This window comes from Papio anubis, chromosome X, assembly GCF_008728515.1.
Source record: "Papio anubis isolate 15944 chromosome X, Panubis1.0, whole genome shotgun sequence".
Classification (NCBI taxonomy): domain Eukaryota; kingdom Metazoa; phylum Chordata; class Mammalia; order Primates; family Cercopithecidae; genus Papio; species Papio anubis.
This window is the reverse complement of record NC_044996.1, coordinates 12,053,690-12,125,778: the sequence shown is the minus strand read 5'-3', so window position 1 is coordinate 12,125,778 and position 72,089 is coordinate 12,053,690.

The following is a 72,089-nucleotide window of genomic DNA, read 5'->3' as shown; positions in this document are numbered from 1 at the left end:
ACAAACACAGGTACACACAATATAAGTTAGAATGTAAACTCTAATGTATTTTATTTTTTCTATTTTTGTTTTCTATTTTTGACAGTATATTGTCTCTTTGCTATTTTTTTCATTGTCGTACTCCCTCAGAAATTAGCATGGTAGGGGCTCAATATGTATTTGTGATGTGAGTGGATGAATAAAGGTGTGAATATCAAATGTAAGGGAAGTATCCTTACTCTATAATTTCAGTTTTCTGCATAAAAGATGATCAAAGAAATTTCTACTTTGATTAATTTAATTATAGCTATTTCACTTGCATTTTAGAAAATAGTTTGGCTAGTCTTGATTGATACTTCCATGCAATAATAAATAGAAATAATCTGTAATTCTAGAAAATGAAAAGTGATTTAGTTGTTCTGTATTCAAATAGTCCTAGGATGAAATCTAGGCATGGATGCATTTACAAGGTAAAATTTCGATGAGTACCTGCTATGTCCTTGAATAAATTGCTGCATTGCAAAGTAGCAATTTTGCTACTTACCATATCTTTTACTTCAAAGGTATGTTAAGTGTCCATCTCTGCTATGAAGCCCTCTATGGATTCCTGAAATTGTAACAGTCTACCTTTCCCTTTGTGCTTGGTTTGTGTGTTATGATTTCACAATACATAGTGTTTCACTTTGTAATGATTTTAAAGTTATCTCTTAAACTAGATGAGAAATACCCTGAAGATACTCTGGCTTAATTCATGGTAAGAAGAAAAATATATCCTGTCTTCACTTCTAAATATTTTTTCTTTGACCAAAAGAAAATCAATTTTTATACTAAAAGTAAATCATGGACTGGGAGCAATACTGAAACAATTTTCAATACAGAGATCTGTTTTTAGGGGAGAATTTGTCATGTGTGGTGAAAGGCATGTTTTCTAGGAGGAATAATTAAACTTGGCCTACATTGAAAATGCATATTCTTATACCCAAGAAAAAAATGTCACTTTCACAAATGAGCAATGATCTAACGTCCTTCAAATACACTAGAAAAACTCAGCTTCAAAAAAGCACACATAAACAATGAGTAAGTTTCTTGATTAATTTGCTGTTATTATATTCTTTGAGGCTTATAATTCATCTAGATGAAGTGCCACTGAGTCAAACAAACTCTTTGTTCACAACTAACTTTGACCCCTGGTTTACAGTCATCACTTTGTTTTTAAGATAAAATGAAAACTGTAGTTTTTAATCATTTTATGACACTGAAAACATATGATAACATGATCCCAAATTTCTGAGCTTTGAATTATTTTTAATATCCAGAGGGAACACAGCTTGGGACAGACAGGTGATTTTGCATTCATGATCTCCAACCACTAGTTTTCCAGACAGGGAAACCAACTCAAAGAGAAGGGGAACATATAAGTACATATATGGATACACACACACACACACATTGGATGAGTATCCATTATCCAAAATGCTTAGGTTCAGAACTGTTTTGGATTTATTTGAATTTTTGAATACTTTCATATACATACTGACATATTTTGAAGAAGGAACCCAATTCTAATAGCTCGAAGGTCATTTTATACAATATGTTTGATAATTTTGTGCATGAGACAAAGTTTTGATAGCATTTTGACTGTAACCCATTACATGAGGTCAGGTGTGGCATTTTCCTGTGTTGCCATGTTGACACTCAAAAAGTTTTGAATTTTGAAGCTTTCAAATTTAAGATTTTTGGATTAAGGGATGCTCTATCTGTATACAGGCATACCTCATGTAATTGTGTTTTGACTTATGGTGCTTTGCAGATTTTGCATTTTTACAAATGAAAAGTTTGTAGCAATCCTGGGTTCAGCAAATCTATTGACACCATTTTTTTCTTTTCGACAGCATATGCTCACTTCAAGTCTCTGTGTCACAACATTTTGGTAATTCTGGTGATATTTCAACCTTTTTTATTATTATTGTATCTGTTATGGTGATCTGCGATTACTGATCTTTTTATGTTATGCTTGTACTTGTTTTAGGTCCTCATGGACTGCATCTATAGAAGATGTTGAACTTAATCACATAAGATGGTGAACTTAAATAGATAGATGTTGTGTGTTTTCTGACTGCTCCACCAACCAATTGTTTCTCTGTATCTCTACCTCTCCTCAAGTCTCTATATTCTCTGACACACAACAGTGTTGAAAGTAAGCTAATTAAAAACCCTACAATGGCCTCTAAGCATTCAAGTGAGAGTTTCACCTTTCTTAAAGCTAGAAATAATTAAGCTTAGTGAGAAAGGCATGTGAAAAGCTGAACTAGGCTGAAAGCTAGGCCTCTTGTGCCAGTTAGCCAAATTGTGAATGCAAATAAAAGGTTCCTGAATAAAATTAAAACTACTACCACAGTGAACAAAAACATGATAAGAAAGCTAAACCATCTATTGCTGATATGAAGAAAGTTTTGGTTATCTGGAGAAGATCAAATCAGTCAGAACATTCCCTTAAGTGAAAACCTAGTCCACATCAAAGTTATAACTCTCTTCAATTCTAGGAAGACTGAGAGGTGGGGAGGCTGTGGAGGGAAAGTTTTAAGCCAGCAGGGGTTAGTTCATGAGGTTTAAGGAAAGAAGCCATCTCCATAAAGTGAGGCAGCAAATGCCAATGTAGAAGGTGCAGTCACTTATCCAGAAGATCTAGCTAATGTAAATGGTGAAGATGGCTACGTTAAACAATAGATTTTAAATGTAGATAAAACCACCTTCAGCCAGGTGCAGTGGCTCACACCTGTAATCCCAGAAGTTTGGGGGGCTGAGGCGGGCGGATCACCTGAGGTCGGGAGTTTGGGAGCAGCCTGACCAACATGGAGAAACCCTGTCTCTACTAAAAATACCAAAAAAATATTAGCTGGGCTTAGTGGTACATGCCTGTAATCCAAGCTACTTGGGAGGCTAAGGCAGGAGAATTGCTTGAACCTGGGAGGCAGAGGTTGTGGTGAGCCAAGATCGCACCATTGCACTCCAGCCTGGGCAACAAAAGCAAAACTCCATCTCAAAACAAAACAAAACAAGAAACAACAACAACAACAACAACAAAAGAAAAAACACCTTCTGTTGGAAGAAGATGACATCCAAGACTTTTGCAGCTGCAGAGGAGAAGTCAATGACTAACTTCAAAACTTGAAAGGACAGGCTGACTCTCATTTAAAAGGTGGATGCAGCTGGTGACTTTAAGTTGAAGCCAACGTCCATTTACCATTCTGTCTGAAAATCCCAGGGTCCCCCCAAATTATGCTAAATCTACTGTGTCTGTGCTCTATAAATAGAACAACAAAGCCTGAATGAGAGCACAACTGTTTACGGCATGGTTTACTGAATATTTTAAACCCGCTGTTGAGACCTACTGCTCAGGAAATAAGATTTCTTTCAACATATGACTGTTCATTGACAATATACCTGGTCACCCAAGAGCTCTGATGGAGCTGTACATAAGATTAATGTTGTTTTCATGCTTGCTAATAAACATTCATTCTGCAGTCCATGAATCAAAGAGTAATTTTGACTTTCAAGTTTTATTATTTAAGAAACATATTTCATAAGACTATAGCTCTCATAGATTGTGATTCCTGTGATGGATCTGGGAAAAGTAAATTGAAAACCTTCTGAGAAGGATTCATCATTCTAGATGTCATTAAGAACATCTGTGGTTCATAGGAGGCTGTAAAAATATTGATATTAAAAAGAGTTCACATAAAGTTGATTCCAGCATTCATAGGCTTCAGTGGAGAAAGTAACTGCAGATGTGTTGAAAATAATAAAATAACTGAAATGAGAAGTGGAGCCTCAAGATGTGACTGGATTGCTAATCTCATAATAAAACTTCAGTGGATGAGGAATTGTTTCTTACAGATGAGCAAAGTAGTTTCCTGAGGTGGAAACTAATTCTGGTGAAGATGCTGCAAACATTGTTGAAGTGACAACAAAGGATTTAGAATGTTCCATAAACTTAATTGGTAAAGTAATACCAGGGTTTAAGTGCATTGACTCCAATTTTGGAAGAAGTGCTAATGTGGTTAAAATGCTATCAAATAGCATAACATGCTGTAGAGAAATCTTTCTATCTATGAGGCAAGATTCATTTTTGTTTTAGTTTAGGAAATTGCACAGTCACCCCAACCTATAGCAACCACCATCCGGATCAGTCAGCAGCCATCAACATCAAGGCAAGACTCTCCACCAGCAAAAATATGATGACTATCTGTAGGCTCAGTTGGTTGCTGTTTTTTTTTTTTTTTTTTTTTTTTTGAGACAGAGTTTCGCTCTTCTTGCCCAAGTGCTCAAGTGCAATAGTGTGATCTCAGCTCACTGCAACCTCCACCTCCCAGGTTCAAATGATTCTCCTGCTTCAGCCTCCCAAGTACCTGGGACTATAGGCACGTGCCACCACGCCTGGCTATTTGTTTTTGTATTTTTAGTAGAGAAGGGGTTTCACCATGTTAGTCAGTCTAGTCTCTAACTCCTGACCTAAGGTGATCCACCCCTCTTGGCCTCCCGAACTGCTGGGATTACAGGCATGTGCCACCGCGCCTGGTATGGCATTTTTTATCAATAAAGTATTTTTAATTAAGTACATTTTTACACATTCTATTGCACACAAATAGACTATTGAAAAGTATGGGCATGTAAAAGTTCACATGCATCAGGAAATCAAAAAGTTTGTGTGACTCAGTGTATTGTGATATTTGCCTTTGTGGTGGTCTGGAAACAACCCACAATATATCTGAGGTATGCCTGTGTTTATATGTGTGTGTGTCTGTGTGTGTGTGTGTGCGTGCATATCTATGTATGCATATGTGTGTATATGTATACACACATATACACACATATTACCTGGAGAAGAGCAAATCAGCCAGAACATTCCCTTAAGCCAAAACCTAGTCCACATCAAGGTCATAACTCTCTTCAGTTCTAGGAAGGCTGAGAGAGGTGAGGTATTCATACACATACATGCATATATATGTATGCATGCACACATATGCATACATATATATGCATGTATGTGTATGAATACATGTATACATACACATATATGTATGTATAGGTACACATATATGCACATCCATATACATATATACATATGTATGTATATGTGAACATATTTTATATATATATATAGTGTGTGTATATACGTATAAAACATAGCTTGTCTGTAGTAGAAACAGAACACATGTTTCTAAACTCAGTCTGGGCTTATCCCAAGTCCATCAAAATTGCAACTACCTCTAAAGGTTTGTTAAAATTTTTCATTTTAATAGAGTGATCTTAGTCACAGTCATACAAAAGCCAGATATCACACGTTTAATAAAAAATAACACCATATTGTAAAGTATATCATGCATCTTATTTTGTCAGGTTTTTAAAAAGTGTTTTGGTTAAGACTGTGACCTGGGCCTGTAGTATCCTTTATTGTTTATGCTGCACCATTAGAAGCATGAATGTCACTGATTTAGGTGGCATGAGGGAGAGGGACAGCTGGAAAATAGGACAGATGAGAAGAATTATTGAACTGCACCAGACCAAGGAGGATTCATCAAGAGAACAATGATTATTTATGAGGCAACTCTCAAGTACTCCCACTTTTCACCTACTAGTAGTATATAAATTTAAGGTTAGTCACCTCACTATAGACATAGATAAAGAAGATTTTATTGTCAATTGGACCTACTTGAATATGTATTCATCATAATTTAAGTTCATATCTCATATACATTTTTAAGGAAAAAATGTAGATGTGTATAAATTTATTTTTATGAATAATTTTGCTTTTCTCATTACAGTTAGTAGATATTAATTGTAAAATTAAAAATATATGTATACTACTAATAATAAAACTTAGTTATTAAGCTCAATAATATTTTAGAGCCATTACATCTAATCTTTTTATAATATATTCATAGAGGTACGCATATACATGCATCCACCCATGAACATACATTATTTAAATGTTATTAAAGTGTTATACCTTGCTGTTTAGGGTCTAACATGATATTTTGAGTATTTCCCAGGTCATTGGAAATTCTGAGTAACATTGCGATGAATATACACAAGACCATAATATAGTATCACGGGTTCTTTAACCATTCTTCTACTGTTGGATATCTAACTTGCTTCTAAATTTTCTATTGTAAACACTGTCGTTGTTACAATTTTGGTATATTAATTATTTTGTTTCTGATTATTTATTTAAAGTATTTTCCTCTAAATTATTGATGTTGTTTTTAAGGTTTCTGACTGATCTCAGCTTTGTGGTTCTGATACAAACCTCAGGTATTAAGCTGCTGTGCTCACATTTTCAGTATGCTTCCACCGAATCAGCTTAGGCTACTGTGGCCAAAAGAACTAGGTTTCAGTCACAGGTATGGTCAAATGCATGACTTTTAGCAATTGCTTTGTGTAATTGTTTTAGATTGATAATTCTTTCTCCCTAACAATTCTACATATTATATTAAGGAATCCCATATTTCAAAAAATGATGCTGAATTTAAACATACCCTAAAAGAATAGATTTATATGGCACACATCATACTTTCCTACTTTTTGATAATGAATCATAATTTTAAACTTTTTTGTTCACTTTCAGAAGACTAGTCCAAGTATTAAATTTAGGATTGAGCTAGACATACCCAAGTTTTACTGAATGACTGAGTGTGATGGTTAATACTGACTGTCAACTCAATTGAAGGATGCAAAGTACCGATCCTGGGTGTGTCTGTTGGAGTGTTGCCAAAGGAGACTAACATTTGAATCAGTGGGCTGGGGAAGGCAGACACACCCTTAATCTAGTGAGCACAATCAAATCAGCTGCCAGCAAATATAAAGCAAGAAGAAAACCCTGAATAAGAGAGACTGGCCTAGCCTCCCAGCCTACATCTTTCTTCTGTGCTGGATGCTTCCTGCCCTCGAACATCAGACTCCAGGTTCTTCAGTTTCGGAATTCAGACTGGCTCTCCTTGCTCCTCAGTCTGAAGACAGCCTATTGTGGGACCTTGTGATCATGTGAGTTAATACTTAGTAAACTCCCTTTTATATATATATATATATTTTTTTTTTTTTCTCCCATTAGTTCTGTCCCTCTAGAGAACCCTGACTAATACAAATTTTGGTACCAGGAGTGGTTCTAGAGCAATAGAATATTAAGAATGGACTTTTTTCATTGGTTTTGGGGTTTCTGGAGTTAACTGCTTAATACGATTAGACCTAAAAATGCTAAGGACTCTAATTCTAATGGTATGGAGAACACTGATAGTCCTTGGCATGAACTGTTTAGAGAGTTATGCAAAATAAATGCATTTGACACTCCTGATTCATTGCTCATGGGAGGCAAGGAGTTTAGTGACTCTATACATAATACCTTTGACCATATGTGGAGAACCAAGAAACATAATGAAGCTGGTTGTTTGCTCCTAAGTTCAGTGGACAAAGTGATGAAAGAAAATGATGAACTCAGGGATTATATCCCTGGATTCAGAAGCAGATACTGAGCCTCAAATTCTCTAAGATTGCCCTGAGTGAGAGTCTCACCTCCCATGGAGAAAGAGCTGAGGTTGTGGAAAAGCAGACATAAGCTCTTATCATGCAAGTAGCTGATCTGTAAGGAAAGGTGCATGCACAGCCTTGCCAGGTGCCTACTGTTAAAGTGAGGGCATTGATTGGAAAAGAATGGGACCCTGCAGCTTGGAATGGGGACGTCTGGGAGGACCCTGATGAAGCTGGGGACACTGAGTTTGTAAACTCTGATGAACCTTTCTTTGCCAGAAGAAGCAGGTTCCTCATCCCCAGTAGTAGTAACAACCCCTTCCCAACCCACACTGCCATCAGCCTTTCCACCTTTGTCTGAGGAGATAAACCCTGCGCTACCTGAGGCAACAGTGCTGGCATCCCCTGAGGCAGTTGCCAGGCAAGATAATGTTGATTCTCCTCAGGAGCCATCCCCAACACCCCTGTTTACTTCTAGACCTATAACTAAAGTCCAGGTGGGACCCTAGAGGTGAGGTTCTGAGTGTGACCCATGAGGAGGTGCACTACACTTGAAAAGAACTGTTTCAGTTTTCTCATTTATATAAACAGACATCTGGAGAACAGGTATGAGAATGGATATTAAGCATGTGGGATAATGACGTAAGAAACACAGAGTTGGATCAGGCTGAATTTATTAATTTGGGCCCACTAAGTAGGGACTTTGCATTTCATGTTGCAGCTCGGGGAGTTAAAAAAGATTCTAACGGTTCATTTGCTTGGTTAGCTGAAATGTGGATTAAAAGATGGCCCATTGTGAGCAAGCTGGAAATGCCTGATCTCCCTTGGTTTAATGTAGAGGAAGGGATCCAAAGGCTTAGAGAGATCGGGATTGTGGAGTACATTAGTCACTTTAGACCTACTCATCCAGCTGAGGGGTCCAGAAGATATACCTTTGACCAATACCTTCTGAAATAGACTTTTGAGGGCAGCACCTGCATCTTTGAAGAGCACTGTAATTGCTCTTCTCTGTATGTCAGATCTAACAATGGGAACTGCAGTCACTGAATTGCGAAATGTAAATACAATGGGAATGATTGGATCCTGAAGTGGCAGTGGCCAAGTTGCGGCACTCAACCATCAAAAGCAAGGTGGGCGTAGCTACTGTAATAGACAGCAGAGGCAAAGCAGCAATCAGAATAGTTTGACTCAGGTAGAGCTCTGGCATTGGCTAATTAATTGCAGTGTTCCTAGAAGTGAAATTGATAGGATGCTTACTGCATTCCTACTTAACTTATACAAGCAGAAAACTTCTAGGTTGAGTAGACAAAAGGCTAATTTGAATTATAAAAACAGAATCATGACCCTTCAATCAATTTCCAGACTTGAGCAAGTTTACAGAGACAGAATCCCTTGAATGAAGAAAAGGCCAGGTCCCCTTGAGGAAGGACACCACTACATTACCAACAACTTATGCAGTGAATCTTTCTCCCACCCTTCCCCAAGGAGATCTCTGGCTTTTTACCTGGGTACATGTGCTTCGGAAAGGGAAATGATCAGACATTTGGGGGACTACCAGACACTGGCTCTGAGCTGATGTTGATTCCAGCGGATGCAAAATGTCACTGTGGTCCCCAGTTAAAGTAGGTGCTTATTGAGGTCAGGTAATTAATGGAGTTTTACCTCAGGTCCAACTTACAGTGGGTCCAGTGTGTCCCCAGTCTCATCCTGTGGTCATTTCACCAGTGCCAGAATGCATAATTGGCGTAGACATACTTAGCAGCTGGCAGACCCCCTCCCCCTGCCCCATTAGCTTCCTGACTGGGAGAGTGAGGGCTATTATGATGGAAAAGGTTAAATGGAAGCCATTAGAGGTGTCTCTACCTAGAAAAATAGTAAATCAAAAACAGTATCGCATCCTTGGAGGGACTGTGGAGATTAGTGCCACCATCAAAGACTTGAAAGATGCAGGTGTGGTGATTCCCACCATATCCCTGTTTAACTCTCCCATGAATGACAGTGGATTATCGTAAGTTCAACCAAGTGGTGACTCCAACTGTAGCTGCTGTACTAGATGTGGTTTCATTGCTTGAGCAAATTAACACATCTCCTGGTACCTGGTATGTAGCCAATGACTTGACAAATGCCTTTTTCTCCATTACTGTTCATAAGACCCACCAGAAACAATTTGCCTTCAGCTGGCAAGGTCAGCAATATACCTTTACTATCCTACCTCAGGGGTATATCAAGTCTCCAACTATGTGTCAATCTTATTCAGAGAGACCTTGATCGCTTTTCACTTCCACAAAGTATCACACAGGTTCATTCCATTGATGACATTATGCTGATTGGATCCAGCGAGCAAGAAGTAGCAAACACACTGGACTTATTGTGTGACAGAGGATGGAAAATAAATTCGACGAAGATTCAGGAATCTTCTACCTCACTTAAATTTCTGGGGGCCCAGTGGTGTGGGGCCTTTTGAGATATTCCTTGTAATGTGAAGGATAAGTTGCTGCATTTGGCGCCTCCTACAACCAAGAAAGAGGCACAATGCCTAGTGGGCCTGTTTGGATTTTGGAGGCAACACATTTCTCATTTAGGTGTGCTACTCCAGCCCACTTATTGAGTGACCCAAAAGGCTACCAGTCTTGAGTAGGGTCCAGAATAGGAGAAGGCTCTACAACAGGTCCAGGCTGCTGTGCAAGCTGCTGTGCCACTTGGGCCATATGACCCAGCAGACCAATGGTACTTGAAGTGTCGGTGGCAGATAGGGATGCTGTTTGGAGCCTTTGGCAGGGTTCCATAGGTGAGTCACAGCAGAGGCCTCTAGGATTTTGGAGCAAGGTCCTGCCATCTTCTGCAAATAACGACTCTCCTTTTGAAAGACAGCTCTTGGCCTGTTAACTGGGCTTTGGTGGAGACTGAACGTTTGACCATGGGACATCAACTCACCATGTGACCTGAACTGCCTGTCATGAACTGGGTGCTTTCTGACCTGTCTAGACATAAAGTGGGTCATGCACAGCAGCATTCCATCATCACATGGAAGTGGTATACATGCGATCAGGCTCGAGCAGGTACTGAAGGCACAAGTAAGTTATATGAGGAAGTGACTCAAATATCCACGGTCTCCACTCCTGCCACTCTGCCTTCTCTCCCCCAGCCTGCACCAACGGTCTCATAGGGGGTTCCCTATGATCAGTTGACAGAGGAAGAGAAGACTAGGGCCTGATTCACAGATGGTTCTGCACGGTATGCAGGCACCATCCCGAAGTGGACAGCTGTAGCACTACAGCCCCTTTCTAGGACATCCCTGAAGGAGAGTGGTGAAGGGAAAACCTTCCCAGTGGGCAGAAGTTCGAGCAGTGCACCTTGTTGTGCGCTTTGCATGGAAGGAGAAATGGCCAGATGTGCGATTATATACTGATTCATGGGCTACAGCCGATGGTTTGGCTGGATGATCAGGGACTTGGAAGAAGCATAATTGGAAAATTGGTGACAAGCAAATTTGGGGAAGAGGTGTGTGGATGGACCTCTCTGAGTGGCCAAAAACTGTGAAAATATTGGTATCCCATGTGAGTGCTCACCAAAGGGTGACCTCAGCAGTGGAGGATTTTAATAATCAAGTGGATGGGATAAGCCATTCTGTGGACACCACTCAGCCTCTTTCCCCAGCCACCCCTGTCATTGCCCAATGGGCCCATGAACAAAGTGGCCATGGTGGCAAGGACAGAGGTTACGAATGGGCTCAGCAACATGTACTTCCACTCACCAAGGCTGACCTGGCTACGGCCACTGCTGAGTGTCCAATTTGCCAGCAGCAGAGACCAACACTGAGTACTTGATATGGCACCATTCCTTGGGGTGATCAGCCAGCTACCTGGTGGCAGGTTGATTATATTTGACCTCTTCCAATATGGAAAGGACAGAGGTTTGTCCTCAGTGGAACAGACTTTTAATCTGGATATGGGCTTGGCAATCCTGTACACAATGCTCCTGCAAAGACCACAATTTGTGGACTCACAGAATGCCTTATCCACTGTCATGCTATTTCATATAGCATTGCCTCTGACCAAGGCACTCACTTTACAGCTAAAGAACTGTGGCAGCGGGCTCATGCTCATGGAATTCACTGGTCTTATCATGCTCCCCATCATCCTGAAGCAGCTGGATTGATAGAATGGTGGAATGGCCTTTTGAAGTCACAGTTACAATGCCAACTAGGTGACAATACTTTGGAGGGCTGAGGCAAAGTTCTCCAGAAGGGACTTGGAAGAAGCATGTATGCTCTGAATCAGCATTCAATATATGGTACTGTTTCTCCTATAGCCAGGATTCATGGGTCCAGGAATCAAGGGGTGGAAGTGGAAGTGGCACTACACACCATCATTGCTAGTGATCCGCTAGCAAAATTTTTGCTTCCTGTTCCTGCCACATTACATTCTGCTGGTCTAGAGGTCTGAGTTCCAGAGGGAGGAACACTGCCACCAGGAGACAAAACAACAATTCCATTAAACTGGAAGTTAAGATTGCCACGTGGATGCTTTGGACTCCTCCTACCTTTAAGTCAACAGGCTAAGAAGGGAGTTACATACAGTGTTGGCCGGTGTGATTGACCTGGGCTATCAAGATGAAATCAGTCTACTACTCTATAATGGAGGTAAGGAAGATCATGCATGGAATACAGGAGATCCATTAGAGTGTCTCAGTATTACCATGCCCTGTTATTAAAGTCAATGTGAAACTACAACAACCCAGTCCAGGAAGGACTACAAATGGTCCAGATCCCTCAGGAATGAAGGTTTGGGTCACACCACCAGAAAAAACAAAAACAAAAACAAAAACAAAAAACCACCTGCTGAGGTGCTTACTGAAAGCAAAGGGAATGCAGAATGAATGGCTAGTAGAAGACAGTAGTAATCAATACCAGCTATAACCACGTGACCAGCTGAGAAATAAGGACTGTAACTGTCATGAGTATTTCCTCCTTCTTTTGTTAAAAACATATTTGCACATGTATACACTTGTACTAAGAAAATATCTTCACTTTATTTCCTTTTCCTTTATGATGTGACATAAGATTTGTTGACTTCATATCAGCATTTATGTATTGATAACTTCATGTAATGGTATTTGCATTGACAATTGGTGCGTTTCTGGTTGCGTGAAGAATTGTAATATATTAGGTATAATTATGACCTTATAATCGTCTTTATTTGAAGATTATGTATGATCTCAGGAGATGTGTATGGGTTCAAGTTGACAAGGGTTAAACTTGTGATGGTTAATACTGAGACTCAATTTGATTGGATTGAAGGATGCAAAGTACTGTTCCTGGGTGTGTCTGTGAGGGTGTTGCCAAAGGAGATCAACATTTGAGTCAGTGGGCTGGGGAAGGCAGACCCACCCTTAATCTGGTGGACGCAATCTAATCATCTCCCAAAAATATAAAGCAGGCAGAAAAAAGCAAAAAGGAGAGACTGGACTAGCCTCCCAGCCTACATCTTTCTCTGGTGCTGGATGCTTCCTACCCCCCAACATCAGACTCCAAGTTCTTCAGTTTTGGATCTCAGACTGGCTCTCCTTGATCCTCAGCCTGCAGACAGCCTATTGTGGGACCTTGTGATTATGTGAGCTAATACCTAATAAACTCCCCTTTATATATATATATATATGTTCCATTAGTTCTGTCCCTCTAGAGAACCCTGACTAATACACTGAGCTAATTGCAGCTCATTTCAAAGTTTTTATTTTTTTTTTAAATCAAGACAAGAGTAGGAGGCTTTTTTTAAATCAACACACTTTGGATCTTAGATTCATAAGAACATCTAGAAACATAATCAAATCCTGGCATTTCTGCCACTTCACTGTGAGAATTTCTCAACCTGTCTTCCCCTAGATCATCCAGAAGCCAGAAGGTTATCTTGCAATCAAGATCTGCTTACAGACCCAACGGCAGCTACTAGTTTGTCTTTCCTGAGCATCTTTCCACTTTAAAGAGGAAAGAAAGACAAGTAATATGCCCTAAGTGTATACCAGGTGTTCTCCCATATATAACTTCATCCTCAGGTTTCCCCTGAAAAGTAAAGTTTATCAGTGCCTTTATCAGAGGAGGCAACTGAGGAATTGAGGTTTTGAAGTAACCTCTGCAACAACACTCAGGTAGCAAGTAGCAGAATGTGTCTGACTCCTCAAGCTGTTTTTTGATGCACGACACGAAGATGTCTCTAAGCTCCTGACAGTTTTTCTTCTCTGCTTTCAAGTCCTGTTTCTTCGGAAGCCTCTGAACCAGAAATAGAGGGATTACTGTCACACTGTGTCTCCCCCACTGTCTGCTGCTCACCCACCAAGTCAGCCTTTCCAAACTGGCATTCCCTTCATCCTCCTTGTCATGCTGCAGACTGAAATAGAAAATATGGTGGGACTTAAATACTTTTTCTTGCATATTTTCCATAGAACTAGGCTTGTTAAGATAGTGAAAAAAATAGAAAGAAAAAAATACTGTTTAACTTCCTCATGAATTCAGCTTATAGATTAAGAACATTTTAAATCTACGTGTCTCAGGGAACACAAGGAATTCTAATTCCATTTACCATGCACTTGGTGCACATTTGAAAAATTGTTCTTATTAAATTATTAATATAAACTCATGCATTAGAACATACATAGATCTTCATATTATAGAAAAATGACTTCTAAACATTATAGAACTTACCTTATTATACATAGCAGAATTTCCATTATTATTAGAGATCTGAAACTAATGTATTATATTATTTAGTTTCTCCCCACTTCTGTGTTTCCTTTGTTTTCCTTCCATTTTTTTTTTTTTGTCCTGAAAAGATTTAGTAAGTAGGCCCTGTGTCAGGGGTTGAGAACAATGAGGTGACTAAGATAGGACATTTACCAAATTTCACCCTGTCAGTGTTTTAGCGGAACATTCATCATTCACAAATGTGAAACATTCATGGGGACAGTAACACCTAGGATTTGTTTAGTATGTGAAAAATCACAATTAATTAACAAAGTCATTCATTCTTAATAACTACAAAAAGTAGGGCCTGTTATACTCATTTAACTGATGAGGAGACTAAAGTTCAGATAATTTTAGTGACTTTCCATAGATCACACAGCAAGTAAGAGGTGGAGTCAAATTAGCATGCTAGTCTGCCTGACTCCAATGTCTGTGGTGAATTATGTACCAACCACGGCCTTTATTTTCTTTTATGCCATAATATGTTTTTTCTTGTTTCACTAATCAAACAAACATTATTTTAGTTACAGAACATTAGATTTAGAAAATCAAGAACCCTTAGGAAAATATTACATTAGTGATTTTAATCATAAAACATAACCTAATTAAATCACTTATCAGACATACACAATTGAAATAAAGAATACCAAGTAGAATAAAGTCATTTTATTCAATTGAAAAAAAATTTATGGTATCCTATGGGCAAAACAGAATTGAGAATATAAAGATTAAAAAGCCATGGACCCCCAGGACTTGGAGCTTGGAGTCTGACCGGGGAGTCAGAGGCATATAAATGACTTCAGTAACAAAGCTAATGACTTTAAATGTAGTAAAAAGAGGTTCAGAAAACATTGTGTGGGATTTGTAGGAAAAGAGATATTAGGTCTCCACAGAAACAATTGAGTTATACTTTTTAAAGGGCATTGGATCTAATATTAATTTTTTAAAAATTAATAATTGCTTGAATAAATAGGCAAAAGTCATAGAAGACAGGGTGAACTGTTTGAGCAAAGGTCAAACCTAGTGCTTTTCAACTCTTTTCATTCATGGTCACCAATCTGTAGACGACTAAACATGAAAAAATGACCAAATATCGTTATCTAATTTCTCAATAATGACAACATTAAAATTAGAGTGAATATTTAATCACATCAGTAGGCAAGAGATACCAACAAATTCCTTGCACACAGAAAGCATTAAGAGGTGACGTCTGATGAAGCAGGACAGGAGGAATCAAATTATACAAACCCATTCTCATAATAATCTCATCAATTAGAATCACAGAGAAGCTCATGATTCAGCAGATGTCAATGGTTGGAGGACTGGGAAATTAATGATAAACATGCCACTTGATCAATCAAACATCCTTTTTCCTTTACTGAAACTATGATATTTACAGTAGCCAAACACATACCCACTAGGCAGAAAGAGAGAAAGAGAGAGAGGTCGGGGAGTGGGGAGATGCCAGAAAGAGGAGGAAATTCCTCTCAAAATAATTAAACAGCCCCAGAGAAAATTTCTCTTTTTTCCTGGCAATAATCTGTCTCCTGGTTTAATAATCCACCATTCCTCAAGCCCTGCCCAAGGGTAGAAAGAGGTACAAGGCTGAAGACAGTAATATTAAGTCAAAGTCTGCATAAGAAAGAGTTGGACAACTAACCTCACTCCTCTATTAGACTTGCAGAATTCCTGCATCAATTGCATAGCCTGTAGGCAAGTTAGCCCTGTGTAATATGGGCATGTCACTTAACCTTCCCAAACCTAAGTTTTCTGATCTTTAAACTGAAAAAGATAATATATAACCTCTCTATTTGTTAAAGAAACTTTATTAAATCTGACATGACAAATATTTCATTAGAATTCTCATATGCTGAGATAACATGGAGGGATTAGAATACATAGATTCCGAGTTCGTGAACATTGGGTTGCCATGTGCAGAAGAATGAAACTAGACCCCTATCTCTCAACATATATAAAAATCAATTCAAAATGGATTAAATACTTAATAGAAGACCAGAAACTATAAAAGTACTGCAAGAAAATTTAGGGGAAACTCTTTTGGACATTGGTTTAGGCAGAGACTTTATGTCTAAGACTGCTAAAGCATAGGCAACAAAAACAGAAATAGACAAATGAGATTTCATTAAACTAAGAAGCTCCTGCACAGCAAAAAGAACAATCAACAGAGTTAGTGGATAACATGAAGAATGGGTGAAAATATTTGTAAACTGTTCACCCAACAAGGGACTAATGGCCAAAATATACAAGAATCTCAAACAACAGGAAAAAAAAAATAATAGTCCCATAAAAAAGTGGGAAAGGACATTAATAGACATTCCTCAAAATAAGACATACAAATGACAAACAGGTATATCAAAAAATGCTAAACATCACTAATCATCAGAGGATTCAAATCAAAATCACAATGAGATATCATCTTACCCCAGTCAGAATGGTTAATATTTAAAAAGACAAAAAATAATGCATGGTGGTGAGGATGCGGGAACTCATACACTTTGGTTGGAATGTAAACTAGTACAGACACAATGGAAAAGAGAAAGAAGATTTCTTAAAATACTAACAATAGAATTACCATATGATCCAGCGATCCCATTACTGGGTATCTATCTAAAGAGAAAAAGATAAATAAATATCTCAGAGGAATACCTGCATTCATGTGGTTATTGCATAGGTATTCACAATAGAAAAGACATGGATCAACCTCGGTGTCCATCAGTGGATGAATGGACAGAGAAAATGTGGTGTATATACACAATGGAATACTATTAGGCCATAAAAAATGATATCCTGTCCTTTTCAGCAACATGGGTGGAACTGGAGGTTATTATATTAGATGCCTATTATGGGGAGGGGGGAGGGAGGAGGGATGGCACTGGGAATTATACCTGATGTAAATGACGAGTTGATGGGTGCTGACGAGTTGATGGGTGCAGCACACCAACATGGCACAAGTATACATATGTAACAAACCTGCACGTTGTGCACATGTACCCTAGAACTTAAAAGTATAATAAAAAAATAAATAAATGAAGTAATCTGGGTGCAAAAGGACAAATATCACATATTATCTATCACTTTTATGTGGGAGCTAAAAAAATTGATCACATGCAGGAAAGACAGATAACAGAGACTGGGAAAGGTGAGTGGGGAAGCAGAAGGATGAGAAGTGTGTTAAAGGACACAAACACGCAGTTAGACAGAAAGAATGAATTCAATGTTTGATAGTAGAGTAACTATAGTTAACAAAAATGTATTGTAGTTGGATGATGGACACCCCTAAACACCATAAATTCCCCACTGCATATTATATACAAGTAACAAAATTTCACATGTACCCAGTAAATTTGTACAAATACAATGTTTTTAACAGAAAAGCAAATTATGCAACTTTTCAAGAAATTAATATTGTATGTATAAAAAATACAGGGTATCGTTAATTAAGACATATTTTAAACCATCTTCTGAACAGTTTAGAGTTGATTGTATCTAAGCTAATATTTCAGCTGGGCCTTCAGCATTGGTGTAGGATTTAATGACGAAGACTATACATGGTATAGACAAAAGCGCAGGGATAAAAATATTTCAAATGAATTTGGAAATTAGCTTGAATGGAGTGAGGTTTCACAAAGAAGGAAATAATTGGGAATCAGATTGAAAGGGTAGATGAGGTAAGGTGATGCCATTATTTTATAGATTCAGACCAAAATATACATATTTTGCCTGAAGTTACTGGAAAATTGATTGCGGCAGAGTAGAGTTTCATGAGATGAGGCCCCTATTAATAAATGAAGTTTGAGCAGTCTGAGGATTAGATACGTAAATCCGTATCAATAATCGAATCCTTCATATTTGAGCAAGCTCTCCTACCCCATAATATATATCCGTTTGTGTTAACATTATTTATTTATTATTTATTTATTTTTGAGATGGAGTTTTGCTCTTGTTACCCAGGCTGGAGTGCAATGGCACGATCTTGTCACACCGCAACCTCTGCCTCCCGGGTTCAAGCGATTCTCCTGCCTCAGTCTCCTGAGTAGCTGGGATTACAGGCATGCGCCACCACACCTGGCTAATTTTGTATTTTTTAGTAGAGACGGGGTTTCTCCATATTGGTCAGGCTGTTCTCGAACTCCCGACCTCAAGTGATCCGCCCACCTCGGCCTCCCAAAGTGCTGGGATTACAGGCGTGAGCCACCCCACCCAGCCCATTTGTGTTAACATTAAACAATCATTACCAGAATGTTCATAATAGCTGGACTTTATTGAGAGTGTTCAACAAAATTGGCCTAAAAGTGTTTCTTTTTTCCTCACCCACTGCTGTGGCACAGAGACCCTAAGGAACACTCCCTCGTAATGCGGGTAACATTGATCCACAAATTCTCTCTGGGCTCCACCTTCTGTGTTCATCCTTTCAAACTGTGCAGTCCATCCTATCTGTCTCCGTTTCCAGGACGTTTACTGCTAGAGCTTTTCTAACCACTTCGTCCCTCGGACTGATGCTTTGGATCAGTTCCTAAGTCTCCAACCTGGCTTCACCAGAGTTACTATGTAGTGCTTTTTCCCCTTGTGTTCAGAAATGGGAGTCAACCCCACTTCTGCCTTAGCCTCCAGTCCTTACTGCCAGCCCATACAGAGCCCTAGTTCTCCTCTTTACCCGAGTAGGGCATTCAAACACTGACTCCTTCCTTCCTTAATGCTAGGCCCCCTGCCAGGTGCTGTAAGCAAGTAATTGCTATTAACATTCACAACAGTTATGTCATGTCAATTTAATTATTTCCATCTTCCAGGTGAGAAAATTAGGTTAAGTTAAATGTTTTAACCATATGTCCCGTCACGCGGCAAGTAAACTGGATTCCAAATGAAGTCTGCCACACTCCATAGCCTGAACTCTTTCCAACTCATCACAATGCCTTTACCTTTGGGGTTTTCTTTACCGTGCACACTGTTTGGATTTTAAAGATAGTGATCATGTCGTGTTGGTTGCAGGAAAAAACACTTCAATCACTTCAGCTACTTGTCTTGGAATATTATCTTCAGTCAGCTCATCATTTAGTTGTTCTTTTCTTGTCATGATATGCAGTGAACTGTATATCCATACGATCCACTATGACTATATATCTATATGAAGATATAGATATAGTTGGCTCTATTTATCATTCCCCTAAAACATACTATTGATTTGCTGAAAATAATAGTTTTAACAATTGCACTTATGATTAATGTGGCTTAGCTAAAGCACAGAATGGTAATTCGGGTGTATGGGTAAATAGAGAATATTCTAATGTTTGCATCATTTTCTTTAATTTTACCTTGGTTGCTGTGCTTTGAAATCAATGTGAAGAGAAACAAACAAATAACATGTATGCTGTTGCACAGCATTAAAGTCAAAATGTGCTATAAACAAAGACTGCATATTTTAAAACAGGGTGAAGGAGCAATTTTCTTTAAAAGCCAATAATTTGCTGCTAACTACTAAGGGAAGAAGCTGTTCCTTTGTTGGCCCGTCTTCATTGCCAATCTATTTTTCTAAAATTGCAAGTACTTACATAAAATTAAATACAAAGGAGTTCAAGAACATCTTTGGATTTCAAATTCAAAAGATAGCTCGTTATATGTATAACGATTTTGTCCTACAAGGTTACCCTGTAATTTTTTTTTCATTTTAATTAAAAAGCAAGACTACTGAGGGGCCTACACTAGGGCAAAGTCTCTTTGGACGTGTTGCCATAACTTAAAGCACACGTAACAACCTGCTTCAGTATGTCAGGGAAAGAGACCACCTGAGAAAGGCAGAGTGAATGCATATTTCAGAATACTCCTAATATGCAGAGGAAAAAAAGAGAAAGGAAAAAAAAAGCCAGTCTCACCCAACAAAGGCTAAAAGCTAGACTTTCTCTAGCTTGTAAGACAGGACCAAGGGTTTCGTACTTCATTTTGCCTGACAATATTTTTATGAGAAAAATACAAATCAAAACGATGGGATGAAATGGTTAAGAGAAAGAAAACAGCATTGTAGTTCATCTTGATTATTGTCAACAACATGAAACAAGGTTCTTCTCTGAAGAAAGCATTTTATGAGTGGCATATTTATGTAAAAGTGCACTTGATAAAGAAAGCTGACTATATCCAGCATTGTTTGAAGGGCGGAGCACCAATTTTAAATCTAATATAAAACCACCGGATTTGGTTCGATGTTATTAAAGGTTACAAAATGTGATTTATAAATATTTCATATGATTCATGTCCTTAGGTTAGTTGTTGATTTGTTTATTTTTGCTGCTTTTTTACAGTGCTATCATATTATTTGTAAAATTCTGTTTTTATATGTTATAAAATAAATTTGCATAATAAGAAAGCTTATCACAGGAGAAAACCAATGGTTAGACTACTAAGTAAGTGCACTTGACGTTTTTTATTACCATTGTTTTAATCAGAAGTAAACCTCACTGGAATGCAATTCAGTTGTAATTTACTGAGTTCTTTGGATGACTACAAGTGAGGAAACTTACTAACTTGCTGAGTGACCTTGCATAATTTGCATAAGTTACTTAACCTCTATAGGCTTCAGTTTTCTCATCTGTGAAGTACAAAGCATCCTTAATACATGAACTCTAATGACCCTTGCAGCTATAATACTCTATGAATTTCTTTAGTGGTGAGTATAAAATGTTAACTCAAAACATCTCTAGATACTGATAAATAAAGCACGGTTCATTCAGCCATGTTCAAAAAATTCTACAATTATTTATTATTACCTTGCACATTTATGCTTCCTCCCTCAATTAAAATGTTATATATTAAGAAAGAGAAAATGTTCAACAAACTACAAGATAAAGGAACACATAGGTTAAGGTTACTGTTAAGGAGCTATAAGATGGTAGAATGCAGAAATATCACTCTGCCAAAGATGATATTCAGTAACGATTATGTGAACAGAAAAATACAAAGTTACAGTTAGACAGAACGAATAAATTCTGGTCTTCTACTAACAATGTACTGTGTATTTCAAGATAGCTAGAAGAGAAGAGTTTGAATGTTGTCATCCCCCACAAAATGATGAATATTTAAAATGATGGATATAACAATTACCCTGACTTGCTCATTACACAATGTATACATGCATTGAAACATCACACTGTATCCCATAAATATGTACTATTATTATGTGTCAATTATAAATAGAAAAGTATTGATGAAGAAAAAGATATGTAGAGAAAGTTGCACACAGTGCTGTCTTCAAGAACAGAAGCTTCGTTTAATATAGGAATGTAAAAGCAATGACGTGGGTGAGATGCTGCCTGTAAATAAAATGCTGCTACAGATATGGGGAGGGTGAGGCTAAAGGCAGGCATTTTCTTCAGGAAGCAATTCCAGTAATCCAGGAAAAAGGTAAGAAGTGTTTGAACTGGGGTGTTGGTAGTACAAAAGTAAAGAATAAGGCTGAAGTCACGGATATTTGGAAAAAATAAGGGATGAGTTTTGGTGGAAGAATAAAAAAAGATGATAGACGGACAAAGAGTCATAAAGAATGTCTTGTGAGATTTGGAAACTGAGGGTAACCTTAAAGAACAGAAACCCATGTATTAAGGGTACTGATAAGGAGCTATAACAAGGTAGAATGAAGAAGTATCATTCTGCCAAGGATCATGCAGTGAAGACAGAAACATCAAGAAAAGGAGCTGAAACTGGCACAGCAAAAAAAAAAAAAAAAAGAACATTGTGGTTGTCTGCGTGATGCAGGAAAGTTCTGTCCAGGTTTTCAGACAGTAGGCAATTAGAAATGAGAAACATTTCACGCTGGAATCCATGACACAGAGGTGATCATTGAAGGCTTGAAAACAAATGATATTCATGAAGGATAGGGTAGCAGGAGAGAATATTAGAGGCATGAGGCCATAAGTAGAGGATACATCTTGGAGTAGTGTGATACTTAACTATTACTAGGTAGGCATGTATACAGATGGCCCCAATTACTATGGTTAAACTTGTGATTTTTTTTTTTCTTTGCTATAGTGTGAATGTGACACAAATTCAGTAGAAGCTGTACTTGGAAGTTAGAAGTTTGATCTTTTCCCAGGCGAGCCATATGTGGTGTGATGCTCCCTTGCTACTCTGGGCAGCACAGAGAGCCACGGTTCCCAGTCAGCTATGAGATCGGGAGGGTAAACAATTCGTATGTTGCAGCGTATTGTGTTGCCAGCCTTTTCTGGATACTGTGTTTTGTGTTTTTGCATCCCATCATGTCCATAAAATGCCCATCTATGTACAGTCTTCAATACTTTATTATAAAATAGGCTTTGTGATAGATGACTTTGCTGAACTATAAGCTAATGTAAGTGTTCTGAGCACATTTAAGGTAGGCTAGGCTAAGCTATGACGCTTGGTAGGTTAGGTATTTTAACTGCATTTTTGACTTACGATGTTTTCAACATATGATGTGGTCATCAGAATGTAACTCCATTGTAAGCTGAGGGGCATCTATAGTCTCCTTCATGACTGCTGATAGATAAATCACATGTTTGTGTTTTTGACAAACTAGATTACCCAATTAGATAGATAACAAATGGAATTTTAAACCCAAAAATCTCAGACAGGTGTCAGCTAATTTAGAAAGCTTGTTTTGCCAAAAGTTGAGGATGCACCCCTAAGACACAGCCTCATGAAGTCCCGACGACATGTGCCCAGGGTGGTCGGGGGACAGCTTGGTTTTATACATATTAGGGAGACATGAGACATCAATCAATACATGTAAGAAGTACATTGGTTGCATCCAGAAAGTTGGGGGCAACTGGAAGCAGAGAGGCGGCTTCCAGGTCACAGGTAGGTGAGAGACAAATGGTTGCATTCTTTTGAGTTTCTGATAAGCCTTTCCAAAGGAGGCAATCACATACGCATTTATCTCAGTGAGCAGAGAGATGACTTTGAATAGGATGGGAAGCAGGTTCGCCCTGAGCAGTTTCCAGCTTGGATTTTCTGTTTAGCTTAGTGATTCTGGGGGCGCAAGGTAGTTTGCTTTCACAGAATCTAAATATGAATATGATAAAAGGAATTTGATCCTTTCATTTTCTTCCAGTATTTTGAGGTAGAAATAAGAAGCCTCAACAATAATGATAAATTATTACAATTCGTAATGTTAGTGTTCATTTACTGAAGTTCAGTCTGTGCCAGGACAGTCGTTTAGGAAAATCAGATAAATAATGGTTGTCATCAAGGAGTTTATTTTCTAACTCTAAGGAAGGGCAGACTGACCTCTCAGCAGAACTAAAAGCAGAAGGTTTTCTTTTTCTCCTTTACTAAATATTTGCCAGTCCAAGTTTTAGCCTGTTCATGGGGAAAAAGAAGCAGAAACTTGAACCAGGGATCGTATCTTCAGGAATTTTGAATGTAAGTAGACATGACTATAATGAAAATGTTCAGTCTGAAAGGGTCTAGCAGATTGGGCCTTCTTTTGTTGACTTTTGCAGTTAAAGGTTTAGGTAAGAGTAGAAGGGTTCATTTTAGTGGGTCTCTTTGTTACCCAAAGAACCAATTTAATTCCAACCACATACCTAAGCCACCCCATGACACTTCTCACAATTTTCTGAACTGAATCAATATAATAGAAAATGTATTCACAAACTCCATATTGCACTGTTATTAGAAAAAAAGCAAAAGTAGCTTAAAAAGTATTATCTTGGTTGAAGAAACAAGAAATAATTAAACATTGGAGATTTTGGCCTATGAATAAGGTGAGTGCATAAAAATATCCCCAAGAAATTCATGTTGCTTTCAAAGAATATTGAAATATTAAATCCACCCTAACATCCGGGAGATAAATTCTCTTTATGTGTGTGTGTATTTTTCTTTAATGAAGCCAACCTTATATTTTTGTCTTCATAAACAGGTAAAGAATTTGATGAAGTGACTGTAGCCCACCAAGTGAAAACACAAATAATTTTCTGTATTTTTTCTCATTTTGGCAATAAAATAATGTTGTTATATTTCTTTTAAAAATACAGTCATATTAGCTCTACACTGAAACTTGGACTGTATGAATATGAAACTGTTACTTTATATTCAAATCTAGTCTAATTATAAGATTGTGCAATCTTGCTGTAAATCTTGGTTTCTTGTCTTCAAGATAAATGTTGATATAAAGATTATAGCAAAGAATTAAACAAAAATTATTCATGAAATTTGCCTATAACTTTTATGTTTATCAAAGGACAGCTGCTAAAATAAGCCCCTTGGGGTTATCCCCAACTCCCCATAATTGTTTAAACTTCTGCCTGTGTTTTGATGCCTGTGTGTCAAAAAGGTTGCTAAAGAAGAATAAAAGCAAATATTGAATTTGGAGAATTTGACTTTAGTATTTGAAGTTTCAAATTTATTGCTTTGTTTTTATTATTTACATCAATTGATATTTGAAAAAGGATGCTTTTTCTCAGAAATTGACTTAGTTTATTGGTGTTATTGTTGCTATATGATGCATTTTGATTATGATTAAACCTGTTTTTCCCCAATGTCTTTCTAAAAATACCCTTACAATGAATTCCTTTTCCCAATATAAGTGACCCAATTACATTTGATTCTTGGTGTATGTGGGTGGGAGATGGAAGGGTCCAGTATACTACTACTATGCTTTTCTAGGCTCCAATGAAAGCTGAATCTCCTTCAGTGTCTATCACCAGTCTTTTATCCCATAATCTCTTGGGCAAAAAGAAAAATCCACTGTTCTCTCTGCTGCAGAAATACAGAAAGCCAGCATGACTCCACTGCACAGGTACATACAGTGCATGGATATAAGAAATGGTTGAAACCAGCCTGTTGACAAGAGCTTGAAATTGTGATATATAGTAGGACAACATTAGTAGCTCTTTTAACCTATCATCTACAAGTCTATCACCTATCTTTCTATTTATCTATCAACTTACTTACCTATCTATGATTTTGCCATTGCTGAAGTCTTAATTTAATTCCTTGTAATACCTTTCCTCTAGGGTAATTTTTCTGTTATTCACTTTGCCTATATTCCCTCCCCATTATAAACCATCCTGAATTCAACAGCAATGGTAGTTCCTTTAAACCATGACCCTGATCATGTCGTTCCTACTGTTCAAAACCCTGCATTGAGTCCCCATTCAAGGGCCACCTCTATTAAACTTCTTGGCCTCCTCTTTGGTGCCCCCTTTTTCTATAACATGCCGCTCATCTCAGTGAACCATACTCCATGTTGCTTTCTTACCTCTATGCTTCTAGTCATTGCTCCCTCTAATGATGATCTTTTCTCCCATAACCTTATAAGTAAATCCTGTTGGTCATTCAGACTTTAGTGCAAATATCACATTCTTTATCTCATTTTTTAAGAATCCCCCACTCTCTTTCTACCTGCTCTCTCAGTTGGAAGTATCTTTTCCCTCTTCTGAACACTTACAGCCTTTAGGAAACTTTCTTTCACAGAACTAACCATTGTCTACCTCTTTCTGTGTTGTAGGTAATACATTTACACATCTGACTGTCTTATTTTTTCTATTATTCTATTGTTATGTTAAGGGGACTACAGAATTGTGTTTATTTTTGTGCCCTTCACAATGCCTGCACATTGTATATAAATGCCTTACAGTTATTAAAAGAATAAATAACCACTGTTGCTAATATGCTTAAAGATAGAGTAAGAATCTCTATTCAAAGCACAATGAATTGTATTGCATCTTTATAATGAAAGATAGCATCACATAAATGGAAGAGCATAGAATGGAAAAGGATATGGGTTTATTACTAGCTCGAATATTTGCTAGGAATTTGGACTGGGGAAAACTAGATTGTTTATTTCAATGACTGTCCATTTTTAGGGAGATTATTATTATCTTTCACCCAAAGTCATTGCAAGTATTAAATTATGTAATTTATGTACATATAAACACAATAGTTAACACACTTCTGCTTGATATTTATTTTTTTTCACAGTACTTTGACAGTATCATCCCACTGTATCCTGGCTTCTATTGTTGCTATTAAAAGCTCTGCTGTCAGTCAGTTTTGGTTCCTTGCTAGATCATTTGCCTTTTTATTTCTCTCTAGGTACTTCTCACTTCCTTCCCTTGACTTTTATGTCTTCTCATTTCACTGACATATGTCTAGGCATATATTGTTTTAAATTAATTCTATTGGAGTTATTCTGTGCCAATTGATTCTTTGGATTTATGTCTTTCATTTCTGGAAAACTCTATACCATTACTTATAATATTCATCTCCTGGTCTCTATTTTTCTACTATTATTCTAGTTAGATATTTATTAGACACCTTATCCTCCATATTGCTTAATCCAACATTAATTTTTTGTCTCACTGAGCTGCATTCTACGAAATTTCTTCAGAACTATCTTTTATAAAAACAAATTCTTTTTTTCTACTGTGTCTACTATCTAATCTGCTCATATAATCACTATTTATTCATTAAATTATATATTGGTTTTGTGTCTATAATTTTTATTCTGTTCCTTTTTATGCCTATAACTTCTATTGAATTTTAGACATTCATGGTCATTTTTAATAGTCTCCAATGTTGCCCGTTTTTTCAATCCCTTTATTTCTTTAACTATTTCCAGCAGATTTATTTGATACTCTGTATCAGCTAATTCAAATATATAATTCCCTTGGGGCTTTAAATCTGGTGTTAATGTTCCTTTGATTATGCATCATATGTTGTTTGCTTATGTATTATGCAATCTTTGGTTATGTGTTTATGTTACATGGATCATAAAATGTGAGAAGTCCAGGGAATAAAGTATAAACTTTTTTTTTTTCCAGATTAAATTCTGTGCTTGTTTCTACTTGGGGACTACAGTTGCTACTGATCTGGAATCACACTAGTCTCTGTGAAGTTTCCCCTCTGTGTGAGACACTTAGGCTCAACTCTGCCATCTTGACACTGGCCCAAGTCTTAGCTTCCTCCACGCAATGCTGTTATCAGCATTTTTACTCAAGGCAACTCTGTTAGTCCATTTTGTTTGCTATAAAGGAATACCTGAGGCTGGGTAATTTGTAAAGAAAAAGGATTATTTTGGTTTATTTTTCTATACGCTGCACAAGAAGTATGACACCAGCATCTGCTTTTGATGAGGCTGCAGGATGCTTTGACGCATGGCAGAAGGCAATGGCAGCCAGCATGTCACATGGTGAGAGAGGAGGCAAGGTGGGGAGGGCAGTGCCATGCTATTTTAAACAAACAGATCTCCTGTTAAGTAGTAGAGTGGAACTCACTCATTACCATGTGGGGAGGGCACCAAGCCATTCATGAAGGATCTGCCCCCATGACTGAAATACCTCCCACTAGGCCCCACCTCCAATGCTGGAGATCACATTTCAACATTAAATTGAAAGAGGAAAAATATATAAATTATATCAATAGCCTACTTTATGGTACTTACTTGCTGCTAAACCCTCCACACACTGAGCCCAACTCATATATTTTTGGTGGGAAAGAGACCCAGGAGAACTCTTTCACCTAAAAAAATATAATGCATCATGATAATAGTTTCATATAAAATTAGTTATTTTGCAGTGACAAGACCTTCAGTGTCAATTTTCTGCCATACCTGAAGTGAAAGACTTCTGATTATACACATCATTTATTGGTGCATATAATTGTGGACTTGTACTGTTTTTGCATTTTTCTGTTGGTTTTTACATTTATATTTTCCTCCCTCCAGAGTTTTTGAGGTGACTTTGAACAAGAAACACATAGTCTACTTCATTTTATTCGCATAGTATCTGTAACACATTAGGTTCTCAACAATTACCTTTTAAATATACACAGAAAAATTCCATGCTCTTTAATTTATATGAACAGAATATATGACAAAATCTAAGAATGTAAATTATCTGATAAAAGCTGTGAAAGTAAAAGAGAAGACTCCTCAGATGTGAACTTATATATCTATTTAGAAGAAGGGAATATAAATCTTCCCCTTTTAGAAAATTCTGAGACTGTAACATTTATGCCTTTTCCGCCAACACTTTTACTTATTTGCCTTCACACCAAATCCCTAGACAGCAAGAAGATCAAAAACATCAATACTATTTTATGACATACTCTGAAAAATGAAACAGGTAAGAAATACGGATAAAATACTAACTTATTTTAACTGTAGAATTTAAAAGGCTGTGTTTACTGATATAATCTCATATGTATTAATGTGACCTTAATGTTAATAAAAAACAATTCTACCATCTGAGTATTTGGTGATACAAAAACTAAAATTATAAAAAAAAGGTTCTGAAGTAAAAGTGCTAATTAAAAGGTCAAAGAAAAAGGCATAGTCAATGCTTAATTATCTAAATACCAGTAACTCAAATCATGTGATCCTTCTTTCTCTGTGGCTGCCTGTTGGCTACTTAGAAAACTCATTATAATCTTCATTATAGGATGGAAAGAAAAAATTAAAAGAATAAAAAGTCTACTCTATCCATTCAGAGAAATTTTAACAGTTCTGATAAATAATAGAGAAAAATAAAATTGAACCTTTAGTTTCAAAGGAGGCTAGTAAATCATATCTATTTGTTCCCTTTGTTCATTGACCCTATCCCCATTAATAATTCAAAATTAGTACATGCAGCACCTACACCTGTGTTGACTCATATATGTTATGTCTGAGAGTCAAAAATGCAGAAAGAAGGATTTCTGGCTGGGTAATTCTGACAATATTCACCTCTCCTGGCCAAAGCCCTGAAATGAATCTTTATTTTCAATCTGCAATTTAAATATTGCCTAAATGGTTCTGTCAACAGGCTCTGTCCAAAGGACGAAAAAGAATTGGCAGTAATATAAAGGATATGGTTATTGAATTCTGTCCCAAATCCTTCTCAGATTAGCCTTCTATTGTGATTAAAATTGGCAAAATGATGCTTAAAAGAAGACAGGCCTTATTTATTGGGATACAAGTACCATTGACCCAGGACAAGCAAATAATCTGTCAGATTACTTAGCTGTTATGGTGAAAGGCAGAAACCAGGGCGTTTCTGAAAGCAGACAGAGTGAATATGAAAAGTCTCCAGCCTATGAAAATATAGATGTCCTTATTTCAGAAGGGCATGTTTTCAAAGATAACTTCCTCGGTTTTAGCTTCTCACAGCCAGCCTGTCAGTGTACTGTAAGAATTACTTCCTAACATTGCAATACCAGGCCGCAGTTCAATGAGTACAGTGATTAAAATTCCTGACATCAAAATATTAATTATTTAGAATACATACAGAATTTATTGATAGACTCATTTTTAAAAAAATAACAGTATACATTTTTATGTATTGTAACAGTTCAAGAATGCTGCTTCTATGCATTTCCTAACACCATTTAAATTCTGTAGATGCTTTGATTTCAACACAATCCTGAGCACATTATGATTGAGGCAAGCAAATAGCCATGCACTCTGGCTGGTGAAAGGTGCTACAATATATAGATGAATAGCATGTGCTTAGAAGTTAAGTTAGATGGATCTGGATTTGAATACTGGATCTGATCCTTACTAGCTATGTGACTTCTTACAGCATATATATTCTATGAGCACTCATTTCTTTAACTTAGAGTCGGGTAGTAATAGTGTTTATATCACAGCGTTCTTGTTGAGTTTAAATAAAATAGTCAATGTAAAGCATTTTTATAGTGCCTGACACATAATAAATGCTCAATAAATGTTATATCAATATTCCAATATTATTACAATAAATATTTTATGTAATTGATATTTTTATTGTTTACAAAATATAAAACCCAAATTACCTGGAAACAGTATATACCTTATTTTAATCTGTATTTATTATCATTATTTCCATGAGAAGAAAACTCAATTTCGGATATTTTAGGTAAGTTACCTGAAGACATGTAGCCATAAATGAGAGGGTTGAGTGCTGCACACACATCTGTTTCACCCCAAAGATCATGTTTTTTCATTGCACACACTGATTCTTAAATTAATATTTTTTGTAATGATGGTTAAGATTCAGGAGGAGAAAAAAGGACTGCATTTGGGAATTAACTAACTGGTATTCCAGTAAAAGATAGCAGCATATTCAATATGATGATACCACCTGTCATGATAGGCCAAAGCCCCACATTACCCCGTCTCTACTAAAAATCCAAAAAATTAGCCAGGTGTGGTGGCAAGCACCTGTAATCCCAGCTACTCGGGAGGCTAAGGCAGGAGAATCACTTGAACCCAGGAGGCGGAGGTTTCAGCGAGCCAAGATCATGCCACTGCACTCCAGCGTGGGCGACAGAGCAAGACTCTGTCTCAAAAAACAAAAAAAAAAAAATAGAGTTTACTCCTTGTCATGTAGAAAATACTTCACAGGCCTATTTTCTAGAGTTTAACAAAACAGAGCACACCTGTTCGAGCTGAACTGAGGCGCACTTTTAAGTATACAATCGAAATATTTTCCAGCTTAAGCCACATTAATGTGTCACATTGATTTCCAATTCTGAAATAAGTTCAACTAAAACACTAGCAAAACATAACAGAAAAAAAATGAAAGGGATTTGTGCTAGAAATAGCAGGTAGAGCAGTGAACATATGTAGAAACTGACATAACAACAGTGAAAGAATATATAGCTTCTGAAACACCATGGCAGCCTGAGCCTGCAAAATCCTTTTATTAGCTGCCATAGCAGTCAACCAGAAGAGTAATTAGGGATTTGAGCAGCATAACACAGGGTAACAGAAGGGGCTAGAAAGAACTGCAGCACGGCACAATAGCATGTGCCAGTCAGAGGAAGGCTGTGCACTCAGTTTGAAAAATCAATGAAAGGGAGAAAATGTTAGTGCCTATGATTTTGGAAAGCTGACTTCAAGGCGATGGGTGAAGCTGAATCTAGTTGCAGTGAACCAAGCACAGGCTCACAAATTTTTACTTCCCAAAAAACCATTTTGAGTCAGCTCTGATTTGCAGATCTACAAAATTTCAAAACGACTCTGAACTGCATAGGCAGTCAGTTTTTTAAATGAGCAGTGTTTTCTCTATGGGGCCCCTTGGGTGGTTTGGTGTAGCATCTTAAACCATGAATTAGTATCAGGCTATATACAAGCTATAAAAGTAAATAAAAGTCTTACCAATAATCTAGATAAAATAATTAATGCAATTAACCAGAAATAAAAACACAGGTATAAGAATTTATTCATCTTTGTATTAATTCAGCAAATATTTATTAAATACTTAATACACGGATAGGTCTACTAAGAAATGTGTAAAGATATCAAGAAATCCAATATACAACCTTTCTCCAAAGAAACTGAGGAAAAGTAAATTACATTGTAAAAATTTAAAAAGTAAAACAAAAGAATGACAGGTATCTTGAAAAAAGTGTGAATGTAAATGTCAGTGGTTCAACTATTGAAACTAACTTAGTTAATCACTCTGATTGTGTTCGCTCATCCAAACAATTGTCATGTGAATTGTTAACTTGAAGTGATTGTCTCGGTGAACTTAATTTTTAAAAGTATGTTAAAGTGACTTCCTCTTCTGAAAGATGGAATAGATACAATTTTGCGTATTTCTCTTTCTAAGTACTACCAAAACCCCTGAATATTATATATAAAACAAACAAGAACACTCTGAAAGTTGGAAATAAATAGACTGTTTAGAGAGCTCAGGACCCAGGAAATGACATGGTGGTGAGCTTCCTGGGTTTCTTTTTCTTTTCCTTCCTTCCTTCCTTCCTTCCTTCCTTCCTTCCTTCCTTCCTTCCTTCCTTCCTTCCTTCCTTCCTTCCTCCCCGCCCACCTCTCTTTTTCTTTTTCTTTCTTTCTTTCTCTTTTTCATGTGTCATATATTTGAGAGTGGCAGCTACAGAAGCCAACAAATTGGAAATGCCAAAAGGCACAGACAAAAGCCCAAATAAAATTCTGCTTTGTCTAGCCAAAGGACAAGAAAAGAGGTAGCCTTGGCGAGAGAGAAAATTTTAATAAAATAACTACTCTACTGCAGCCAATCCTTACCCTTGAAAAAGCTATTCTTACTCCCAATCTTGTGTCCAAAGTTGGAGTGGGGAGGCTTCTGACTTCATCAGGGTTTAATGAGAAGTTCCGGCACCTGGGTATGCATGGTGTCTATTTCTGCTCGGCAGTAACAAGGCAACCATGCAACTCCTTCCAGGGGTGTTGTCCGAAGAAGTCTATTGAGTAGCAGTAATGAGATACTTCACTCCCTAAGCAAGGTGAAACTACCACCCCAGCTCACAGGTGGCAGTGGAAACTAAGTGGACAACTGGAATTTCTGAACTTACCTGGCAAAAAGGAGACAGTGGCTCTCTCTTCCCCTACCAGAGTGATATCATAGAAAGCCAGCTAAAACAGATGGCTTAAATAAGATCCAAAGGGTTACAACACAATACGTAAGATTTATTCTATGGTGTGAATGTTTGTGCCTACCCACCTCTGCCAAATACTTATGTTGAAAACCTAACAATCAGTGGGATGATATTAGGATGTGGGTAATTTGGGAACTGATTCGATCATGAGGGTGAGGCCCCAGAAAATTGCCTTCCCCTTTTCCACTACGTGGGGACACAGCTAGAAGGTACTACCTGTACACCAGGAGAGAGTCCTTCACTAGATGTCAAATCAGCCAGTACCTTGATCTTAGACTTTCTAGCCTTCAGTACTGTGAGAAATACGTTTTTGTTATTTGTAAGCCACCCTGTTGATGGTATTTTGTTATAACACCCCATATACCCTAAGACAATGCACATGCTTTAGTAAAACAATAATTCATCACACAAAGAACCAGAAGAATCTGACCTATTACTACTGTCTCTGCTATAGGAATGTTTTCTTAATGCAGACCAATGAGCTGGAGTCAAAGGAGAGTGCGGCCCACCTATTGATCTGAAGAAGTAGAATTCAGAGATTGTAGCAATTAACGCAGATACTGTTTGAAGGGTAGAGTACTGGGAAGGAAAATGCCATGCAGGAAAGGAGGGGGAAGTTAGAGAGTTCCATGAGTGTCCTTTGTGAGTTACTTGCTGAAGGTTAGGCTGCACATTCAGAGAATGAGTCTGCCTGAGATTTACCAGAATATAGCTACCATGGGGTTGGTAGTGGAATACAGATACTAGAGGTAGAGTAGTTATAGACATATTAGACATCAGACCTAGATAGAGAATATAGACATCATTAACATCTGCAGATTTTGCTCAGCCACCAGAAAGCCTAAACCTTATGTGTAAAGGCCATCCTCTAGAATAGGAGATGGGAAAGTATGGTTCTTGAGTCTAATCCAGCCTGTCATTCGTATTTGTAAATAATGTATTGGAAACTGGCCATGCCCATGTGTTTATGTATTGTTAATGACAACTTTTATGCTAAAATGGAGGAGTTTAGGATTCCACAGAAACTCTACGGCACACAAAACTAAAAAAAAAAAAAAAAATTACTACGAGGCTATTTATAAAACAAGTTTGCCAATCTCTGCTCTAGAGTAAAGAGTACCCTAAATCCACTTTAACACGGCCTACCAAGCCCTCTGTTAAGACAAGATGCCTGCCTAAGACTAAAATTTAAGTAGTAAAACGAAAAAATGCATTCTCATTCCAGGCCCCTACCAGTAAGCAAAATGTCAAGTAGCAAGTAATTTGCAATAGACATAGATCACTAAGACACAATGCAAAGAGAAGACTTAAAACCGAGTTTAGAGTATATATTGAAAAATAAATCCACTGGCAAACCAATCCCTATATTAAACATGGGTTTTGCTACACATATTTGAAGACTGGGTATAATGAGTATAAACATAGCAACAACATACCTCAAACTTTTATTTAGATTAACTTAAATACCCATAATAAAGATCTAGCAGAAGAGAATGTACCCCTATTTTCAAGCAGTTAAAAAGAGTTATCTCAATCATTATTGTGGTATAAAAGAGAGCTGGTTTTTAAAAAAAATAGGAAACAGAAAATAGGCAAGAAAAACAAAACATTCCCAAGAGTAAAATAAATCATTATGACCAGACTCAAATATTACACAGATGTTGGAAGTATCTGAAAATGAATTTAAAACAATTGTGATTAATATGCTGAAAGTTATTTTAAAAAGGTGGACAACATTTAAGATCAGATGGGTAATTTTAACGGAGAAAATGGAAACTGTAAGAAAGAATGAAATGTAAAAGCTAGACATGAAAAGCACAACAACATCACTAGATTCAACACAATATAGAAAGTAATTCATTTACTCAAAGATATACCTACAAAAATTACTAAAACTGAAGCACAAAGCAACTACAGAATAAAGAAAGCAGAACATATCATCCAAAACTCATGAGACATTAGGAAATGATGTAATATTTGCATATTTAACATTGTACAAGAAAAAAAAGAGAGAAAATGGGGAAGAAAAAATGTTTTTAAAAAATTGGCCAAGACTTTTACAAATTTAATGATATAATCAAAAGCACAGAGCTAAGAAGCTCAGAAAACACGAAATAGAATAAACAAACATACACAAATTCACACTCACATATTTAAGTGAATCATTTTCAATTTGCTAAAAAGACAAAATGAAAACATTAAAGGTTTTCAGATAAAAAGAACACATCACTGATATTGTTAGGCCTTGTGTCTCCACCCAAATCTCATCTTGAATTGTAATCCCCAGGTGTTGAGGGAGAGACCTGGTGGGAGGTAACTGGATCATGGGGGCGGATTGCTCCATGCTGTTCTCATGATAGTGAGTGAGTTCTCGTGAGACCTGATGGTTTTATACGTGTTTGAAATTGCTTCCTATCTTCACCATCTCTCTCACCTGCTGCCATGGAAGGCATGCCTGCTTCCCCTTCTGCCATGATTCTAAGTCTCCTGAGGCCTCCCAGCTATGTGGAGCTGTGATCAATTAAACTTCTTTTCTTTATAAATTACCCAGTCTCAAGTAGTATCTTTATAGCAGTGTGAGAGTGGACTAATACAATTACATACAGATGAATAGACTTATAGCATAAAACTCTTTATAAAACTAAGCAAGCTAGAAAGTATGGGATGAAATCTGTAAAGTGAAGAAAGAAAAAAAAAGCTACTGTCAAGTTAGTAAAAATGTTTTAAATAAATAAATTAGAATTTCTCAGAGAAAAAAAATCTGTAAGAATTTACTGGGAGAAAAAAGAATTATTAAAGCAATAAATTGGAAAGGAAGAAATAAAAGTGTCCCCCTTTGCAGATGACATGTTTGTGTACATAAGAAAATCTTTAAAAATCTATAGAAAAGCTCCTAGAAGTAGTAAAGTGATTTTTTTTCAAGGCCACGTGATAGAAAAATCAATATGCACAGGTAAACCATATTTCTATTTACCAGTAATTAAAAATTGGAACTCAGTTTAAAAAATACAATACCATGACAATAATACCACCCCAAAAAATCAACTCAGGTTCATATTTTACAAAATATGAACAGGCTCCATATGTTGAAAATAGAAAACATGGATGAAAAAAATCAAAGAAATATCAATTGTCCTCAATCAAATCTGTTTACTGCAATCTTAATCCAAATCTTGACAGCCTTTTAAAAATAGGTATCAACAAGGCGATTTTGAAATATATATATATATATGGAAATGCAAAATAATTAGAAAAGCCAAAGCTATTTTTTAAAAGGACAAAGTTGGAGGGTTTACAATACCTGAGTTCAGGATTCACTGTGAAACTACGGAAATTAAGGTAATATGGAATTGATGAAAGTGTAGACTTACAAATCAATGGAATAGAGAACTGAACAATAGGCTCACACAAATATAGTAAAAACAAAAATCTATAGACTATTTTCCCCTATATGGAGGCGTGTTACACCTTTGTATTGGTATATTTTTGTCAATAAGATCAAAACTCTCTCTAAATCTGTGTTTCTTACGTATTTGTGGGGTATAGGTCTTGTTGAGAGTGGGAACTGTGTCTTGTTCATTTCTATTCTCCTCAGTTATAAAGATAGTATTAATTCATTAAACTCCAATTCCATCACATATTAATGCTATAAACTTGGGAAGGGAACTTCTAACTCTCAACTTCCTCTCCTGTAAAATGGAGATAATACTACATACATGATAAGACAGTTGTGCCGACTAAATGACATCATACATATAAGGCAAGCAGCAGAGTGAATTGTATATATCATAATATAGAGTAACCCCCTTAAATATTAGTTGGTAGCCTTCGGTTGGGATTTTTAGAAGTAAACCTTTACTGTGTGATAGACAGACATTCTTGTGCAAGTAATTATTGAGGAAATGTCCTTAGAGGGGAAAAAAAGAAAGAGAGAGAGAAGCAGAATAGGGTCAAAGGAGTTATTAAACAAGAATATGGTCTCAAATTCATATACATTCAGTGTGATCCATAGGGCAGCTCTGAAGCACAAAATGCTCTACAGAAGAGAAGTAGCCTCGTTATAAGTAGAGAATAGTCTATGGGTGCAACTTGGAGGTAGCTTCTATGTGGCAGACAGTGGAGAAAGGGATCAGTTTTGAGCAGTCAGCACTCACAGCAGTAAGAGGCAAAAGCGCACTTACTTGTGAGAGGACATCTGGGCAGGGCATTGACGGCATCTTCTAACTTCTTGTGATTGTCTGATTATTCTACCAAGATATTTAAATGTAAACGAAGACTTTAAAAGTAATATAATACAATTAAGCCATATTGTGGAACATCTCTCTCCCAACCTCAACTAAAAGATGACATTACCAGCAACACGTAAGCACAATATTAAGTAGTTGAAATGTAGCAGCAAATGACAGAGAGAGAGAGATAATATTGACAAAATCCACCTAACTTATAATGCTCTCTATTCACCTTCTACACTCAGTCCTTCAAAAAACTCTTACAGGAAATGTAATGTGAAATAAATCTTTTTTTAAAAGTATGTAGTGATGCGTTTCACTTTACAGAAAGTACAACTGAGCAGGTATTTTATCACAGACAGAAAAGAAAATGACAATAACAAAAACAACAAGGTTGATTATTGTTGTTTCCCCACTGGGAAGAAACCTAAAGAGGGAAGATTGAATGATCATAAACACTGATAGTTTATTACCTTCAATGAAAATTGGATTATGTAGATAAGAAAGCATAAAAGATCTTCCAAAGAACCAGGAGGTATGGAAGAAGAAGCACCTAGTCCTGCTCCTCCTATCACCCACTAAACCGGACAATAAAACAATGGCCAACCTCATACGCTGTGCCAGTGTTTGCTTCTACTTTCAGGAAATGGGATAAGATTGCTGCTAGAGATTTGTGAGTGAATGGTGGGAAGTAAAACACCTGATTTTGGCCCTGACTTTCTCACTTCGGAGCAAGGGTTTCAGGGCTCCATTCTGAAAGGAAAAATTATACAAAACTTGAAGGTAATCTCTATGGATTGGGTAGTCAAATGAAATAGAGGATTCTCATGTAGATTTAAATTTCAGATAATGATGGATAATTAAGACCTACTTACACTGAAAAAACTGTTGTTTGAGTGAAATTAAAATTTCAGTGGGCTTCTTGTTTCCTACTATTGGAAATTCATATATGGACATGTTACAGGATGTGGATATGACGGTTGGAGCTCCAGCTCACTTTTTGGAGCATGAGGAGACATGCTTGAATATAACAGGTTGACGCCTTGTTTCCTGTTGATATGAAGGTTTTGCCATGGCCACACAAGGGAGCATTTTGGACTTTTTATTTAAAAGTGAGAAATAAACTTATATCTTGTCTAAGCTGCTTCGTATTTAATGACCTGTATAGAACACTCTCTGGGTTTTGACTCAATAAATATTTGTGGAATGAACGAATGATTGAAATCCAGTAGATTTCACCCATACTCCTTCAGAGAAAATAAAAGGTCTTGATAGAACTGGCCACATTACACTTGAAAAAATACTGTGAGTGAAAGGAAGAATTAAAGTAACATAACAAGCACTGTATAAATATCAAGTTCATAAGAAAATACTATCAAAACCAATCTTTTACAGTATGTGCTTTTTAGTATTAAAATACTTGAGAATGAAAATTGGATTAAACAAAAATGATAAAACAAAAAAATAAGATGAAAGAGTGAATCATAGAAATAATAATAACTTAATGCTTCAAAATTCAAAATAGAACTAGGTCGATGTGAAATAGAATGGAAAACAATAGTGATGGCTGTAAACCATATTAATGAGGTGGATTACAGGCTTAGAATAATAACAGTGATTGTAATTGGAAGAGGAGCAGACTAAGACTTTAAATAATTTTGAAAGAAAGTAACATGTAAGGAGAATACAATAATGAATTAATATGCACATAATGTTACATAGAAAGTGCAACAAAAGAACAACAAACAAAATTCAGAGGGGAGGCAGAGCAAGATGGAAGAATAGAAAGCTCCACCAATCCTTGCCCCTCCCCACCCCCGACAAGGACACCAATTAACAACTGTCTACACAGAAATAAACACGTTCATAAGAACCAGAAATCAAGCGAGCACTCACAGTACCTGTTTTTAACTTCGTATCGCTGAAAGAGGTACTGAAAAGACAGGAAAAACAGTACTGAATCACCAGTGTCACCCCTCACTCACCCCCAGAAGCAGTCTCATGGTGCTGAGAGCATTTCTGAGCACTGGGGTTGGGATAATACAGCAACTTTGAGAAATAAAACTCAGTGCTGTCCTATTACAGCAGAAAGGAAAACCAGAACAAACTCATCTGACACCCATCAACAAAGGGAGCATTTTTCTTTGTATCTATTTTTTCATCAACTTATATTTTAAGTTCTAGGGTACGTGTGCAGGATGTTTAGGTTTGTGACACAGGTAAACATGTGCCATAGTGATTTGATGCACAGATAAACCCATCACCTAGGTATTAAGCCAAGCAACCATTAGCTGTTCTTCATGACGCTCTCCTTCCCCCCACCCCCCAACAGGCCCCAGTGTGTGTTGTTCTCCCCTCATGTGTCCATGTGTTCTCAACGCTCAGCTCCCACTTATAAGTGAGAACATGTGGTGTTCAGATTTTTGTTTCTGTGTTAGTTTGCTGAGGATCATGGCTTCTAGCTCTATCCATGTTCCTGCAAAGAACATGATCTTGTTCTTTTTTATGGCTGCATAGTATTCCGTAGTGTATATGTACCATATTTTCTTTATCCAGTTTATCACTGATGGGCATTTGGGTTGGTTCTATGTCTTTGCTATTGCAAATAGTGCCATAATGAACATAAGTGTGCATGTATCTTTATAATAAAATAATTTATATTCCTTTGGGTATATACCCAGTAATGGGATTGCTGGGTCAAATGATATTTCTGCTTCTAGATCTTTGAGGAATAGCCACACTGTCTTTGACAATGGTTGAACTCATTTACATTCCCACCAACAGTGTAAAAGTGTTCCATTTTCTCCACCACCTCACATGTTTCTGTGGTTTCTTGACATTTTAATAATTGCCATTCTAATTGGTGTGAGATGGTGTCTCATTGTAGTTTTGATTTACATTTTCCTAATGATCATTGATGTTGAGCTTTTCTTCATATGTTTGTTGGCTGCATGAATGTCTTCTTTTGAGACGTGTCTGTTTGTGTCCTTTGCCCACTTTTTAATGGAGTTTTTTTTTTATTGTAAATTTGCTTAAGTTCCTTGCACAGTCTGGATATTAGACCTTTGTCAGATGGATAGATGCAAAAATTTTCTCCCATTCTGTAGGATGTCTGTTCATTCTGATGATAGTTTCTTTTGCTGTGCAGAAGCTCCTTAGTTTAATTAGATCCCATTGGTCAATTTTTGCTTTTGTTGCAATTGCTTTTGATGTTTTCACCATGAAATCTTCCCCTGTACCTATGTCCTGAATGATATTGCCTAGATTTTCTTCTAAGGCAATTATCGTTTTGGGTTTTACATTTAATTTTTACTTAATTTTAGTTAACTTGTGTATAAGGTGAAAGGAAGGGGTCCAGTTTTCTGCATATGGCTAACCAGTTCTCCCAGCACCATTTATTAAATAAGGAATCTGTTCCTATTGCTTGTTTTTGTCAGCTTTGTCAAAGATCAGATGGTTGCAGGTGTGCAGTCTTATTTCTGCGTTCTCTATTCTGTTCCATTCATCTATTTATCTGCTTTTGTACCAGTACCATGCTGCATTGGTTACTATAGCCTTATAGTATAGTTTGAAAATGGGTAGCATGATGCCTCTAGCTTTTTTTCTTTTTGCTTAGGATTTTCTTTACTATATGGGCTCTTTTTTGGTTCCACATGAATTTTAAAGTCTTTTTTTTTTTTTTTTTAATTCTGTGGAGAATATCAATGGTATTTTATTTGGAACAACATTGAACCTATAAATTACTTTGGGCAGTATGGCCATTTTCACAATATTGATTCTTCCTATCCATGAGCATGGAATGTTTTCCATTTGTTTGTGTGCGCTCTGATTTTCTTGAGCAGTACTTTGTAGTTCTCCCTGAAGAGGTCCTTCACTTCCCTTTTTAGCTGTATTCCTAGGTATTTTATTCCCTTTGTAGCAACTGTGAATGGGGGTTCATTCATGATTTGGCTCTCTGCATGCCTGTTACGGGTTTATAGGAATGCTAGTAACTTTTGTGCATTGATTTTGTATCCTGAGGCATTGCTGAAATTGCTTATCAGCTTAAGAAAGTTTTGGGCAGAAATGATTGGGTTTTCCAGATATAGGATCATGTCATCTACAAACAAAAATAATTTGATTTCCTCTCTTCCTATTCGAATACCCTTTATTTCTTTCTCTTGCCTGATTGCTCTGGCCAGAACTTCCAATACTATGTTGAATGGGAGTGGTGAGAGAAGGTATCCTTGTCTTGTGCTGGTTTTCAAGGGGAACGCTTTCAGCTTTTGTCAATTCAGTATGATGTTGCCTGTGAATTTGTTGTAGACAGCTCTTATTATTTTGAAGTATGTTCCTTTGATCCCTAATTTATTGAGGGTTAACATGAGGAGATGTTGAATTTTATTAAAAGCCTTTTCTGCATCTACCAAGATAATCATGTGGTTTTTGTTTTTAGTTCTTTATATGTGATTAATCACATTTATTGATTTGCATATGTTGAACCAACCTTCCATCCCACGGATGAAGCCAACTTGATCATGATGGATTAGCTTTTTGTTGCGCTGCTAGATTCAGTTTGCTAGTATTTTGTTGAGAATTTTTGCATCTATGTTCATCAAGGTTATTGGTATGAAGTTTTTTTCTTTCTTTATCTGCCAGGTTTTGGTATCAGGATAATGCTTGCTTCATAGAACAAGTTGGGGAGGAGGCCATTCTCCCCAATTTTTAAAAATAGTTTCAGTAGAAATGGTTCTAGCTCTTCTTTATACATCTGGTAGAATTTGGCTGTAAATCTTTCTAGTCCAGTTTTTTTTTTTCCTGGTTGGTAGGATTTTTATTATTTATTCATTTTTTGAACTCCTTATTGGTCTGTTCAGGGATTCAGTTTCTTCCTGGTTCATTCTTTGGAGGTTGTGTGTGTTCAGGAATTTTTCAATTTCTTCGAAATTTTCCAGTTTGTGTTCATAGTAGTCTTTGATTTTTTTTTTTTTAAAAATTTCTGTTGGGTCAGTGTTTACATCACCATTGTCATTTCAAATTGTGTTTATTTGGATTTTATTTTATTAGTCCAGCTAGTGGTCTATCTTATTAATGTTTCCAAAGAACAATCTTCTGCATTCATTTATATTTTGTATGTTTTTTTATGTGTGAATTTCCTTTGGTTCAGCTCTGATTTTGCTTATTGCTTGTCTTCTATCTTTGGGGTTGATTTGCTCTTGTATGTCTAGTTCTTCTAGTTGTGATGTCAGATTATTCATTTGAGATTTTTCCAACTTTTTAATGTGGGCATTCAGTGCTATAAACTTCCCTCTCAACACTGCCTTAGCTGTATCCCAGAAATTCTACTATGTTGTAGTTTTGTTCTTATTAATTTCAAAACAATTCTTGACTTTTTGCTTTAATTTCATTGTTTACTCAGGAGCAGGTTGCTTAATTTCTATGTAATTGTATGATTTTGAAAAATGTTCTTAGTATTGATTTCTATTCTTTTGCACTGTAGTATAAGGGTGTGGTTGATATGATTTTGGATTTTTGGAATTTGCTGAGGATTGTTTTATGTTCAATTGTGTGGTCAAGTTTGGAGTATATACTGTGTGGTGATGAGATGAATGTATACTCTCATTTTGGGGTAGAGAGTTCTGTACATGTTTGTTAGGTTCATTTGGTCAATTGTTTAGTTCAGGTCATGAACATATTTGTTAATTTTCTGCCTTGATGATCTGTCTAATACTTTAAGTAGGGTGTTGAAATGTCCCACTATTATTTTTGGGGAATCTAAATCTCTTTGTAGGCCTCTAAAAACTTGCTTTATAAATCTGCATGCTCTAGTGTTGGGTGCATACATATTTAGGATAGTTAGGTTTCCATCTTGAATTGAACCCTCTACCATTATATCATGCCTTTATCTTTTTTTTATTACTATTATACTTTAAGTTCTGGGATGCTTCTGCAAAACATGTAGGTTTGTTACATAGGCATACACGTGCAATGGTGGTTTGCTGCACCCATCAACCTGTCATCTACGTTAGGCATTTCTCCTAATGCTATCCCTCCCTTAGCCCTCCATACCCCAAAAGGCCCCAGTATATGATGTTCCCCTCCCTGTGTCCTGTGTTCTCATTTTTCAACTCCCACTTATGAGTGAGAACATGGGCAATGTTTTCTTTTCTGTTCCTGTGTTAGTTTGTTGACCATGATGGTTTCCAGCTCCATCTACGTCCCTGCAAAGGATATGAAATCATTCTTTTTTTAATGACTGCATAGTATTCCATGGTGTATATGTGCCACATTTTCTTTATCCAGTCTATTGTTGATGGGCATTTGGGTTGGTTCCAAGTCTTTGCTATTGTGTACAGTGCTGCAATAAACATATGAGTGCATGTGTCTTTATAGTAGAAGGACTTACAATCTTTTGGGTATGTACACAGTAATGGGATTGCTGGGTCAAATGGTATTTCTAGTTCTAGATCCTTGAGGAATCACCACACTGTCTTGCACAATGGTTAAACTAATTTACACTCCCACCAACAGTATAAAAGCATTCCTATTACTCCACATCCTCTCCAGCATCTGTTGTTTCCTGACTTTTTAATGATCGCCATTCTAACTGGTGTGAGATGATATCTCATTGTGGTTTTGATTTGCACTTCTCTAATGACCAGTGATGATGAGCTTTTTTTTTTGTTAATGTTTGTTGGCTGCGTAAATGTCTTCTTTTGAGAAGTGTCTGTTCATATCCTTTGCTCACTTTCTGATGGGGTTGTTTTTTTCTTGTAAATTTGTTTAAGTTCCTTTCTGTATATTAGCCCTTTGTCAGATGGATAGATTGACAAAATTTTCTGCCATTCTGTAGGTTCCCTGTTCACTGTGATGATTGTTTCTTTTGCTGTGCAGAAGTTCTTTAGTTTGATTAGATCCCATTTGTCAATTTTGGCTTTTGTTGCCATTACTTTTGGTGTTTTAGTCCTGAAGTCTTTGCCCATGCCTGTGTCATGAATGGTATTACCTAGGTTTTCTTCTATGGTTTTTCTTTTATGGTTTTAGGTCTTGCATTTAAGTCTTTAATACATCTTGAGTTGATTTTTGTATAAGGTGTAAGGAAGGGGTCCAGTTTCAGTTTTCTGCATATGGCTAGCCAGTCTTCCCAACACCATTTATTAAATAGGGAGTCCTTTCCCCATTGCTTGTTTTTGTCGGGTTTGTCAAAGATAAGATGGTTGTAGATGTGTGGTGTTATTTCTGAGGCCTCTGTTCTGTTCCATTGATCTATATATCTGTTTTCGTACCAGTACCATGCTGTTTTGGTTACTGTAGCCTAGTAGTATAGTTTGAATTCAGGTAGCATTATGCCTCCAGCTTTGTTGTTTTTGGTTAGGATTGTCTTTTCTATATGGGCTCTTTTTTCGTTCCATATGAAATTTAAAGTAGTTTTTTTCTAATTCTGTGAAGAAAGTCAATGGTAGCCTGATGAGAATAGCACTGAACCTAAAAATTACTTTGGGCAATATGGCCATTTTCACAATATTGATTCTTCCTATCCATGAGCATGGAACGTTTTTCCATTTGTTTGTGTCCTCTCTTATTTCCTTGAACAGTGGTTTGTAGTTCTCCTTGAAGAGGTCCTTCACATCCCTTGTAAGTTGTTTTCCTAGGTATTTTATTCTCTTTGTAGCAATTGTGAATGGGAGTTCACTCATGATTTGGCTCTCTGTCTATTATTGGTGTATAGGAATGCTTGTGATTTTTGCACATTGATTTTGTATCCTGAGAATTGCTGAAGTTGCTTATCAGCTTAAGGAGATTTTGGGCTGAGATGATCGGGTTTTCTAAATATACAATCATGTCATCCACAGAGACAATCTGACTTCCTCTCTTCCTATTTGAATACCCTTTATTTCTTTCTCTTGCCTGACTGCACTGGCCAGAACTTACAATACTATGTTGAATAGGAGTGGTGAGAGAGGGCATCCTTGTCTTGTGCTGGTTTTCAAAGGGAATGCTTCCAGCTTTTGCCTATTCAGTATGATATTGGCTGTGGGTCCTTGTATAAGTTGCTTTCTTCTTGCTGCTTTCATAATTCTTTATTCTTTTTATAATTTTGTTATATCTCCTGGGGTAATCGTTTTTGGTTTCATCTTGTTTGAGGACCACTGAGCTTCATGAATATTATCCATATTCCTCCAAATATTTGAGAGGTTTTCAGCCATTGTTTCCTTCAATAAAATTTCTTCCACTTTCTCCTATCATTTTCTTTGGCAGCTATAATATTTATATTGATTCATTTGATGGTTTCTCATAGGTCCCACACGGTTTTTAAAAATTTGTTATCATTCTTCTTTTCCTTTTTGTTCCTCTAGCTGGCTGATTTCAAATGACCTATCCTTGAGTTTACTAATTCTTGCTTTTGTATCATTGAGTCTTCTATTGAAGCTCCCTATTGAACTTCAATTTCTATCATTGTACACTTCAGATCTAAGATTTATGTTTAGTTGTTTTTTACAGTTTATATTTCTTAATTAAACTTCTGAATGTATTCAAGCATTTTTCTGATTTCTTTAGTGGTCTGCGTTACCTTGCATCTCATTGAGCTTCTTTAGGGTGATCATTTGTATTTTGTTAGGTAATTTACAGATCTCAATTTCTTGGGGATCAGTTACTGGAGATTTATTAGTTTCCTTTGATGGTGACCTGTTTGTGTGATTCTTCATGATCCATGTAACTTTTAATTTGTGTCTGTACATTTGAAGAAGCAAACCCTACTTCCAGTCTTTATAAACTGGTTTCAGCAGGCATAGTCTTTCTCTTGTTGAATCCTTGAGCTGGTGAAATTTTATCTGGAATTGCAGTTTAATGGGGTTGGAGCTAGGTCATGTGGAGGCTGCTGGCTCTGCTTTATACACTGGGTAAGTCTGTTATTATGGGACCAGGTGAGTATTGATTCTACTTGATTCCTGGGTAGATCAGACTTCCTCTAATACCTTAGTCCATAGGACTGGTGCTGCAACCAATATGTGTTTTAATGTCTGCAGTTGGATTTGTAGATGATGTACCTGTTACCAGTTGCACTGACAGGTTGCCTCACGTTGTGTCCCTGAGAGAACTCCTGCTGGGTAACTGAGTGGATCCCTGAGTAGGAAACATTGCCCCTGTACCACAGCTGAGAGGGGCAAGAACCAAGTCACAAGACTGCTTCAAGGTTAACAGCTTAGACCAGTATCTCCATGCCTGCCTCTGAGTATATAGATATCCAGCCTTCCTAGTGGGTTCCCGTGTGGTCAAGACTGTCCCCAGAATGCAGCTTAGAGGGACTGAAGCCAGATTTAAATTCTGCTTTAAAGTTTGTAGTCACACCACAGACATGAGGCCTATTATCTGAGGCATGAGTAAACATGGCACCTTCCAGTTCCCTTGGCAGATACTGCTATTAGCAACACCAAGGCTTAATAAGCCTGTAGTCAAGTCCACAGAGAAATGGGGCTGTATTTCCTGTACCATAGTTGGTTATCCTGCCACCTGAGCATGGGTCTGACTTCTCAAAATGGCCCTCCTTAGTTAAGCTCTATTGGGGTTTTTGCAGCATTATACCTATATCCCCCAAATCCCATAAAGGTACTTTTGACTGTGGATGGCTGCCAAATTTTTGTTACCATGGTGGGACATCAATGGGAGACTTCTATTCTGCCATCTTACTAACATCACTCCCAGGTAATTTTTAATCTGAGCAAGCTGATTCTAAGGTTTATAAGGTTTATATTCTAGTTTGTGGGAGAAGCAGGAAAATTATTAAAATCGAATAGCAATTTGGAGTCTAGCTCTACCAAATGCTAAAGTATTTTATAAAGTCATTTCTATCTTGTCAGCTTTAAATAATCTTTAATTTACCATAATATCTCATAAATAACTACTATACCACTGAAGCTGCTCTTGTTAGAGTCAGTGATAATATCCAAGTCTTTAACACTAATGAATGACTCATTTAGTCTTTATATAGCTCGGCCTCTAAGCATCATTGGACACTGGTGACAATTTCTTTCTACCTACAAGCCTTTATGCCAGTGTTTTTCATGATCCTATTCTCTTTCTAGTTTTCCCCAGCCTCTCAGGCCTGTATTTCAGGTTCTTTAACCTGTTTCTCTTATTTCCCAAACACTTCAAATGCTGGCATTTTTTAATGCTCTATCCTAAGCCTCTTTTCTTCTCATTGGTGCATTATCACTGGGTTGTATGATACATTCTAAAAGTTTCAATTACTAGCTAAGATTTAATGTGTGGGTAATAAATAAGTAGATTAAAAGGGGAAGGAGAGAGCATTCCAGAAAGAGGGAAGAGCACGTGAAGACAGCAAGGCCTGTTTGAGGATATACATTAATTAAAATAGTAGCTCTCATTTATTGAGTACTTAGTATATACTAGGCTCAAATCTAAATGTTTTCAATATATTAAATTTCTTACTCCTAAACCACATGAGATAGTTCTCCATTTACAGATGACTAAAATGGGGCACAAAGAAATTACATAATTTGCCTAAATTATGCTGCTAGTAAACAGGGAAACCAGGACTCCAACCTAGGTAGCAAGACTCCCAAACCTGGATTGTAATCACGATCCTATGGTTCACTGAAGCTTTAGCACTGAAGTGAGGGAACACTACTAGGAAGAAAGGTTGGATGGGTGAGGACTACAAACACCATTACAAATATTTATGCCTCGTATCTCTTTCTCTTCTCCATGGGCCTTCCAGTCTTCTGCTACATTCTGCTAGCTCCTACTCATTCTGCAAATCTAGGTTTAAATGTGTCTTTTTTCAAGGAATCCCTCCTTCACCACCTCAGGCTTGATTAACTTTCTACTGCTATACATTTATAAAGCTTTTTATGCCATTTATCTTCCTAGTTAATTTCACTTATCTGAAACTCAATACAAACATCATCTATAGACTCTTTCCCTGACCACCTCCCCAGTAGATTACATTTTACTGCAACAACCTTCATCCCACTTAAACCTAGTTTTGCAGTTTCTGTTTTCCACTCAATCGTAATTTTCTTGAGGCAGGGACATAGCATGGTTCATCCACAACGGTATCACTAGCAACTAGAACAAGACATAGAGCAGACATTCAATAAGTTCTTCTTAAATGAATTAAGATTAACTAAAATACCACTAGTAAAACTACATGGCTGCCACCATTAATGAGCACTTAATTTGTGCCAAGTACTAACTAGATTATTTTTATACAGTCTTACTAACTTCCCTAACCATCCAATGAGGTGGCCTTATGATTTCTTTTTTAAAGGAGAATAAAATGAAGCCCAGAGAAAGTAAATGATTGCTTATAATAATAATAGTTTACAGTCATTTAATGCTTATTTTCCATGCCCCAAACTAGGTATAATTTTCATAATTTACCTATGACAAAGAAGTTGTTGTTGTAGTATAGATGCAAGCACTGAGGCTCAGAAGTAACGCACCTAATTGGTATCATGCATTTGTGAATGTATGTGTAAGAACCAAGAAGTGAACCCAGGGCTTTCTGATCCTGAAACCTGGACTCTTTCCACTATATCACTGTTGTTACCTTTCCATCAGTGAAGGATACGTAAAAAGCGACTTCATGCTGATAAGGAGTGTTTATTGGCAGTTATCTAGGTCTTTTATTAATTTTCCTTTCTTCTCCTCTAATCAAGACACAATAAATTTATATAATTTAGTAAAGTATTTAAAAATATGGATGTGCCTGGCAAAAGTAACAAAATAGGTTTTGCTTTATTTTCTGAAAAAGAAGAGACTTAGTAGCCATTTGAGCAGGAGACCAGTGTTTAACTGGGCACCTGAAATTTGCCATTTAGCATATGATGTATAATTCCAGGTCTCCCAACCAGTTCTTATTTATTTATCTATTTATTTTGAGACAGAGCATCACTCTGTCACTCAGGCTGGAGTGCAGTGACACAATCACAGCTTAATGCAACCTCAAATTCCTGGGCTCAAACAATCGTCCCATCCTAGTGTTTGAGGAGCTGGGACTACAGGAGCACACCACAACTCCTGGCTAAGGTTTTTATTGATTTATTTTTTTAGTTTTGGTGACAGGATCTTGCTATATTGCCCAGACTGATATCCAACTACTGGTCTCAATCAATTTTCCTCCTATGCCTCTAAAAGCACTGGGATTAGGGGTGTGGCCCACTGCACCTGACCCCAGCTCACCTTTAATGATAATATTTAGTAGGAATTATTTATTTGCCATATATACTGTCAGGCTACATCATTTTTTTCATGAAATGTTCTCTGTAGAAAATAGTGTAGTAAAGGGGACTATCACAGAATGTAGAATGAGTGTGTTGCTCCTTATATATCTATCAAAAATGTTGATGAAAATATGTTATGATTAAAAAGTTTTTAATCACATCTCACATAGATGATTACCTAATTATAATCCCCAAGCCTTTGCAACTTTTAATTTAGCTTTATGCATTTTTAAAATGACAGCTGAAAGAAATCATCTGGTCAGAATACTAATATCAACTGTCTTATATAAAATAAAAATGAATAAAGGGTTTTATATTTTAGTATGTTGCTAATGAGTGACAGAAAATTTAGTATGTTGTTAATGAGTGACAGAAAATTATGTGTTGCTGACTTATCTTCAAATCTATTTTATAGGAAAATATGTTTTCTTTAAGTCAGGGATGACAAAAATAAAGTTGCCAATTAATAAGTATCCCCAGTTAAACTGGTTATGATGAATATGTGTGTGTCAAATTGTGTAGAAGCGAAAATAAAGAATGATTAAGGTAGAAACAGCCCTTGCCAGGGGAAAGAGATAAATGTTATGCGATTTCTTACCTATTATATTAGTCTGTTCTCACACTTTTAATAAAGACATACCTGAGACTGGTTAATTTATAAAGGAGGGAGGTTTAATTGACTCACAGTTCCACATGGCTGGGGAGGCCTCACAATCATGGCAAAAAGCAAGGAGGAGAAAGTCACGTCTTCCATGGATGGCAGCAGGCAAAGAAAAAACTTGTGCAGGAAAACTCCCATTTTTTAAAACCATCAGATCTCATGAGGCTCATTCACTATCACAAGAACAGCACAGAAAAGACACGCCCACATGATTCAATTACCTCCCACCAGGTCACTCCTATGACACGGGAGAATTATGAGAGCTGCAATTCAAGATGACATTTGCATGGGGACACAGCAAAAGCCTATCATTTTACCCCCACCTCCTCCCAAATCTCATGTCCTCACATTTCAAAACCAATCATGCCTTCCCAACAATCCCCCAAAGTCTTAACTCATTTCAGCATTAACTCAGAAGTCCACAGCTAAAGTCGTATATGGGACAAGGCAAGTCCCTTTTGACTTACTAATCAAAAGTAAGTTAGTTACTTCCTACATACAATGGAGTCACAGGCATTAGGTAAATACACTCATTCCAAATGGAAGAAATTGGCCCAAATGAAGGGGCTACAGGCCCCATGCAAGACCAAAATACAGCAAGGCAGTCAAATCTTAAAACTCCGAAATAATCACCTTTGACTCCATGTCTGACATTCAGGTCACACTGATGCAAGAGGTGGGTTCCCATGCCCTTGGGCAGCTCTGCCCCTGTAGCTTTGCAAGGTAAAGCTCCCCTCCTGGCTGCTTTCACAGGCTGGCGTTGAGTGTCTGTGACTTTTCCAGGTGCAGCGGCAAGCTGTTGGTGGATCTACCATTCTGGGCTCTGGAACACAGTGGCCCTCTTCTCACAACTGCAGTAGGCAGTGTCCCAGTGGGGACTCTGTGTGGAGGCCCCAACCCCACATTTCCCTTCCACACTGCTCTAGCAGAGGTTCTCCATGAGGGCCCTGCCCCTGCAGCAAACTTCTGGCTGGACATTCAGGCGTTTCCATACATCCTTTGAAATCTAAGCAGAGGTTCCCAAACCTCAATTCTTAACTCCTTGTGCACCCACAGGCCCAACACCACATGTAAGCTGCCAAGGCTTGGGGCTTGCACCCTCTGAAGCAATGGCCTGAGCTGTATGTTGGCCACTTTTAGTCACGGCTGGAGCTGAAACACTGGGATGCAGGCCACCATGTTTGGAGGCTGCATAGAGCAGGAGGGCTCAGGGCCCAGTCCAGGAATTCATTTTTCTATTCCTCCAGGCCTATGATGGGAGGGGCTGCCATGAAGGTCTCCAACATGCCCTGCAGACATTTTCTCCATTGTCTGGGTAATTAACACATTTCTGCCGCAGGCTTGAATTTCTCCCCAGAAAATGAGATTTTCTTTTCTACTGCATCATCAGGCTGCACATTTTCCAAACTTGTATGTTCTGTCACCCCTTGAATTCTTTGCCACTTAGAAATTTCTTCCACTAGATACCTCAAGCCATCTCTCTCAAGTTCAAAATTCTATAGATCTCTAGGGCAGGGGCAAAAGGCCGCCAGTCTGTTTACATAGCAAGAGTGACCTTTACTCGAGTTCCCAAAAAGTTCCTAATCTACATCTGAGACCACCTCAGCCTGGGTTTTACTGTCCATATCACTATCCAGCATTTTGGTCAAAGCCATTCAACACGTTTCTCAGAAGTTCCAAACTTTCCTATTTCTTCCTGTCCTCCAGTCTTTACGAAGTTCCAAACTTTCCCACATGTTCTTATCTTCCTCTGATCACTCCAAACTGTTCCAGCCTCTGCCTGTTACCCAGTTCCAAAGTCGCTTCCACATTTTTGGGTATCTTTACAGCAGCACCCCACTCTCCTGGTACCTGTTTACTGTATTAGTCTGTTCTTATGCTGCTAATGAAGACATATCCAAGACTAGGTAATTTATAAAGGATAGAGGTTTAATTGGCTCACAGTTCCACATGGCTGAGGAGGCCTCACAATCCTGGTGGAAGGTGAATGAGGAACAAAGTCACACCTTACATGTCCACAGGCAAGAGAGCTTGTGTAGGGGAACTCCCCTTTATGAAACCATCAGATCTCATGAGACTTATTCACTACCAGGAGAACAGCATGGGAAAGACACACCCCCATGATTCCATTACCCTCTACTGGATCCCTTCTATGACACATGGGAATAAGGGGAGCTACAATTCAAGATGAGATTTGGGTGGGGATGCAGCCAAACCACATCATCTATCATGCATTGATGTGGGTGTGAATATTAAACAGCAAATTATTTGGATCTGAAGCTCCAAATGTTTGGAAAATAATTTCCAGATATATTTAATTATCCTGGTAGTTGGCAAAGGTACACCTTGAATTATAATAAATCCTAACTGTCTGTTCACATTCACAGTATCACCAGTCATTAAGTGCAGTATATGCAGTTGTACTTCCAAATAGTTCTAAGATAGTAACTAATTATTCCATACCATAATCTACCAAATTCTGTTCAACTAAGAGTACAAAAGCCAAGGGAAATGGTCTTGCTTTTAGCACACAGCTAAAAGGCTAGGTTTTGCAAAGTTAGGTATTTGATGGTTAAGATTAGGAGGGAGGGATTCTTGCTGAAATTAAATACTTGTAATACTACTAACATTGGAAAATAATTTGCTTTCTGACTTCTTATGACAGAATGAGTTTAACAAGCAAACTGTGTACACATATATATATGCCTACACAAATCATTTTCCTTACTTCTGCTAATTAACATCTTTTCCCTTTTTCCTCCTAATGCCATCTCTATTATAGACATTATTAGTAATAATTAATAGTAAAATCATTATTATGATAGATATAACATGTAGCTCAGTTTAGCAAATATTTCCTGATCAATTACTAAATATCAGAAAAGGTGTTGGACATGCATACATAAATTATAGTGGAAAAGGGTCCAAAGGTTATATGTGAAGTCCTCTGTTCCAGCTAGTACAATGAATTCCGAAGTAAAGCACTTCTGCTGCAATTCTTCAGGAAACAAATTTGCCAGCTCATACTCACTCCTGGAGCCTTCATATCCTAGTTCAGCGGTTCTTAAAATATTGTTACCAACCCAGCAGCATCAGACTCACTTTTTTAGACATGCAAACTTTTGGTCCCACTCTAAACTCACTAAATAGGAAACTATAACTACAGTCCATCAATCTATAGCTACTCAAGCCCTCCTAGTAAATCTAAAGCATACTTAAGTTGTTTGAGAACCACTAGCTTATTCAATAGTCTATGTCTACATAGTTATATTCCTTCTCTTTTAGTTCCCATTTACAGCCAAACAGGCTCCAGTGACACTGGATCTGATCTAGCTCCAGGTCTAGCTTCCTTAAGGATGAAGGACTGCAAGGAATAAGGTCAAGTGGTCCCAATCTTCTCAACTAAGACCAACCTCAGGTTGATCCACCAGCTTAACACAACCATATAATTGAGCCTAGTTTAGACCAACAGAATTGCTTGGGCAACCCAAAAAAGCATGCTATGTATAACGTTGGTATTTTTAAGCTTCTAAATTTAGGGGTGATTTTTTTAATGCGGTGTAACTAAAACATGAAACCTGAACCCAATCCTGAAAACTGTAAGAGAGCTATTGAAGAGTTAAGATAGAGAATGATATGATCAGATTTGCATTTTTAAAAAATCACTCTTGTTATATTATAGAAGACGGGTTGAAGGGGGAAAACAGGCAGAGGAATTAGCAAATGCATGCAAGAGATATTAGACCCTGAATCAGAGCTATAAGTCATTTGCTTTATATAGAATTACATTAGACCAAGGTGTTGTTATAATTCAATATAACTGGAAAGCTATGGGATGTGCTCATAATGTTTCAATAGGTAGGAAAATAATACGTTTAACCCCTTTAATAAGTTGTTTGCTTCTTTCCCCCAGTTAGACTTTAGGTAACTATATGGGTGCTGCTATGCTGTAACATGTTCCACCTATGTTATATGTCTTCAAAGAAAATGGAGAAGCCATCTTATTGACAGAACTATCTCACAACCAGCATAGGAAATTGGTTGATTTTTTTCGCATACATTCTATAGGTTTGTGTTACTTCTTTCACATACTCAATTCAATTGTAGATTATTAAATTGTAGATTATTAAATAGGAGAATAATTGTGGATGAGCAAAAAGGCTTGCATGGAGAATACAGCAGCAGAAAAATGGCCAAATGGCTGGCTTTGGAACAATGATTCATCAAACATGATTGGTGAAATCTCGCTAAGCACTAAGTAAGGTAAAGACTGATTTTATTAACAGAATGCAAGTTATGGGCTTTATGGACGGGGATACAAAACTAAGGAGAGAAAAGGCTGAGAAAAAAAGTAAGGGTCAGATAATACGCTGAGATGAAAATGGAAATGGACAATACTGGAATCTCCATGAAACTAAAATTGTAATAGGAGATTAAACCACATTACAGGAAATTAAGAATAACATCGACACCATAGAAAAAAATCAAATGATTGTTATGAGCAGCCTTTCCCAAAATGCAAAAAAAGTATGGAAAATGTAAATATTATGACTGAGAATTTGGTAATTATTTAAAATATAGAATGACAATCCAAGCAGCAGGTTATAGGGGTTCTTAAGGAGGAAAACTTAGCAGTTCTAAAATAATTTATTAATAAAAGTAAAATTGAATAAGTTGTCTAAATCTAATAAGAAAACAAATATGCAGCATTTAAGACCTTCCTGATTTTCCTGTAAATTTAATACAAAGAATTCTACAGGTAGAAACACTGACACATGTTTGAATAATTGTAGTATTAAAATCCTATAGGTATCAACTAATGATTCAAAGAAAGTTACTTCAAATTGCCTTCAAATTTCCCTCAGCAACACTGACTATCAGAGAGCACTGTAATAATAACATCTTACAAAATTTGAGGGCAACTTGTTTCCTACTGCCACCTACAACCAACTTGTCATTTATCTGTAAGGTGAAATCTTCAGCTTCAGGACCTTTGTATTGCTGTTTCCTATCTTCCCCAAATTGCTTTGTCATTCGTTCTTTCCATTCATAAAAATATCTGTCCAAATCTACCCTTCTTGGAAATGTCTACTCTACTGAAAACGATCTAATGGTCTATGCTTCTCCAGATTTTTTTTTATAGCTGCCATCACTACTTGTAACTTGATATTTATTTTCCACTGTTCCTACTAAAATATAAATTCCATTAGATTAGTAGTGTCATAGATAATTGTGTTTTTTCTTGCATTAGTAATGCCTAACATAGTCACAGACACATGATAACTACTTAATATATAGTTGTTGAATGAATGAAAATGTATGAATCCCCTCATAATCTCTCATTTGGATTAATAGCTGGTCTTCTTGTTCCTAATCCAGAACATCATCCCCTGCTCCTAATTCAGTTTCTACACAGAAGCTAGGTTGAAGTTTTGAAATTATGTCATTGTATTTAAATCCCTTCAATAAAGGCCCATAAAATTTTTTATAAAATCTCAACTTATTGTGGTCTAAAACTTCTTGTATATTCGGTTGTTTCTTCAACCTCTTTCTACGTCATTACAAAACTTGAGTGGAGGCAGGTAAATGCAGATAATAGCTTGCTCTTAATTTAACTCAATTACATAAAGATATGAAGCTGCTCTAAACTGATTTATAAAGTTAATACAATCCAAATTAAAAGCCAGTCAGGTTCCATTGCAAGAAGCCAGAAGTCTGACCTATTGTGTTAAATACATTTAATACCACAGAAAACAATTTTTCAAAAGCACTTTCTCTTCCTGGGATAATTGTTACAGGGATGTTCCCCACTTATTTTATAGCCCACGCTTGTTACTAAATCATGTTCATTAAATCAAGGGATTATTGCATAAGCCTTTCAGTATTTTCTCACTAACTTTCCAAATTTCTGTACTTTACCTGATTATAGTTTGGTTCTAAGTATGCACCCTCATTTTGATCTCCCTTTCACTCTATTTGGCAGATATGTTTCATAGTTTATATTGAAGGCTTGTAGTCATTTCTTTGTTTCTAAAAATATAGTTTTCTTCTCTATTTTCATTTTATTTTTCCCAGTTTGTGAAATTACTCTAAAATTTAACCAAAAGTTGATTAGTTTACCTTATAAAATTTTAAAAAAATGGATATGGTTACAAAATATGAATTTTAAAAGGAGAAGTAATACAGAAGAAGATAATATTAAATGATAAAACAACACGTTGGTACTTAAAATGGTAGTTATTTAAACAAAACTGAAAATCTCAGAAACTAACCACAGCATATATTCCAATTGCTGACATAAAAATTGTTGCCATGTCCAATCCATAAGAGAAAGATTAGTCAATAAATTATAATAGAACTAAACCATAACTAAATTTCAACAGGATTAGAGTTTTTGTATATAAAATAAAATTATAAAATTATAAAATACATAGTTGTGTATCTTTCTCATTTAGAGATCTTAAAGAACATTCATATATTTAAATACTTTGGAAACTTCTCCTTATATAAATATAGATATAAAGAGCAAAACAGATATTACAAAGATTAAAACTCATCATTTATAGAGATATACATCTTTAAGAAAAACTCTAAAACATAAGTAGAAAATGAACAAAGAATAGCAACAACCGATTCACATCACACTAAATGCAAATGATTTATTTTTAAATACTTAAATTCAGTAGTAATCAAGAAGATGCAAATTAAATAAATATATACATTTCCTTTTCAAAATAGAAAGCTAAATATATTACTAAAAGTACAGCTAAAACTGCACCCTCATGTCATGCAAATGGTTGTTTCAGGCTGCTCAGGCTGCCAAAAATAAATAAATAAATAAATAAATAAATAAATAAATAAAGCCACAGACTAGGTAGCTGAAACAACAGAAACGTATTTTCTTACAGATCTGGAGACCAGAAATCTGAGATCAAGATGCCAGCAGGGTTAGTTTTTCCTTATGCCTCTCTTCTGCTTTCTGCCTAGCTTACAAATGACCATCTTCTCCCTGTGTACTCACATAGCATTTTTCTGTGTACATGCATTTCTGGTGTTTTCTCCTCTGGTGTTATCAGTTCTATGAGATTAGGGTCCCACTCTTGTAACCTGATTTCATCTTGATTATGTCCCTAAAGATGCTATCTTCAAATATAGCAACATAAGGGGTTAAGGCTTCAATGTATAGATTTTGTGGGCACACAAGTTAGTACATAACACAGTAGTTTCAGTGTTGCATAATTTTATAAGTAGCCTTTTGCCATATATCTATAGATCACTTATTGTTTTTATAGGAATCAATAAGAAAGACATATTCAAACACACATTCAAAGGTTTTGATAGAATGATATTTATCCAGAGAAATATTTGTATTTTTCCTCAAAATTGAAACTACCTAAATAGGCCACGATAGGAGACAAGTTAAATTAATGATACTTGTAATCATGTTTCAAAGTATATTTAATAAAGTGAAGTATGCACTCAGTGCAAAGTTTCATACACAAAACATTACAGTTCATCCTATATGCAATATTAATTCCAATGGGAAATATATATCTCTAATATGTATATAACTTCATTTCAGCATACTGTCCTCTAAAATCCTATAGATATATAATTGTATATTATGTATTACTTATATTTATACATATAAATATCATAAGCCACTACACTAAAATTAAGAAAAGTTTATTTTTGAGTAGAAAATCTTTTTTCTATATTATTCTTTAACAATTTTTAGTCAGTGGAGTATTTTCTATACAGATAATATATATCCATAATATCAACAAAAGAAATATTTCATATGTTCTTGGCAATCACTCAGCTCTTTTCTTACTTATCCTGACCTGTGTTCTCAAGAATGTTTCAATGGAAACCTCACGCATCCATATCAAAGGCTGCCAAGCCTTCTGATAATTCCTTTTAACAATTCATTTAATAGAGTCTTTCTTGAAATTTAGTTATTTCATTTGTTATTCTAGTCATTTAAATATCCTCCCAAATAAATACTTAGATTTAACAAACATTCAATTTTATATCTATGTCTTCAAAACATTTTCGAATGGTAATTATTTGAATGATATTATCAAAAAATGATCCTTCCATATGAGAATTGGAGACATTCTAATACTCAGCATCCTGTGTACTACTGGAGGGTCAAGAAATATGTAAACATATTCTCAAGAAAAAATTTGGTAAACAGCCACACTCACAAATACCTATAATGTGTCACTGAAATAAGAATTGCCATTGAACTCCAGAATTGGATATTTTTAGACATTTTTCTAAGTACAGAAATTGTTGCCATAGTAACTTGTAACAGCTGTGAATAATCTGGCCCTAATCTGAAGCACTAAACAGCATTACAAAGGCTCGGTTCAACTACTTTTTTGTCTTGAAAGATTTGGGTTCTATATTGAGAGATAAACACCCTGAGCCCTGTATAAGAAAAGTTCAATAGCATCAGAATCTGTAAAATGTTTAGGAATAAGCTTAACTATGGAGATGAAAGACTTGTATACTGGCAACTATGAAACATTCATGGGAAAAAATTAAAGCAAACACAGATAAATGAAAAGACATCCCGTGTTCATGGATCTGAGCAATTAACATTGTTAAAATGTTCATAACCAAAGCAACCTGCAAGTTCAATGAAATCCTTGTCAAAATCCGAATAACATAGCTACAATAGCCTTCTAAGAGATAACATAAAAATATGTAAACAGAGACAATTAAGTAAAAACATGGGGGAGATAAAGTTAAGGTATATAATTTTATTGTTTTTTGCCTTTCTATTATTTCATTTGTGATATAAGTTTTTATCTCTTTAAAATAATGACATTTACAGAATATTTCACCCAACTTTTGCAGGATACATAGTATATTTATCAGCACATGAATCATTCTTTGGAATAGATAAGATCTTAGTCCATTAAACAAGTCTAAACAAATTCAAAAACATAAAAATCTTATCAAGTATCTTTTCTGGTCACAATGAAATAAAACTAGAAATCAGTAACAAGAGGAACCTCAGAAAACACATAAACACATGGAAATTAAACAACATGCTCCTGAAAGAACAATAGGTCAATGAAGAAATTAAGAAAGAAATTTAAAAATTTCTTGAAACAAACAAAAATGGAAACATAACCTACCAAAATCCATGTATATTGCAAAAGGAAAAAAACACCTATACCAAAAACATAGAAAGACTTCAAATAAATAACCTAGTGATGTACCTGAAGAAATCAAAAAAGCAAAAACAAACCATTTCTCAAATTATTAGAAGAAAATAAATAATAAAGATTAGAGCACAAATAGGTGAAAAGAGACTAAAAACAAATACAGAAGATAAACAGAACAAAAAATTGGTTTTTGAAAAGATAAATAAAACTGACAAACCTTTTGCTAGACTAAGAACAATAGAAGACCCAAGTAAATAAAATAAGAAATGAAAAAGGAGACCTAGCAATTGAGACCTCAAAAATACAAAGAAACATTGAAGACTACTATAAACAACAATATACCAACAAATTGGAAAACCTAGAAGAAATGAATAAATTCCTGGACAAATAAAACCAACTAAGATAGAGCCATGAAGACATAGAATACTTCAACAAACCAATAGGGAGTAATGAGATTGAAGCAGTAATAAAAGATCTACCATTAATAAAAGCCCAGGACCTGATGGATTCACTACTGAATTGCACCAACCATTTATAGAAGAACTAATACTAATCCTACTCAAACTCTTAAAAAAATTGAAGAGGAGAGAATATTGCCAAAGTCATTCTATGAGGCCAGCATTTCCCTTAGCCCAAAACCAGACAAGGACACAACAAAAAAAGAAAAGTTCAGGCCAATATCCCTGATGAATATAGATGCAAAAATCCTCAAGAAAATACCAGTAAACCAAATTCAATAGCACATTAGAAGGATGATACAATGTGATTATCCTTCTAATGTGCTCATGTGCTATGATCAAGTGGGATTTATCTCTGGGATGCAAGAGTGTTTCAACATGTGCAGATCAATAAATGTGATACATCACATTAACAAAATCAAGAACAAAAACCATATTATTATTTTAATAGATGCTAAAATTTTGATAACATTCAACCTCACATTATGATAAAAACTCTTATCAAAATGGGTATAGAATAAACATACTTCAAAATAATAAAGGGCATATATAAAAAACCCACAGCTGATGTCATATCGAATAGGAAAAAAATTAAGGCCTTTCTTTAAAGACCACAACATGATAAGGTTTCCCACTTTTACCACTTTTATTTCACATAATACTGATAGCCCTGGCCAAAGCAATTGGGCAAGAGAAAGAAATAAAGGGCATTTATATTGGAAAGGAAGAAGTCAAATTAGCCTCATTTGCAGACATGACTTTAGACTTAAAAAAACCTAAAGACTCAATCAAAAAATGTTATAACTCAAATGAAATTAGTAAAGTTCCAGGATACAAAATAAACATGCACAAATCAGTAGTGTTTATATATGACAACAGCAAACAATCTGAAAAAGAAATCAAACAAACCATTCCATTTATAATAGTTACAAAAGTATAAGACACCTAGGAATCAATCTAACCAAATAACTGAAAGGTCTATACAAGAAAAACTATAGAATTCTGATGTAAGAAATTGAAGAGAACACAAAAAAAGGGAAAATATTTTATGATCATGGAATCGATGAATTAATATTGTTAAGATGACAGTACTACTCAAAGCAATTTATGGACCCAATGAAAGCCCTATCAAAATACCAATGACATACTTCACAGAAATTAAAACATTCTAAAATTTATATGGAACCACAAAAGACCCTGAATTACCCAAGCAAATCTCAGCAAAAAGAACAAAGCTGAAGACATCACATTACCTGACTTCAAAATTTACTACAAAGCTATAGAAAACAGAACAGTATTGGTACTGGCATAAATACAGACATATAGACCAGGGCAAAAGAATAGAGAACCCAGATATAAATGTATGCACTTACAGCCAATTCACCTTTAGCAAAGGCACCAGAACATACAATGGGGAAAGGACAGTCTTTTCAACAAACGCTGCTGGAAAAACCAGAAAACTATATGCAGAAGAATAAAGTTAGACTCCTATTCTCTTACCATATACAAAAATAAAATAAAATAGATTAAAGACTTAAATGTAAGATCTATAACTAAGAAACTACGAGAAGAAAACACCGGCAAAACACTCCAGGACATTGGTCTGGGTAAAGATTTCTTGGGTAAGATCTCAAATGTACAAGCAAACAAAGCAAAAATAGACAAATGGAATTACAATAGACTAAAATGCTTCTTCACAGCAAAGGAAGCAATCAATAAAGTGAAGAGTCCACCCAAAGAATGAAAGAAAGGAATGCAAACTATGCATTTGAAAAGGGGTTCATATCTTGAATATATAATGAGTGCAAACAACTCTATAAGGAAAAACCTAATGATCCAATTAAAACATGGCAAAATATCTGAACAGATATTTCTTTAAAAAAGACATACAGATGGCCAACAGTTACATGAAAAAATGCTCACCATTTGTAATTATCAGAGAAATGCAAATTAAAAACAATGAAATATTACCTCACCTCTGTTAAAATGGCTTGTATCAAAAATAAAGAAAATAATGAATGCCTAGGAGAATGTGGGGAAAAGTGAACCCTACTACACTGTTGATGGGAATGTAAATTAATACAGCCACTATGGAGAACAGTAGAGAGGATCCTCAACATACTACAAATAGAACTAACATATACTCAGCAATTCTACTACTGGTATATATCGAAAAGTGAGAAAATAAATATATAGAAAAGACATATGCAAATCAATAAACATAATCCATCACATAAACAGAACCAATGACAAAAACCACATGATTATCTCAATAGATGCAGAAAGGCCTTCGATAAAATTCAACACCCCTTCATGCTAAAAACTCTCAATAAACTAGGTATTGATGAAATGTATCTCAAAATAATAAGAGCTATTTATGACAAACCCACAGCCAATATCATACCGAATGGGCAAAAGCTGGAAGTATTCCCTTTGAATACCGGCAAAAGGCAAGGATGCCCTCTCTCACCACTCCTATTCAACATAGTATTGGAAGTTCTGGCCAGGGCAATCAGGCAAGAGAAAGAAATAAAGGATATTCAAATAGGAAGAGAGGAAGTCAAATTGTCTCTGTTTGCAGATGACATGATTGCATATTTAGAAAACCCCATTGTCTCAGCCCAAAGTTTCCTTAAGCTGATAAGCAACTTCAGCAAAATCTCAGGATACAAAATCAATGTGCAAAAATCACAAGCATTCCTATACACCAATAATAGACAGAGAGCCAAATCATGAGTGAACTCCCATTCAAAATTGTTACAAAGAGAATAAAATACTTAGAAATACAACTTAAAAGAGATATGAAGGACTTCTTCAAGGAGAACTACAAACCACTGCTCAAGGAAATAAGAGAGGACACAAGCAAATGGAAAAACATTTCATGCTCATGGATAGAAAGAATCAATATCATGAAAATGACCATACTGCCCAAAGTAATTTATAGATTCAATGCCATCCCCATCAAGCTACTATTGACTTTCTTCACAGAATTAGAAAAAAACTACTTTAAATTTCACATGGAACCAAAAAAGAGCCCATATAGCCAAGACAATCCTAAGCAAAAAGAAGAAAGCTAGAGGCATCATGCTACCTGACTTCAAACTGTACTACAAGGCTATAGTAACCAAAACAGCATGGTACTGGTACCAAAACAGAGATATAGACCAATGGAACAGAACAGAGGCCTCAGAAATAACACCACACATCTACAACCATCTGATCTTTGACAAACCCAACAAAAACAAGCAATGGGGAAAGTATTCCCTATTTAATAAATGGAGTTGGGAAAACTGGCTAGCCATATGCAGAAAACTGAAACTGGACTCCTTCCTTATGCCTTGTACAGAAATTAACTCAAAGTGGATTAAAGACTTAAATATAAGGCCTAAAACCATAGAAACCCTAGAAGAAAACCTAGGCAATACCATTCAGGACATAGGCATGGGTAAAAGACCTTAGGACTAAAACACCAAAAGTAATGGCAACAAAAGCCAAAATTGACCAATGAAATCTAATTAAACTAAAGAGCTTCTGCACAGCAAAAGAACCTGTCTTCACACTGAACAGCAACCTACAGAATGAGAGAACATTTTTGCAATCTATCCATCTGACAAAGGGCTAATATCCAGAATCTACAAAGAATTTAAACAATTTTATAAGAAAAAAAAAAAACAACCCCATCAAAAAGTGGGTGAAGGATATGAACAGACACTTCTCAAAAGAAGACATTCCTGTGGCCAACAAACATATGAAAAAAACCTCGTCATCGCTGGCCATTAGAGAACTGCAAGTCAAAACCACAATGAGACACCATCTCATGCCAGTTAGAATGGCAATCATTAAAAAGTCAGGAAACAACAGATGATGGAGAGGATGTGGAGAAATAGGAATGCTTTTACACTGTTCGTGGGAGTGTAAATTAGTCCAACCATTGTGGAAGACAGTGTGATGATTCCTCACGGATCTAGAATCAGAAGTACCATTTGACCCAGCAATCCCATTAGTGGGTATAAACCCAAAGATTATAAATAATTCTACTATAAAGACACATGCACACGTACATTTATTGCAACACTGTTCACAATAGTAAAGACTTGGAACCAACCCAAATGCCCATCAGTGGTAGACTGGATAAAGAAAATGTGGCACATATACACCACGAAATACTATGCAGCCATAAAAAAGGATGAGTTCGGCCGGGCGTGGTGACTCACGCCTGTAATCCCAGCACTTTGGGAGGCCGAGATGGGCGGAGCACAAGGTCAGGAGATCGAGACCATCCTGGCTAACATGGTGAAACCCTGTCTCTACTAAAAATACAAAAAAAATTAGCTGGACGTGGTGGCGGGCACCTGTAGTCCCAACTACACGGGAGGCTGAGGCAGGAGAATGGTGTGAACCTGGGAGGCGGAACTTGCAGCAGTGAGTGGACATCGCGCCACTGCACTCCAGCCTGGGCGACAGAGCAAGACTCCGTCTCAAAAAAAAAAAAAAAGAAAAAAAAAAGGATGAGTTCATGTCCTTTGCAGGGACATGGATGAAGCTGGAAACCATCATTCTCAGCAAACTAACACAGGAACAGAAAACCAAACAATGCATGTTCTCACTCATAAGTGGGAGTTGAACAATGAGAACACATGGACACAGGGAGGAGAACTTCATACACTAGGGCCTGTTGCGGGGGTGCGGGGTGAGGGATAGCATTTGGAGAAATTCCTAATGTAGATGATGGGTTGACAAGTGCAGCAAGCCACCATGACATGTTTATACCTATGTAACAAACCTGCACGTTCTGTACATGTATCCCAGAACTTAAATTATAAGAAATAAATTTTTTAAAAAGGACATCTGCACTTCTATGTTTATTGCAGCACTATTTATTTAGCACAGTAGCTAAAATATGAATCTACCTAAGTACCCATCAACAAACGAATGGATAAAGGAAATATGACATATATATACAATTGAATATTATTAAGCCATAAAAGTAATGAAATCCAGTCCTTTGCAGCAACATGAATGAAAGTGGAGGCCATCATGTTAAGTGAAATTAGTCAAGCACAGAAAGACAAATATCACATGTTCTCATTCATATATAGAAACTAAAAATGTGGCTCTTCTGAAGTTAGAGATTAGAATGGTGATTACCAGATCTTGGGAAGAAGAAGAGGTTGAGATGAATGGAAAAGAAATACAAACATAGTTATTATCACTGAACTGTACACTTAAAAATGGTAAACATGCCACATTTTACATTTTATCTCAATAAAAAATTAAAAATAAAAAACGATAACAAGTGTTGGCAAGAGTGTGAAGAAAAGGAAACCCTTGTGTACTGCTGGAATGTAATTTGGTGCAGCCACAATGCAAAACAGTATGCAGGCTCCTCAAAAGAATTAAAAGTAGAACTACCACAAGATCCAGCAAATCCACTTCAGAGTATATATCCAAAGCAATTGAAATCAATATACTGAAGACATATCTGCACTTCCATATTTATTGAAGCATTATTCACAGTAGCTAAGATATGAAAACAACTCAAGTGTCCATGAACACACAGATGGAAAAAGAAAATATGGTATATACATACAGTGGTATGATATTTAACCTTAACAACATAGGGAAATCCTTTCATTTGTGACAACACGGATGAAACTGTAGGACATCAAGCTACGTGAAATAAGCCAGATGCCAAAGGACAAATACTACATGATACCAGTTAAATTAGAAATCTAAAATAGTCAAATTCACAGAAGCAGAGTGTAGAGTACTGGTTATCAGGCCTAGGAGGTTAAGGATGGAGGTGGGTATTGGTCAAGAGGTGCATAGTTTCAGTTATACAAAATGAACAAGTCTTAGAGATCTACTGTTCAGCATAGTAGCTAGAGTTAACAATAGTGTATTATATACTTTCAAATTTGCTAAAAGGGTAAATCTTATGTTAAGTGTTCTTATCACAAAAATAACAATAATGATAATACTAATAAAAGGGGAAGGAGGAATCTTTTGGAGGTGCTGGATAGGTTGATTACATTGTTTGTGGTAATGATTGCATGGGTATGTACTTTATTTCTAAACTCATCGAGTTTTATCCATTAAATGTGTACAACTTTTTGTATAAATTATACCTCAATAAAACAATTTCTAAAAATATGCACTTCATCATTATTTGTGGTTTTGTGTCTTAGAAATTATCTTTTTTTCTTCCCTGGGAAACACGGCCTTCTCAGAAACCATGTACTTCTTTGATGCTCTGTCCCCCAGGGAATTCTCAAGTTCACTGTCAGTTTCTGGACCTCAACAAAGAGAACATCTACATTTTACATGATATACAGCACTCACCTTTGTTTAGGACATAACTGATACTGTTTCTGGTTTGCAAAATAAGTGAATTTGGTCATTTCTTTTCATATGGTTGAAAGTTATAATAGGAATATTCACCCAAGAGCAGCAATAAGCCTGGCCCTAACACATGCCTGCTCTGCCTGGCTCTAAAGTGTCTCTTTGGGGGCAGTCTGATAGTCACCAGAGCAGCTGTCACTGCAGCTTTACCACGTGACCTCTCCTTCTACCTCCTTTCCAAAGAATGAAAGAGAAGAAACATACCTTGAAAGTTGTAGATGTCCCACCATCAACGCAAGCTTGTACAAGCATGCATAAAATTCTTATTGACAGCTGTGGGCTGTAAGAGTTGCTGCCACTGTACAAAATAAGGAAGCTGAGATACAGGAAGTGAAAGCATGTAACATATTATTTGCCTCAGTTCTCATTTGGAAAGTGGTAGAATCCGGTGTGTGTAACTAAGTCTCAGAGTCTCCAAAGCCTGTACCCTTTCAGATGTACCTCACTAATCAGAAATTTAGGTGAGGCATTGGAGAGGGAGTATAGAAGAGAGTTTACAAATCAAAATCCAGGAGAGAAAGAGGTCTGAAAAGGTAGCAGTATAGATAGCTTCCTGTCTCCAATTCAGAATCTTGTGAATTTGTCAATGAATTTGTGTTAACTTTCATGGCTTCATATTCTACATCCAAACTACAGTATTCATTTTCTTGTGTAAATTACTTCAGAAAGTTAGATGAATACTGCAAATGATTAGCCTTTACAGCTTCTTTTTTGAATTTCAAAGGACTCTACAACCTTAATTACTCACCTACATCTGTAAGGCAAGGCAAGAATTATCACCTTAATTGAACCAAAGGAAATCCAGAGGTCAAGCAGTTCCCTGCTGTCCCCACAGCAAGAAAGTGATGGAGAGAATCAAGAACTGGAAAGCATACTTCCTCATTTCAATTCTATATTTAGACATTGACTTTTTAAAGTTTTCTAGTAAAAGAAGGGCAGTGCTGCTAATTATAATGAGCTGAATTACTCTGCTTGTCACTCAGACAAAAATGTGTTTATTAAAGATAGGCAAGACAGTGAGAGAAGAACAGAGAGACAGTGAGATAACAAAGAGACAGTGCAGGGAGACAACTTGTCAGTATAAGGAATGAGCTGTCACTTTCCTTGTTGGGAGCAGCAGGGAACTTTATGAAGAAGAAGGGAAAGCTTGAGATAAATGGGGGAAAACACAGACCAGGTGGCAAGCAAGGAGGTCAGCAGTCCGGTATAATTTCACACCACATGTGCTGCTTTTCAGCAGAATTAAGCATAAAATGAGATGACTATGCAAAAAAAGGCACAGATTTGAGATACCAGATCTTTGACTCAAATATCTTTTTGTTCAATACTCCTGGAGTGTTCCTTGAGTCTCTCCGGGAATTTTAAATTTAAAAAAAAAAAAAAAAGTGAAAAAGAAACATTATTTGAAAAATAAGAAGATTCTGAGAGTCCATAAATTAAGGAACAAATCTGGTCAAAATTATATAATTCTGAATTAGCAAACATGTAGAAAGATTGTAATCCTCTGGACTTTAAGTACTCATTTCAATGTGGTTGCATGGACTCCTCATTCTTTCAAGCAATGTATTTCACATTCAGAAGTCACTTAGTGGCCAAGTGGGATATAATATGCAATAATTTCATAGTCTCCTGAAACGTGAGTTTGAAATATTGAATAAATTGTTTTTGTTATTTCCAAATGAACCACATCCCCTGAGTAATCACTTTCATTCTCATATGAAACAATAAACAAAAGGACAAATACTACATGATGCCACTTAGATGAGGAATCTAAACTAGTCAAATTAATAGAAGTGGAGAGTGGAATGATGGTTGTCTGGGCCTGGGATACACAGTATGAAATACAACACCACTACTAAATGAATGTAGTAGTAAATCTATATGTAATGTCTTAGAAAAAGGGATATCTAATATATACATATGTGTATATATATGTGTATACATATGTGTGTGTGTGTGTGTGTGTGTATATATATATATATTTTTTTTTGAGATGGAGTTTCACTCTGTTGCCCAGGCTGCAGTGCAGTTGCATGATCTCGGCTCACTGCAAGCTCCGCCTCCCGGGTTCAAGCAATTCTCCTGCCTCAGCCTCTCGAGTAGCTGGGACTACTGGCGCCCGCCACCACGCCTGGCTATTTTTGGGGGGTGTGTGTGTATTTTTAGTAGAGACGAGGTTTCAGTGTGTTAACCAGGATGGTCTCGATCTCCTGACCTCGTGATCCACCCGCCTCAGCCTCCCAAAGTGCTGGGATTTCAGGCATGAGCCACCGCACCCCGCCTAAAATATATTTTAAGTGAAAAAGGGTAAATTGCAAAGAATGTGCTTAGTGTGAGACCATGTTTTGTTTGTTTGTTTGAAGAATGCATAGTCATAAGGTAGAACATGTTGGGCAGTATATTTGCATAATTCAAATGGCCACCAAACACTGAGTGACCATCCTGCTGCCCTTCCCTTGTAAGCTTATTTTATTACACTCCAAGTCATCTTTTTGACCCTTCCTCTCCTCAGATAACACACCCCTGAGCTAATGACCTGACTTCATATTTTATTGAGAAAATAGAAGCCCAGAGATGAGACCTATATTATCACCCCACCAGCAAAGCTACAGGTTATCTCTCTGTTTTCTGTGACCATTTTGTCTGCCTTCCCTCTTGTCAGCTACAATGGAGGCAGTATCCCTGTTTCTATCAATGTCCAACCTCAACATTTGTGTACTGGAGTCCATCTACTCTTGATTTCTCAAATATCTGATTTCTATTCTCAGTAATACTCTCTTTCTCTCTCTCTCTCTCCCTCCTCCCACCCCTTTCTCTTAAGATGCCTTAAGAATTGTTGTACTTACATTGAACATGACCATCAGAAATACAGCATAAGTATGTTATGTCTCTTGCTTTTTGATTAATAGCAACAGCAAAAATATTCCTTTGGGCTCACAACTCTTGCCAGGGATTGCCCCATTTCTGTGTTGCATTTCACAGTAAAACTTTTTGAGAGTTGTCTGTAATCTCTTGCCTCTGCTCCTTAAACTCACATTCTTTCTTTACTTCTACCTGTGGGTTTATATTTCCTCTACTTCTCCACTGATTGTACTTTTGTCATGTTGCCAATGACCTCTATATTGGCAAATTTTATAATCATTTCACTGTTCTCAACATATTTACTTTCTCAACAATATTTGACAGTTAATCTTACTTTCCCTTTTGTTTATTTTTATTTTTAATTTTAATTTTTTTTTAGATGGAGTCTCACTCTTGCCTAGGCTGGTGTACAGTGGTGTGATCTCGGCTCACTACAACCTCCACCTCTTGGGTTCAAGCAATCCTCCTGCCTCAGCCTCCCAAGTAGCTGAGATTACAGTCATGCCACCACGACTGGCTGATTCTTTTTTTTTTTTTTTTTTTTTGTATTTTTAGTAGAGATAGGGTTTCACCATGTTGTCCAGGCTGATTTCCTGACCTCGAATGATCCACCCACCTAGGCCTCCCAAAGTGATGGGATTATAGGCATGAGCCACCGCACCCATCCACTTTCTCTTTAAAGATATATAAATATATATATATATTTTTACTTCTTGTATATCACAACAGTCTGGGTTCCCTTTTACTAACTGGCTACTTCTTGGTTTCTTGGCTGGTTCCTCCTCGTCTTCCTGAATTCTAAATGTTGGAGTTCCCTGGGGCTCTGTTCTGGGCCTTCAGTCTCTATCTGAATCCTCTGTATAGATTGCCTCATCCAATCCCAATTTTTTTTTTTTTTTTTTTTTTTAGACGGAGTCTCGCTCTGTCGCCCAGGCTGGAGTGCAGTGGCCGGATCTCAGCTCACTGCAAGCTCTGCCTCCTGGGTTTACACCATTCTCCTGCCTCAGCCTCCCGAGTAGCTGCGACTACAGGCGCCCGCCCAGTCGCCCGGCTAGTTTTTTTGCATTTTTTAGTAGAGACGGGATTTCACTGTGTTAGCCAGGATGGTCTCGATCTCCTGACCTTGTGATCCGCCCGTCTCAGCCTCCCAAAGTGCTGGGATTACAGGCTTGAGACACCGTGCCCGGCCCCAATCCCAAAATTTTCAACGATGGCTATCAACCATTGATTTCTCAAACTTTGTCTTCAAATACTCTTTATGAGCCAGATACTTCCTAAATGTATCCCAATGCCTGATTTTCTCCACTGGAAGTCCAGGCACAAATATCCAACTGCTTTCCTGACATTTCCAAATAGTTCTCTAATATGTGTTGTAAACATTAAATGATCAAAAAAGGACTTGATTTCCCCCAGAATCTGCTTTTCTTCTAGTCTTCTCTATTTCATCAAAGTATACTATTATACTCCCAGATGCTTTTGTTCCAAATAAAAAGTTTTCACTGATTCTCTTAATTCCCTTAACAGCCCCACCCACCTGTATTAAATGCACCTTAAAGTTGTGTTACCAATGTCTATAAAACATCTTTAGAATCATTTGAATTCAAATTGTTCCAACTTGCCATCACTGTGGGCCAATTTCCATTTTTTCTGGCCTGGACTACTGCAATACACTGATTCATAAATGAGGTGTATGGTTCTAGGTCAAAATCCTATGTGCGATTTTTCAGGCCTGACCATAAGTAAGTATCAAGGCTTTACCTGACAAGCCTTATAGGGGAAGCTACTCTCCCATACCAGATTTAGTGCATAGCTGACACCTTGCAGTTACTAACTGAAGTTACAGTCACAGACTCATATGTCACACCTCCCCCTTTCTCCAGCTTGTTACGCTCTTAGGTATATCTGCATCCTTAGCTCAGGCACCTTCATTCAGGGGTTTCTTTACTTGGGGTTTTGGTAGAAGCCTTCCTCAGGTGCCTCTGCATCCGAGGATAAGGAACAGAAAATCTTGAAGAAACTTTTTTCTCCACTCTGATTCAGTACTTTTCCAGTCCCAATGCTTCTTCACTCACCCCATTCTTCCTCTCCCCTGGTCTCTGAGTCCATAGAAATGCAGGAGCCTTTTCAGATAGATAAATAGATACATACATACATACATGCATGCATGCATGCATACATACATAGAAAAATAGATTGATAATATACATTTATCCATGAAGAGAGAGAGAGATCCCTTCTGTCCCCGCACTGAGATGACCACTATGACTGTGCTGATTTACCTGAACTTTGACCCAGCATGCCATTACCTGGGAGAAAATAGAACAGGGAGAAATGAGTGCTTTCTCTGGTTTAGTCTCTTGCTTATACTAGACCAGAAAGTCATTAAACCTGGACAATGACTTTGATTTTGTCGTCTTGTTTTAATCAACTACTTGGACACCTAACAATGCATCTCTCTCTAGTTCAGCTGAGCTCCTAAAAGTAAATTTACATGGAAAGACAAGGGAAGTAAACTAGTCAAAATACTTTTAAAAGGACGAATACCACTGAAGGATGCATACTGTCCTGTTGTAAGATTTACTATAAAGCTATAGTAACCAAAACTGTGTAATATTGGTTAAGGCAAAGGCACATTGATCAAAAGAGCAGAATGATGTGTTCAGAATAGATCCACAGAAATAGGACAATTGATTTTCTACAAAGGTACAAAAACATTTCAGTGGAGAAAGGATCCTTTTAGATAAATAGTGTTAGAGAAATTAGACATCCCTATGCAAATAATGAACCTCACATTATATATAAAAATTAACTGATAGACCTAAATATAGAATGTAATACTGTGAAACCTTTAGAAGCAGAAATGAGAAAATCTTCACAACTGTGGTTAGGCAAAGATTTCTTACACACATGACAACACAAGCACAATCCTTAAAAGAAAGTAAAGTACTAAATTGGACTTTATCAAAAGTAGAGACTTTCGCTCTGAGAAGAACACTGTTAAGAGAATGAAAGGCAAGCTACAGAAAACGTATCACATACAGGACAAAGAATTTGCATCTAGAATATATAAAGAAGACACTAAACTCAGGAGTAAGACAAAAATAACAAATAGACAAAATTATTGAAGCAACAATTCACAAAGGAGAAAATATGGCTGGCATATAAGCACATGAACACATGGGCAACATCATTATTCATTAGGAAAATGCAAATTAAAACCATGATGAGATAGCTGTATATATATATTAGAATGCCAAAAATTTTTTTAAAAAACTGTGACAATACCTAATACTAGAGAGGGTATAGAAAGACTGGACTTTTAATTCATTGTCATAAAATGCAAAATGGTAGAGACATTCAGAAAAACACTTTGACACCACATATAAAGTAGTACATGCACTTACCATATAAGCCACAAATTCCACTGCAAGGTATTTATTTTAAAGAAGCAAAACTATATGTTCACACA